This window comes from Hydractinia symbiolongicarpus, chromosome 9 (assembly GCF_029227915.1).
Source record: "Hydractinia symbiolongicarpus strain clone_291-10 chromosome 9, HSymV2.1, whole genome shotgun sequence".
Lineage (NCBI taxonomy): Eukaryota > Metazoa > Cnidaria > Hydrozoa > Anthoathecata > Hydractiniidae > Hydractinia > Hydractinia symbiolongicarpus.
The window spans coordinates 5576014-5648102 of NC_079883.1; the positions used below are offsets into that span (position 1 = coordinate 5576014).

The following is a 72089-nucleotide window of genomic DNA, read 5'->3' on the forward strand; positions in this document are numbered from 1 at the left end:
AAAGACAATGTTTAAAATGCGTAAAGAACTTATTTCATAGATCTGTGCTTACTGTTGCAAGCCTTTCTTTTCGACACTTCAGATTAAAATATTGAAGGTTTTCAACATAATCACATAATAAGATGTATACATATTTGAGATATGTGTTATTTCTGACATTATTATTATTGTTGTCGTAACTGTCTTGGTTGTGACTGTCAATGTTGTAACTTTCTACTAACTCGATTTTACACCTTGCATGCTATTGTTTTTCATATTTTGTCTGAAGTTTTGTTGGGAGGATTTCATGCAATTTGACATTTGATATTTTGTGTTAGATTTTAAGAACTTTTTTGTTAAATTATGACTTATATACTTTCTTTTTATGCATTTTCAGATTATTTTTTTTAGTAAAAGGCATATTCAATATACTGAAATATTTGCTGATGTCATCAAAATTCAAATGACAGAACTTTTCAATTGTTTTTCTGCCTAAGTGGATTTTTCCACGGGCCTAATCGACTAGTTATTATTTAATAAAAGACGGTATAAAACATTGCCTAAATTTCCCTTTCCCCATCAGCAATATCTCCAGTTGGTTAAAAAATGATGCCTTGGAATAAGTTGTTGCATGAGTTCGACATTGACAACAGAAAAAGTGTCTGATATTAGTAATTTTTGCCAAAATTGAAAGGTAATGGAAAGGACAAGGGAAATTCATTTCTATAGCGTTGCGTCTTTAAAAAATAATTAGTTACAAGTCGTAATGTCAAATTTTCCATCTGATGTTTGTTGGGAAGGCTCACTCGCTTTCACCTCCGAATAGACGTGTTAATGGCTAGCTTGACCTAAAAGTACTGAAGAACATAAATTCTACAAGAAACCAAGTTAAAAGAGAAGTTCGAGTATTCACGTTTCCGACATGTCGTTCCCACGTTTAAAACAACTACGGATAATTGAAAAGAATCATGCAAGAATAAAAATTTTCCTCTGCTTTCGAGATTATGCGGGGATTTATCTGAACGAAATATCGAAAACATAATAATTAATATCCCATTCAGTTGCCCTTTTCCGTCTTGTAGGTAGAGGGTATGTTAATGTTCTTAATTGCGGTCTGTTTATAATTGCGAGAAATCGGAAGGAGCATTGGCGTTTATGAAAAAATTATGGCTTGGTATCCGGTAGTTTAGATTATACGACGTTTTTTGTAAATCAGCGGTAGCGACATTTTAGTCACGATAGCTTTAGCGCATTTTTCATCAGAATTTTTGGACCAGCCACGGCATAATGTGTACTCTATTAAGTCTGGTTGAACGTTACGCTTTTTTGGTTGCAAAATTTTAATGTTGAAGTTGATGTTTTGGACTATTCGAAAAAAAGACTATTTTGGTACCTTTATTTTTGGTGACGCACCAAAAGAAACGAAACAAACAAAAAACGAACGAGCAAACAAACAAAAAACGAAGGAAAAACAGTATTTCTGGTTGCCAAATCTAGATTTTTTTTAATAATTTTTGTTTTTTTGCTAGAAAATTTAGGTAGAATTCATGTTTGTTATCATACGCAAACTGATTACGAGTAATTAATCAGTCAAATAAAATCAGACACCTCCTTTCCTTATTACCCTTAGGTCAGGCAATTAAATTGTTTCTGCAACGTGACTGCATCTAGGTTTTTGGGAAAACCTGCAATTTTTCTTTCTACTTGATTTGGCAAATTATAAATTTGACGTCTTTCCTAAGTCAATTTACTTTGCTTTGCACTTTCGTTATAACAGAGCATTGGATTTATACCGAGAAAGCTACATCGGATACTTTAATGGTAACCTAAGAAGAAAAACAAGATAGAGTATGGAGGAAGGGAGGTTTTCTTATCTCCCATGTGACTAATTTAAAACATCATGCATCTCTTAAGCACCTGCAAAGGACAACTGCATTTGACGTGGCGACCTTTGCTCATGTACAAGTCTGAATCTCCCTAATACTGATGTCATATTCCATGTCATGATGAAGATAAAGAAAGAAAGGGAGATGCATCAGACCTAAATGAAGCTAGAGAAATTACAATCTCTCTGTCGTGAAATCGATTATATGAAATTTATCGTTAACATTTCCCAAGAGAAAAAGACCGAACTCTCAAGATGTTCGAGTCGTCTATAAAATCAAATCAAGTTAACATCTTTCAAACAACGTCACAGCCATTTTCAAAGCTCTACCACTTTTTTCAAGTTTCTTGATATATATTAGGTGATATTATTTATTTTAAAGATGTTTATTCGAGGTTCGTACCGTATAACTAGTTCGAACACTTTATGTCCCTTGTAAAAACACTAACTTACGCTGAAGGCATTGATTTTTTCCTGAGGTTATTGAAGTTTCTGAAGTTACAGACATAGCAAGTTTAATGACGTTCAACAAAAACAAAGGGAATTTATAGGCCTGGGGCATGTTTAAACCCGGCCCACGTGGCTCTGCAATCAGCCCCTATACTCCGATATGAAGAGAGTTAAATAAACGAACAATTTTCTCTTACACCTCGTGTTGTCTCTCTTGTAAGGGCACAGCACCATGTCAAAATCGAATACCCGTATTGTTCTTGTAGCTCAATACGGGTACAGTTCTAAATTTATGGTGTTCAATTTTTTTATTACGAAAATTCGGTCGTTTTTTAAAAATTTAAACCTAATTAAGTTCGCCTAATTACGAAATTTGCGGATATTTTTCAATACCTGCGAGGGTCAGGGTTAACGGAAATATACTATATTGATATGTCAAGTCAGGTTACGTGTCCAAGTTTTCACTCATTTAAATATAGTGTTGCTAGCCTATTTTAAACCATCTACTGTGCGTGAACTAGCTTGATGTAGATAAACTAGTTCGGCATTTTAATTGAAACGTAATATCGTTTCAGTTGGAGAGGAACGATCAACCATTGACATGTGAAAACATTCGATTTCTCGTTACTTACACACTTGCGAAGCATTCCAAAATTTAGTGATGGAGATTGTCACTAGACGTGACTCGCTGTTCCTACTACGTCTTAACTTTGGAAAGGAATACTCAAGTTTACTTTTTTGGGTATGTACAACAAAAGTAAAAGGAAACATCTTAATTTACCTTTCTTGCGCAGGCTTATATCGACCAATTATTTTAAACCCACTGTGAATCAAAATTTCTATAAAGGATATTAACATCAGTTTGCATGGAAATATATGCGAAATTTGAAATCAAATTCGTTTTAAGAAAACTCGTAAAATAACCGCTCGAATAACAGTAAAACTTGCCTAATTGGAATAGAAATCGGACCCATGAAAGAAAAAAGATTTCTTTTTTGATTTCCTTTATTTTCCTCCCATTTTTGAGCAACCAGTTTCTGCAATGCAACAAAAGTTAAATATATTCGCAACAAAGAAAGTTAACCATGCAGAACATAAATGTTAGTTACTTTATATTTGTAATAAAAGTCAAGCATCTAAACAAAATGACACCAAAGCAACGTCTATTCACAGTCTAACAGCTAACGAAGAAGAACAAGCAAAGATCATTGCAAAATACTTTAAAGAAATATTCAACAAAAATGAAAGAAAAGTAAGAAAACCAATAATCCAACTCCAATGACAAATAAATTTACAAATAAAGGAAATAAAATTAGCTGCGTAATTAAGAACAACAAAATCCATGGCAAAGATAACATTAATGGAGAGCTATTCAAAAACTCACCAGACATAATATACGAGATCATAGCAAATATCTTCAATAACAATGCAGTAACGGGCGAACACCCAAACGAACTTGAGACCAATCATACTACTATCCATTTTTAAAAAAATTCTAGCAATGTGTTTAATAAAGCACATTGGATCTTTTTTTTTTTTTTTTGGCCGTTGAAGAATTTACAGTTTTCCGTAAGAATAAAATACAAATCTTAAGCTATTATATCGTATAATCTATAGATAGGATTGCATATGCTAAAAACATTAGCTAGAGAGGTAAAAAATGGCAGGAGCGAGAAGAAGGCTATAATAGCCTTATCACCAAGTCCCCAACCTATGTAAATGGTTAGCATTGAATATGATGAGGAGTTGTGTCACGACTAGACGACAAAATTCCAATTAACCAAACTGCATACAGAAAAAGTCAATCAAGAACTGAACACGTATTTACCACCAAACTGATAATTGATAGAACAATAACATCGAAACACGAAACTGTATGCCTTATTCCTCTAGATATGAGCAAGGCATTTGACAGCATAAACCGTCAATTGTTAATAAACGACCCTAACACCGTTATCAATAAAAACGAATTACATCTAGTTCAGATTCTCTTTAATGTAAAATTAGTACCAAAATTTGGTCAATACATAGGCGAATATGTTTTAACCGATACTGGTGCACCACAAGGTGATTGTGCTCGGTCAGACAACAAATGAAAACAAAACAGAGAAATATAAAATCAGTAAAAAGAACTGCGACAACAAATGGAAAATATGCAAATTATGAGGGTCACTATTGGATACGAAAAACGACATCAATATGAGAAAACAGCTTGCTATAACATCAGCAAAAAATTAAAACACATCTTTAATAGTAAAAAAATAACCATCATGACAAGAATATCTGCCTTACAGTCCTGCATTCAACCTATCTTCCTCTACAACTTAGAAATATGGACAATAACATCAACAATCAATGAAAAAATACACATATTTCACAGAAGAATTTTTTCTAAACATAAAATGGCCAAATACCATAAGCAATGAAGATCTATATGCTAAAACACACATTACAAAATGGTCTAATAACATAGCCAAGAGAAGATTACGGAGGCTCGGAAGAGTGCGAAAAAATATACCACTACAACAAGCCATGACATACGTGATGCAACCTTACGACAAACCACAAGGAAGACCGAAAACAACTTGGTTAAAAATGATGGATCAGCAACTGAAAGAGACAACACAAGAGGACCTCTTTATGATTTTTCGATACCAGGGACGTCGTGTGGTCTTGGATAATAGGAGGAGAAAAGCAAGTCCTGGGGACAAGGTTGATTCGATCTGACTTGCTTTTGAATCGCAAATATTAAAAAGGTTCTTTCGAATAATTCGTGCATTCTTGCCGCCTGTTAACATGAAGAATGAAATTTACTTGGAGGGGGCTATTGATATGATAATAAGTGCGGTAAAATTGCGGTTTTCAATTTAATAACCCCTTTTTTTCTAGAAAAATGCGAAAAGACCAGAGAAATCTAAGTTACCATTTTGAGCAGACACACCGTCGTAGCAAAGTCGATAAAAATATATCGCATTTGTTATTCACAGTTTAAAAATTTCATGCGTAGTTGCACGACTCTCTTTATGTTTTGAATTTTGACGGTTGTTAACTGAGTGACATAAAAGTCGTATATTTCCTACATTGCAATGTAAAGGCGAGTATTGCGTTTGAGAAAGACTTTTTGTTTCCCGGAGACAAGGAAGACACGTTCATGCGTGGTGTAAATGCTCTCTTTATATGCAAAATGATTAAGTATTATGCCTGAATGAGAATTTTGTTTAAATTTATATAATGTCAGATCTTCTAGTAGTTCCCAGAAAGGTAGTATTAAGGAAAAGTTAGAAACTGGTTACTCGAACGACGAAACACTCCAACAATTCCGCCAACTATTTTCCTCGGTTTCTCACACATCCGCTAATACTTCCTGATAATAATCAGTCTTAAATTCAGACAAAATGACGTATATCCCTTCTTTAGGGGAAAACTGAAAAAAATTGAGAGGTCCGTGATTAAAGTTTTCTCCGGCTGAAAGTTCTTCCTGACTAATAATTTTCTCTCCGACCAGCTTTGACACGACGAAAAATGTTTTGAAAAATTAACTACCAGGGCTTAAGTAAATCGAAATTTGTAACTTCAATAGAGGGAAAGATATCAAGAGAGAAAATACACAACGATTTTTACTTCCTAAACGAAGAGATATTTTTTCGTTCTCTGATATGCGTGGCTCTCGCGAAAGGACACTCCTTGTATTTTGTCCTGGTAAGCAACGAGTTATAAGAATGAAATAAGTTCAGTTGTTAAAAACGAGTTAGCAGAAAAGTTGAGAAAAGCAACTTTTAATGAATGCGCATACAAATAAATTTATCGTTATGTATAAAGACATAAAAATCAGAAAAACCTACACCCGTAGCCTAAGTAAAGACCTAATTTCACTTAAAACAAAACTTAAGCTTAATAAGTCGAACTTGTTCTAGCTTTGTTGGTGCCACAAATTACACAGATTAAACAATGCTATGCCAATCTTCACATGAGAAAAAATCAATTCTCGAAGTCTGTTACTTTGTTTTGAAGGAAGTTTATTGTTTCTTTGGAACATCGGTCGGATACACGTGTTTAATCATGATAATTTTTTTATTGATTCCAGGGGTGATTCTTAACGTGACAACGCGCGTTTAGTCCCTTTGGAGATTTGTCACTTTTACCTGTGGGAGAGTAAAAACAACACGCCTTTTTGCGTTTTTTCCCGTGCTCTTTAGACCCCATTATTATTTTACTAAGACATCGGAAACTTAAATTTCACGTAAGTAAGAAAACTAATTTTCGCAAACTTCATCCTGTTCAACCGCTAAATCTAATTCGGCAATTATTTTTAACATCCAAATTCTCTTCTTGTAATGTTTTTGAGAATAAAGTTATGAAAGCTGGTGCACTTAAATCCCGCTCATTAATAACGACTACTGTTTTTTTGTGTTAATTTGCGTTTTAAGTAAATTACAAAGCAATTGAACTACATGGAAAAAATGTCACGAGTCATAATTGATGACAGATTGACAAATTGACAATGACACATCAATGCAACATCATAGTTTGTCATCATACATTTTTACAGTACTTTTCGTGTGGACATAAATATGTTTTTAAAGGAATTTGTTTTTAATGTAACACTAATGAACATAAAATATATAATCTCGATAGCAGAGTTTCTCTTTTATTCTTTTATACCATGAATTCTTGTAACCTGGGTTTGTTGTATGATAATAAAGCCGCTAGTGCTGACTTGAGGGCTAGCTACCAGCCTCAATGTAAAAAAACGCCTTGGAAAAGATGTTGCAAACCATTAAGGTTAACACCAGTATCCAACACCAACTGCAACCTTACATATTTGCAGCATTATATAACCTCGTCATTGAAATGTCAGTTCATATCTTTCTTTGCTCAATTAAAAACCGGACAAAAGTTGATAGTGAATCACAGTCATCGGGTTCGTATCGACAAGCGATATCTCTTCAATACGGAAGGAGGGGTGGAGAGTCTATTAAACATTGCGAAACAAGAAATATATGAAACAAAGAAACACAAGAAAGAAGACTAAATTTCCGAAACGATTAAATGTATCTTGATTAGCTAATTTTTTCTACCAGTTTAATCGTTGCCATCTGGATGAGTAAGTCAGCCAGCAATGCGACTAAATCTGATGACACAACCCCGAGTTATTCTTCTAATAACATTTTTATTATTTTAATTTGGTCATCTTTAAATTGATATGATGGATAAAAACGATTGTTCCACGTTAACTTTAGAAGGGTGTAATATTAATAGGAGAACAAGTAATTGACTATACGATTTTTTCGCCTATGACATTGCACGATAAGGCTAATTAATGAAGTAATGTAACATTTTTAATTGAATTTGCCATCGAAAAGCATTTCTTGTTTTCCCCTTTTGTGGTTTGACACATATGGTCTTCAGTTGAATGAGATTTCTTCTGGTAAAATAAAGAAGTTCTGCAAAAAAAAAAAAAAAAAAAAAGATAAAAAACTTCCTTCTCAAATAAATTTTTTACGACAGTCTCTATAATCCTCCCATTTTTTGTATGAGAAAAAATGACAATGCAAATCTGATTATATTCTTATGTACTTGTGTTGAACTAAGAGGATAATGATCACACGCAGCATTTTCACCAACACTAAATAGAAAGATCCACTTTCTTTATCAAAAATATAGTCGTTCAACGCGTCTCTAAAGAAACAAAGGTCAACAAAACACAACAAAGAGTAAAGGGAAAACAGATTTCCACAAAACTAGCATCTCTCTCATACAAACAAGATAAAGTATGGGCGGAAGTTACAACTAGGTTTTTGGTTTCAATAAGAGAAAGGCCTCTTGTAGTAAAGTAAGAATATGATCGGATAACTAACCACACAATATCGGAGAATTCTTTTAATTTTGGGGGATGTCTCTCTATTAGCAATTTAGATCATATAGGATAAACATGAATGAACAAATAATTAAGAAAAAGAAATCATCTTGATCAACGTCACAAGTAGTGTGGGTGCTACGAGCATCCGTGTCACATAGGAAGCTAAAGGATATTATGACAGCATTGACAACAAGCCTGTGTCAATGACCTATCCTAACATACATATTACCATTACATTTGCTCTAATTGTTGAGTAGGCTACGAATGGTTTTTATCTGCACGATATCTTCTCGCAATAATAACAGCTTTTAAGCTCGTTCTGTAATTATTGTGTATTTTTTTACTGTGTATTTCATTTGAGCATGGTCAGTTTTGCAGTACACGTATATACATATGTATTTAGTCAGAAGGAAGATCCATAGACTGAAAATAGTGAAGCCATTCTGTCACCTAATGTCTTTTGTGGCCCCTAAACTCGGTCTGATACTTCTCTTTCTTTACAATGGTCTTTTTTAGTACTATTATTTAATAAAAGACGGTATAAAACATTGCCTAAATTTTCATCCCACCATCACTGTTGTCTCGAGTTGGCTGAGAGATGTCGGTTTGATTAAAATGAAATGTCGCATGAATTCGACTTTGGCAAGAGAAAAAATATAGAATGGACAAGGTAAACTATCGGAATCTACGGCTACGGCTCCTAACGGAATCTAAGTCGTAATGTCAAATTTTCCATCTGATGTTTGTTCAAAAGGCTCACTCGCCTTCACCTCCGAATAGACGTGTGGCTAGCTTGACCTAAAAGTACCGAAGAATGTAAAATCTACAAGAAACCAAGTAAAAAAAGAAGTTCGAGTATTCGAGTTTCCAACATGTCGTTCCCACGTTTAAAACAACTACGGATAATTGAAAATGTTTTCTATTCTGCCAAGCATGAATCATACAAGAATGAAGTATTTTCCTCTGCTTTCGAGATTATGCGAGGATTTATCTGAACGAAATATCGAAAACATAATAATTAATATCCCATTCAGTTACCCTTTTCCGTTTTGTAGGTAGAGTGTATGTTAATGTTCTTAATTGCGGTCTGTTTATAATTGCGAGAAATCGGAAGAAGCGTCGGTGTTTTGAAGAAAAATTTATGCCTTGGTATCCAGTAGTTTAGATTATACGGTGTTGTTTGTAAATCAGCGGTAGCTACAATTTAGTCACGATAATTTAAACACCCTTTTATCAGAATTTTGCGGACCAGCCACTGCATAAACTTTATACTCTATTAAGTCTGGTTACGTTTTATTTGGTTGTGAATTTTTAATATTGCTGTTTTGAACTATTTGAAAGAAGACATTTCGGTATTTCAAATATTGTTGTGTAACAAAAGTAAATAAGCAATCAAAAATAAACAAACAAACAAATTAATGCCAACACAGTATTTTAGTGTCATAAATCTAGACTTTTTATTTCTTTTTGGTTTTCTGCTAGAATATTTTGACAGAGGTAGAATTCATGTTTGTAATCATGCGCAAACAGATCACGAGTAGTTAATCAATCAATTAAAATCGAACACCCTCTTTCCTTATTACCCTTAACTCAAGCAATTAAATTATTTCTACGACGTCATTGCATCTAAGTGTTTGTCAACACCTGCAATTTTCTCTCCACTTGATTTCCCAAAATTATACATTTGACATTTTCCATAAGTCGATTCCCTTTGCTTTGCACTTACGTTGTAACAAAGCATTGAAGTTTTACCGAGAAAACTACATCCGATCCTTTTTACGTAACCTAGAAATAAAATTTCAAGAGAAGGGGAAAAAACAGGCATACAATTTGTGTTACTAATCAAATTTGGTACCACGTATGAAGGAAGGGAAGTTTTCTCACCTCTCATGCGAATGTTTTTAATACATCATGCATCTCTCACACACCTGCAAAGGACAGCTGCACTTGACGTGGCGACCTTTGCTCATGTACAAGTCTGAATCTCCTTAACACTGATGTCATATTTCCATGTCATTATGGAGATATAGAAATAATAGGGAGTTGCATCAGACCTAAATGAAGCTAGAGAAATTACAATCTCTTTGGCTTGAAATCGATTATGTGAAACTTATCCTTGACATTTCCCAAGAGAAAAAGACTAAATTATCATCTAAGCCAATATCAAGATGTTCGAATCGTCTATAAAATCAAATTAAGTTGACATCTGGCGACATAAACGTGATCATGCGCGTAACTTAATTGACGACTTCGTGCAACGTTGACATGAATTCAACTAAAGTTGACAAGCATTTTAAAGAATGATGAATGAGTTCAGACGAATATAACAACTTCTTTCAAATAAAAACCGCTACAAATTGAGAATTCCTATTAAGAGAAAGTACTTAATTGCATCGAATCGATGATTGCAAAATTTTAGAGTTTAGTCACTCCTCTACGATTAGATATGATACCCTCCTTCGTTTATCAAAATAAGTTCATAAAAAATTAAGTAAACTAATAAGTAAATAAATAAATAATAAATAAATAAATATAAATCAACTGTTCTTATTACTTCAAGAAATGCCAAAATAATTGGTTTTTACCACTTTAAATTTGTTGCTCCGATGTTTTATGAGTTTCGTTTCGTTTTGTTTTGTTTGTTTTATTTGGTTAGTTTATTGTTTCAAAGTAATTTTCTCGTGGTCCCCTCTTTAACATGTGGTTTCTTCACATAAGTGACATAAGTGCTTATGAAATAAAACTTCAAGCATAGAAATGGTAAAGCTTTTTTGTAAAATTTTTGGAAAGAAGAAATAAAAGTATACTGTGCTGTGATGAAGTACATGGCAACACTCCCTGTGGTTACAACTACCATCTTTTTCAAAAGAGGCGGGAAGTCAATGTACGGGAAATCACAAACATACGTACACCTTCCTGCTCCCTGTTGAACGAGTTCAGTTACATAGATTTCCTGAGGACAAAGAAACTTGACCCTTGAACACCGTGTGAATTTTATAAGATTTGATGTGAAAAAAAGCTTGTAGATGGAGAGTGTACAATTATGCTAATTTGGGATAATTTTTATAAAACACTGCAGAATGGCCTGAGGCAATCTTCCATAATTTGCGTCTAATTTAAAATAGTATTTTAAAACCGAATTGCAGGAAATGAGATCTCGAAAGTGATATCGACATCTTCTCAAGCATTCATGACACACTGATAAATAATCTATTGTCAACCAGGATGACCAAAAGCGTTATTCCAATATCCCAACACACCAATAACGCGTGCTTGCGAGGATAAAAGTGTGTCAAATAAAACAAAGTGAAAAAATGCGAATATGATATTTCACTTCGAGGTGAATTTAAATTCGGGTGTGACCCTTTAAAACGCCAAATCTTTTGAGTTCGTGAATTCCAAGCATGCGCACTGATCGAAAATCATATTTTACTCTAGGGGCAAAGTGTTTATGAAAATCTTGCACTGGCTTGAAATTTCACGTTGATCAATTTGACCAAAGCGAAGTGATGGAAAATGAGAACAGTCCTAAGTAACACACCATGGATCAATATGGTTCAGGGAGTTTACCTCGTGTGTCACGTGGACGCGACCTCTATTTTCTCCTTTTCAACTGCGTTTGTATTTTGACTAATTGCATAAAAGAGTAAAGAAAGATACCGCCAAAATTTCTTTGTTTTCTTTCTCATGTGTTTCTTTGTGGAAATTTCTAATTTCTTCCTCTCATCATCATTCATGTTATCATCATCCATGAAGGTAGCCCATACAAAGTAACACCCACTTGGTATACACCACAACGAAGTGCTGGCGAGGAGTTCTGGACAGTGTAATACACATTAAGAACTTTATATAATTGGTGCGTACGTAGTATTTGTAATTATCCCGGTAATTTGTCACAGATATAATTGCAACGCCTCTTAGCTCCACTACTGGTCAATACACAACCATAAACTTTTTTTTAAAAAAAATTCATCTTAACCGGTAAAACGCTTCATAGCTCTATTTCTTTAAAATTATGTTTAACAAGAAAATCCTTCGCAGGAATCTTCCAAGAACTTAGAATTATAAATTCTATGGTCCATTTGTTTGTCCAAATACCCCAATTATGAAAAAATGTTTAATTGGTTGATTGATTTAATTAACCCCGATTACAAGAACATTACTAGTGACGTCACTCGCACAGTCCCCGCAACAACTTAAGAAAAATATATAGAATGGAGAAAAAAGTTAGTTTCGAAATTTTAAGGCTGAACAATGGCGCATTGATGTGAATGTTTATAAAGAACACACTCGATATCCTGAATTGAAAAAAATACAATAAATTTCTTGTCTTCAGACTTATAACAGTAGCAAATTTTCGTTTTATAACATTGTGGAGATGTGTTGAAAAGTCATAAATCTTGACAACAAAAGGTAAATTAATTAATAACAATAAAGAACAATAGAAAATAAATTTATTTTACAATTAAATTTGGCATATGTAAATGATACTATTAAATTTCCGTCGACTTTTCTATAAATGAGGCTACACAATTAAGCTTTTTATCAGTCCTGCTTGAGGTTTTGTATGACAAACAACTAACTACGTAGTTATAAAAAAGAAGTTATATTAATCAAGAAAACATAACATTTTACATAATCACAATAATCAAAGATGACAGAAGGCAAATCAACGTTAAAGTTTTCAATCGATCGTATTCTTGACAAATCAGGGAGTGTGGAGAAGAAACAGAAATGCTTCGATGAGATGGGGTATTATGAAACAACAAATCCGTTCTTTTATTCAGCCTATTACAACAATTTATCTCTCGTGAAATACAAATTTGAAAAGTGTTTTGGAAAGTCATTATGTGGGTGTGGAATATGCAGTGAGAAAGTAGCAATATTACCTGAACCAATCGAATGTCAATGCAAACCAACTTTAAAACGTCAAATTTCTTATGATCAATACAACTCGAAAGAATATCTTCTGCAAACGAAATATGACGATGTGTTCATGGATGAAGACATGGCGGTCTCACCACAATCAGGTTAGAAATATTTTCCGCATTTTAAAAACATTACAAAAGCCTTCCTTAATATGGGGTGATGTTTAATGTTTTAATTTTTGTATTGTTTAGATGTCACTCGCCATCACTCGACTAGCTCGAATTGTTCCGACGCACCCAGTACGAGATCAGATGACGATACCACGAGTGACAACCTGTCGGGCCGTCGAAACCGTACCATCTTCACGAAGAAACAAGCTTCGGAGCTAGAAAAAGTCTTTCAGCGTACGCACTATCCAGACCTGAAGTGTCGTCACGAAATTTCAAGATTAACAAAGCTGTCAGAAAATCGAATTCAGGTAAAAACCAGTTATTTGTTTCCTTGTTTGTTTGTTTTGTTTAGGGAGTTAGGAAACTGCGAAAAATTCTGTGTTTTAGAACTCAACTGTTAACTAGTGGCCTTACTTACTAATTTTACACAAGCGCTTGTGTAAAATTAGGGGGAGTGAGTTTACTTAAAGGATAAGATTTTTAACAGATAAAAAACCGTTAGGACAATCATGGCTTTTGGAAAAAAGATAAAAGAATTATTTAAAATATTTGAAAACAACTGCAGTGACGTATAAGAGAAATTATAGCTAGCTATTCTTTCTGTCCAGTAAACAGGTTTTTCTTCTGTAACTTTCTCTCCATTATGAAAAGAAATCAAAAAAAAAAAATCCTTTTATGCATGTATATAAATTGAATTTGGTTTTAACGATTCTATTTACAAAATCATAATTACCAAAATTTCGTTCCATTTAAAAACTGTTTCATGATGAAGAAACGGATTCCTAATTAGGCAATTAAAACTACCATAGCAACTGTCACATAATTTGTCATTAGGCTGACAAAAATAAGTTGAAATGAAAGAATGAGTCTGTACTTTCCATCTTCTTGACAAATTGTTTTACAACACTTTTAATTGGCTCTTTCATGTTTGAGTCATAAAAAGTTGTTAAAAAAAGATATTAACTTTCACCGGTCAACGACACCCTCTTTGCAAAAACAAAATTATACATTGAAATTATATGACGTATTAAAGGGCAGTATTCCAATCATCATAATTAAATTTTTATAATTTTAAATTGATTTTTTTGAAAGCTTATTCTTTAATTAAGTGATTTTGCGCCATTTTTTATATATATACACAAACAAAAATAATAACCATTTATTTTGGAGACTAACTGTCTTTAATTTGCGGATCTACAAACAAAACGGGGATTATATTCCTTAACTTTTTAATTTATATCGTTAATTTCTTTGTGATTATCTATTTATAGGTTTGGTTTCAAAACCGCAGAGCAAAATGGAGGCGTACAGAAAAGACCTGGGGCGAGGGATCAGTTATGGCTAAATATGGATTATACGGAGCCATGGTAAGGCACTCCTTAAAAGCACGAAAAACGGAAAGCGAGGCAAAATTAAATGTTTGACGTCCATTCCCGTTCACAGAGTATATTTAGATTTTGTTATAATTGTTTATATATATGTATCTTGTATATATAATTAATATAGTATATATAGATAGAATTATAAATTTTGGAGTTATGATATTAGCATTGTTGTAAAAATATATTTTCCATAAAAAGTTAAAAGGAATAGAAACTTTTGTCGTATCTATCAAATTTGGTACTTTTCTAAGTCTGAGCAGAATTCGTAGAGTCAAACAAAATTGGCTGGGAATAGAGGGTTCAGATTTGGTTCACTCATGTCCCTCCCACGTTTGTTTCCAAGTAAATTGCTTTATAAATTTCCACAATAAAAGGGATATTTATTATCGCTAGATCGTTAGAAACCATATTAGGTAGTTAAAGACTGTAAAATGTTTGTGCCCATCAAATGCTTCTCTACTCACAAAGCTGTAGCGCGGTCCCTTTATCGTACCTTTGGACTCAGATAGGACGTGATGAAAAGCCTCGTGGGCAGGATTAACGAAGCTGTGATTAGAAATTTATCCAGATAAGGTATAAGTACCCACATCTCTTTATTTAAATAAAAAAACTTGTTTTCTGTGGCTGGCGCTTTTTTATCAAGTCAAAATTACATAACAAACACGGCGCCGCAAAGTATCGCAAGCATTTTTTAGTTTAATTTGCAGAATGGAGACAAGTTAGGGATGTGTTAGTTAAGGGTAGGCCACATGTCAAGTTAATTTTAGTTAATGGATCCAACAAATTAAAGGATTTGTAGCTAGGATTTTTCAAAGCAAATAAACCTTTGGTTAACTTTGTTGATTTTTGTAGCTATCCGACGCATCTTAGCTTGCTTGTTTGCTGTCAGTGATTTTTTCGCCGAGCATTGACTGTGCTTATGTCAATGCATTTAAAATTAGCTTTTATATCTAATTCATATTTTCTTACTGATTAGTAGTTGTAGCTAAGTTAGCACGTTCGTCATTGATAAAATCCATAAAACCTTTGTGTTAATTTAATATGTAAGGCGTGAACCAGGCTAATCAAATATACTTTATCTTGCTCAGCTTAATGAATGAAATAAAAAACGTTTAAATTTTTTACTTCTTGCTCTGAACAGCCAGAAAACTTTAGTCGTTTCTCAACTTTTTGTTGTGAAGGTAAAACCCATGCTAAAAGAATTCAATTAAGAGACAGTTTTTATTTTATTGGTGCGGGTTGTACCTGTAACATAGCAGTATGAGTGATAGTTGCAAAAGGCACGTTGTTCAAAAACATTGAATCGAAGTTAGATCTGCTAAATCGCCAATAGAAAAAGTATATGATGGCATTAAAAATAGATTTAAAAAGTTTCATTTAATATCTGTATCAGTCTCTACAGCGAGACAGATAGCTGGAGACATTACATTTAATGAGTTTAACCGTGATCTTAAGGTCATGAGAGGTACATATTTGAAAAGAATACGCACACAGAAGTACGCACGCGGTCATGAAAACATGCAAGGTATGATTTGCCAAACGTGTTTACGACTCACATCTTCTGTCCAGTAAATGTACACATGTGTTTTGCACATGGGTATCAAATTGCGCATGTTTCACAGGGATTACCAATGGGGGAGGACACGTTTTAAGTTTATTTATGCCGCATTACTCATCATATAAAACGAAAAATAAATACATTCAATTAAAAAATGTCCAAAATAAAAACACAAAAAAATTGATAATAATTTGTCTGACCATCATGTTTTAATCTTTTAAACGATGGTGGCTTTACTGGAGCACCTTTGGCAATTTCCTGATGACAGTCAAGCGAAATTACTGTGGTATGGAGTTGTTATCTCTACTAATTAACAAACATTCTTAACAGCTTACAAGAATTTTTATTTTTTCTGGCATTTTCTGACAAGTTTCCACTTATGTGAGAGAAACAGAAACTTTCACAACAAAGTGTTTCAATTTAAATGTTCATTATATTCACTATAGTGGTATTCTTTTTTCTTTGTTTTTCAATCTTTTGCCTCATTTTAATGATTTACAGACTAAAAATTTTGTCGAAAGTCCTGGAACTAATTGGCTCCAAAAAAACAAATACAAAACAACAGCAACAAAAGCAGTAATTAACACATCGATGTCAACTCTGTTGCTCTTCCGTTCCCTTTTGACCTGTTAGCCCAAAGAGCTTTTTGGCTCCTCCTCTCTGTAATGACTATTTTTCATACGTTAAAATCTCTTCAAAACAGCTGATAGGTGAATTAGCTGAAATACTTCTCTTGAAAACATTTTTTTAAAAGAAGTATCTCAATTTCTGCTGCATGAAATATTTCTGAAGTATTATAATTTGTGCGGCATGTAATACACTAACCACCTCTATACTACAATTTTTTTGCCTAAAATTCCTCTTGTAATTTTAAGTAAATATTCTGTGATTGGACCAATTCTTGGGGCACACCACATCCTTTTTGGCATTTAAAGTCTCGCCACAACATTTTTTGGGATTAGCAATGAAATCGCAAACATTGAAAGGTGGTAGTGGTTAATGAATCCAGTTTTTGTGGTTAACACAACCAAGTTCCGCTCTCTAAGTCCAATTTCCTTTTAGTTCTATGAGTATCACGTGCAATAATTACCTTGTTTCACCTCTGTTACTTCAATAACATATAGCTAATATAGAAAGGTGATCGAGTACGTTTCCATGACTACATATTAACACGCGTGTCCATTTAAACTTTAAACCAAACAAGCTCTTATTCCGCATTCTGCAAATTACAAATAAAATAAAAGCCTCTTTCTTATATGAGAACTGCAAACGTGTTGTTGATATTAGGAAATGTACCCTGAAACAGTGTCAATCCTGAGTGAGTAACAGGAACAGTACGTCTTACAGTCTACTAAAGAAATACAAATTATGTATTGTCTTTTTAAATTTTTTTTCCTCCAAATGTATTTAATGTAGACGTCAATCATCTCTTTTGACGCACACATTATTTTTCTAAGCTATTGTAAAATATAACGGAGGCATTATTGAGGTATAATTTCTCAGGCTAAAGGCTCGCTTTTATTTACCTGTATTTTCCGCTATAGTGCAAAAAGATCGCGAGCTTCTTTTGTTATCTCTTACGCGCTTACACAAAATCTCTATTTTTGCCAACGCGTGCATGCGCGCCTTGTTTGTACTTTGATCTACACATTTTGTTTATTACTATGTATCGCTCTCTTTTATCTCGTCTCAAATTTCAAATGTTGTGATAACACAGAAGGGTTCTTATTCTGATGTTTATTATGATGATCAAATTTTTAATGAGTTCTTTAGTTCTAAGGTTTATAAGATTTCTATCTTCTTTAATTCGGCTGTTATTTTGGACGCTTTTCTGTATGCACATTGTTTTTACAAGCATCGGTCAGCTTCAGCTGCGATGATTGAATTTTTTAAAATTTTCGGCCACTATGATGTCATTAACTTTTATACGCTACTTGTTGCTACCATTATTATTTCTCATATGGTTTTAAATTACAAAACATTTGATCAAATTTGATCTCCTAATTTACCACCATTTTTTTTTAATTTGGTATTTAAAAAGTTCACAAGATATACCATATTGTTTACATGTAAAAAAATTGAAGGTTAGATCGAGGCTTAAAATTTGGTTTAGTGGTGTTATTCAACCTCGTTTCCAGGGCATTCATAAATCTCGTCCCCCCGGTATTTATGAACGTCTTTTTAAGGGAATTTTGCCTTTTATTATGAGAGTAAGGGTGGTAAAAAAGTTCATATTGGCTGCTTTGTAATAACAGCCGAGGGGTCAGGGACCCGTGAGGATAGATGACTTTTTGAGTCGCACCTCCATATTTGCTTCTAACATGCCCTTACCACTGACTCGAATAATGAAAATATATATCAAAAAAGAGAGGAGATAGGTAGGTAACTACGGTTAAAGTAACACACTCTTTTTCAATAACTACTGGTCATCATGTTCTTGCTAAATCCAAGGAAATCCGACCATTATTAAATACAACCTCGACCCCAGCCTACTGAGCCAAAAACTTTATAGGATGATCTGATCGGAAATGTTGGATGTAAATGCAAATTGCAAATTGTAGAAGTATATGGCTGCCATTTTTAGTTTTTAGTTTTGTTATTTTTTATTCGTATTTATTAATTGATCAAGGTAGATTCAATTTCAGAATTTCCCTGTTTCATTTGTTAAGACACTAACTTATCTTGTATGAAACCACATACGGAAAGTATAGAATAGATGACACAAAAGTTAGTTACCTATTTTTGAAATAATAATAATAAATAAATAAATAAATATTAATGTTAAAATATAAGTTAATCTATAGAATAAGTTAATTAGGAATTGATGTCGATTTCTAGAAACATGATGAAGTTAATTGAACTCTTCCAAACAAATTATAATTAATGGCCTTGTTGACAATTCCATCTATTCTTGGAACATTTGAAGATCAAAAAAACAAGATAAGGTTACTTACAACGCATGCGCAGAGAAATCATAAAGAGATTAAAAATTAATTGGTGATAGATTGAAAAGTAGAAAGACAAGGATATTGTTGCAAATTTTAAAAATATTGTTACGAAATAACTTGTCCTATTTTTATAATTTTGATGAAAATTTTTTCTCTATAATAATAATAGCCGTATTCACATGTCACACCTGGTATTGCCGAGCTAAAATGCATGAAATAGCGAAATTATATTGAGCGAAATTCTGAGGAACAGCGAACCGGTGAATATTTTTACAGGCTAATGGCTAGTTCGCAATAAAACTCAAACACAATCCATAGATATGAAGAAACGTGAGAAATATAATGCTTAGTATCATCACTCTATCGAAATGAAGAGGATTCAACAAAATCCCTTTGTTAGTTAATTAGCTACATATGTTATGCATCAAATGGAATGCATGTGCTTACATTTCAATACCAAACTCTGAAATATTATAAAATTGTTGAAATATTTTCTGCACGTTGCTAAAACAGCGAAGCAATATGAAACTGTAATTTTTTATCATGCTGGCGTCGAATTAATTGAATAAAAGCAGTTAAGAAGTCATAAAATCACAATAAAGAAGAAGGATTTATCAGCTCGGGATGCCAATTAAAGTTGCTAACGGGACTGATGACATTCTAAAAATACATAACGACCTACACAGAAAGAACTTGACATTAATTTCAACTAATTAAATAGCTATTAAAAGCAGATGAGTTTTTTACACAACGAAAGCGGTTGTTTTTAAACCCTAATTGGCGAAATTAAAAAAGAATCAATGCGTGATAAAAATAGCTTATTGTAAGAACGACAGGCTAATAAATAGATTGCATTGCATTGTTTTCGCATACAACAAAGTTTTATTTTATATGGCTGGGATTTTTGTGTACCAGAGCATAGTTAAGAGTCATACCTTGTCAATTTTTTTATCATTTGTCAACAACTGTCACCTTTTACAAACAAACCTGTCACTAGTATGGTGTCATTAGTTACCAGGGGCTAATTGGTCTCATTAGCTCTACTTATCAACTAATTTTAATTTTAGTCTTAATTGCTGTAACAAAGAAGAACACAGACAGAGGCTAATTTAAATCAGTCAAAAAAAGATCAAAGGTGACAATAAAAGAATGCAGAATATTTATATCACTGTAACCAATACTTTTTAAAACTAACTATTCAGTTGAAACAGTATCGGTATTGTTAATTCATTGATATTGTTGTCACTTTTACTCCTACGCGCCTTGCCTATCTGTGCATATATCTTTATAATGTTAAAAGAATACTGTATACACTCATTTTACATTGACCCTTGACTTTATTTAGTGTAACACGAAATACAGTCAGCATTTTTTAAAACTTTTAAACGGTCATAGATCTATAGATCGCTATCGCATGGACCTAAAGCTGCAGTATACATCAAGGTTAGAGCTGGCTCTCATGAAAATAGACATATAATGCCTGAGAAAGGATGCAACATATACTATATGGCGAGAAAAAGTTCATATACAAAATTAAGCATGGAATTAGGTGAGACACAAATACGAAATACACACATTTGTTTCCCAAAATTATGTCTCTTTTGATCCACAATTTGTATAAAATTGATTGTCTTCCTATGTTTTGAGAAAGAAGCTTTAAACCTGCCATTCTGTGAATTCTTGCAGTTGGCAACAAAAAGACACACATGCACGCCCCTTATAATAGTGCAACTATAATCAAGAGAAGAAGAATATCGATAAATCACCATAATCAAAACCTTGCACAATGGTCTGTCAATTTTAATCGTCTGATGACGTCAATGCATGTCATTGTGGACCACGTACAAGTAGGTCAGTGTTGCCTAGTAACAGAGCAAAGTGGATGTACTGTTAACCATTCGTTCAAACTCGCTGCACCAATAATGCCTGGAGTTTTAGGTGCTCTAATAATTTTTACAGCAAGGTAGACAATCAAAAATTATATTATGTGGAGAAGGGGGCAGGGTGCAGGGTAGGGTGTTAAACGAGGTCCAAGGTGTGCATTTATTTAACGTATGCGCTTATGCAAAAGAAATGCGATAAGGCAAGTATTAGCAGTAAATTCTTAATAAGTTGAGTTTGTTTATGAATATTATCTGTGTATCAAAGAAAACGAACGCGGAGTTCAAGTACCGGAAACTATAACGCGTTGCAATAAAATTTCTGTGGGCGCAGGTGTTATGTGGGTGCATGAAATTCTTAATTAAACCCTCTTCTAAATCAACGGTAAACACAATGAGGAATAAAAAGAAAGCATGTCGTACACATTCTGTTGTGATTTATTACATCCTGACGTTGACTAATTGAAGATGTAGGTGCAGAGGTAATCACAGTTGGATGAACACAATAAGAAAGTTGCTTTTCCTATTTTGCAGGAAATGTGCTCACGAAAAGCTGTCATCATTCTTTCTAATTATAATATTCATTAAAATTTTTAATCATCAACTTTTTAATTAGCCATGGAACAATCACAAAGAAATTTATCTTTATCGTTCTGTGTTCAAGTCAGATTAATAGGGGGAGGAGTGGTGGGTGTTGCTGTACAGGTGGTGTTCCGAATTAAGTCTCTTCGTCGTAGTGATTGGGACTGTCCTCCGTAAGATCACGCTGAAGGGTTGCGTACATCAAGGTTTTCTCATTTTCGATATGTTTGTGTTTTCATATTACAACATATAAGTCAAAATAACAACATAAAACGAAGAGTACAACGTACTTATTGCTTAAACAAAAAACTTGGAGTACCGTATCGTACAGTACCAAAAGCTGTGAGGTCACACATACCCTCATCTGAGAGAAACATAGAGTTCAGTTTAAAATTGTGGCTGCTATGTTTGACAAGTAGAAATTCATTGAGCTCAATTTAAATTAATTTGTTGTTTCTAAGACCGTAACAAGTGCTTACAGATTCAAACTTTTACGGCTCTTGCTATGCCCTGCAAGTTTCATCTGTAGCCGGTAAATAGGCGGGACGATGTCAGTTTTCTTGCTTAAAATAATATCTCACACGCTTATTTAATCAGGCAATATTTTTATGCTAAATCAGCAAGATCTTCTCATCATTGATGGCCATATGAAAAGCACAATTCTAGCTTAGCAAGCAAGAACAATAAAAAGGACGATCTTAGTGTGCTTATTTTCAACTTAAAAGCCTATCTAATTGCCTACCACGAAGACTGCATAGATTTAGCAGAGACTTTGTTTACGTTTATTGAAGCTATTAATAATCCACACAGTTCATTGGGAGCTCATTATCGCTTTTTAATTGGCTCTGCTAGCGCCATCTTAATTTATTACACTGTGATTAGGCCCAATAAAATATAATCGTACATAACTAAAAAATAGCAAGAACATTTGAACTTCCTTTCATTAACGACAAACATGTCATTCATCAACATACAAACTTCGGTACCAGTCTTAATAAGAAAGGTCTTAGTGTAAAGGTTATATGCAATATAATTTCTTCTCGCAATAGATAAAAGCGGAAAATAGGGTTGGGGAAGAGGTGGATATTAAAAGAGTTTCACCGATGGTAGGTCAAAAGAGAAAATATTGCAAATTGTATCGCCTAAAGTGTACCTCAAGGACCACGCAATTTAACGGACTAAAAACACGCTCCCTTTAAAACATTCTATCCAGATAAAATAATAATCAAATCTGAATTTTCTATTTAATAAAGAAGTGGAAGATCTGGTATCTTCCACTTCTTTTCGTTCCTATCTGGCGCCCCTCTCATATGACACTTATGGTGTGTGGCGCACATTCTGCAGTGTCATGATTTTGATGTTAACTTCGTTCGTTTCGAAATCCAGATTATTTTTAGTTTCTTTATATAATTTAAAAACTTTAGAAGCCCCCTAAAAAAGGCTTTTAAAATATTTTAAGGTGCATTTCTGATGTTTTGTACAACTTCTGTAGTAATTAAACACAAAGTTCGGTTCCGGCTGTTTTGCATTTTTTTTAAAAAAATAAAACAAATAAATAGAACAAACGGATGTTTACAAGAAGTTCGTTAAGAGCAGGAAAACACACAAGGGTAAAATAAGCTTACAACCACAATACTTTTCAATAAAAACCAAATAAATGGCTTCTTAAACACTTTGTTGGTTTATTGTAACAAAGAGGTCGAAGGTTACAAAATGATGAGACAATAAATGTCATATCCAGTTAAGGTAAATGACACTTTAATAATGCGGCGATAGAGAATCAAAAGTTCAAATTTCTCTCAACTTATGTGGACAGACAGATTTATAAAATACAACTTGTCGTCATTCTGGTACTTCAATTAGAGAGCACAAGTTTCTATAATTATGCTGCACTTATTATAAAAACTATCGATCTTGCCACAGCCAATTGTCGAAAATAATTTTTTAAGTACTGCATTACAAATTAGTTTTTCTGTGGTTTGTCCTAATTTTGTACATTCTGATATCATCATACAGACATCACGTTTACACGTCGATTAAAAAACACACATACACACAAGGTTTTTACGCATGCGCAGTCAGACATTCTAGATAATTAAGAGAATTCTAGATGACAACGTCCCCATTTTTGAGAATATATGTTAACGTTAGCATATAGTATTTCCAAAAATGTCTGTCGATCTTCCGTGTGGAATGTGTTGTTAAGTGAGATCGTTGCAAGGGTGACAGGTGCATATTAAAGACTTTGTACTTATCCTACGTCTACAATAAAATTTTGGCAGTCGACTGGTTTCGGTTCCTCGAAGATTTTCGTAAATCTTGAGAAATGAACGAAAACGTTCATTCTCCGTTGGAGCATGTAGCCTGATTTTTGATACGCGTAATTCATTCTCGTATCTTAAATAAAGCACTGCAATTGAGTTTGTGATATTTTTAGAGCCTACGAAAGAGTATACCAAATATGGTGCTGACATCAAATGACACAGTGAACTCAGTGAGAAACTGCAATAAGTTTCCTTGCCACAACATACTTCAACACTCTTTAAAAAATACACACTTTCTTGCAAAAAACCTTGCGACCGCAAATATTTTCCGTTCATATACAAGCGTATATGAGCTGAGAATATTTGCAAAAATCGTATGATCATTGGATCGTGTGCTAAAGTAAAACTTAATATATGAGAAATTATTACAGTTCTAGCATTTCCCAAAAGATGTTCTTCAAAAAAAGCTATGAAAGAAAGTCCTGTGTGGATTAATATTGGCAAAACCAGGGGCGAGACCATCAACGACCTACTGAATATTGACCTTTTACAGAAAAAGTGATATAAAATTTCTGACGCAACAGAATTATTTTATTTATTTTCCTTCATCCATCGTAAATCTGCGTAGAACAGTTCGAACTGCAAAAAGCAAAAAAATAAGAAAATCTCTTTTGTGAATACTGCAGGAATAAATTGGTTTGTCGCTGAAATAGATGTAGCGGCCATTTTAGATGTTTTAGATTCGAAACAATTTTTTTGTACAACCATGGTGCGTGGGAATTTCTGGGTCTACGTTTACAACATTTTGTGGCTCCTGCGCGTTAAGGACTTTGCAACAGTACCTGCATCTAAAAGTTCTAAACTTCAAATAATGGTGGCAATTCAACTATGGTAGGTTTCGGGTTAACACGCAACATGTTTCGCTAAATAAAGCCTATTTAGCGAAACATGTTGCGTGTTAAGCCGAAGCCGCTCAACCTCTCATCCATTTAAAAAATCGTGTTATGATCTTAGAAGTCTGGAGATAAGATTATTTTTACTTTATTACTTCAGTTTTATTTTTTTGAGAATTATGCTATCTTTACACTCTCATTGAATGATTTTTATAGACAAAAATCTCTAATCTTTTCCCGTATGTTTTAAGTCTACAAGATAAAAATTATGGCTACGACTCTCGTAATCATCATGCGGCGATGATAAAAAACGAATCTCATTTAAAGAGCATTATGCCTGCTTCATAAGTTTGATTGACTGTTCCGTGATAACGGTTTAGAGGGAAAAAGACCGTGGGACGAGAAAGCGATAACCTTTGCTGATATTCATCTTATATACAAGATTGTAGTTATCAAACTATCACCTTTAGATATTTAAAACATGAAAGAAGCAACACGCAGAACGCGCGGAAATCGTACAAGCCTATCTGGCATATAAGACGTGTTAATAACTTATTTAACAGGATGGTCACATGATATTTTTAATAAAAGCTTCAAAGCTACTTAAGAACATTTTAAACAATTTTAAAGAATGTCGATAACCTAAGCAAATTTCGGAGGGTAACACTTTTAACACTTTTTTGGGACAGGGTTTTTTGATTTTTACTAACTAAGTCGATGTAATAAGGTTGTCTGATGTTGTATTTGTATGCTGTTCATCATGAGGCTACCAAGGCGTTGCTAGAGCGATATGTCGAGACTAGAGATAAAATACAGACCAGATTACTTGACGCAAATGACGTCGTGATCACAATTACGTCTATATTATCTTCTTTCTCCATGTTATATTCCAATATTCTATTTTTGTACGAATGAGTTGAGGATAAGTATTCCTGGCGAAACTAATTCTTATTCGTAAAACAAGGAAGCTTCTTGCAGATGTGATGTCATAGATATGATGTGACGCGTAGATATGACGTCATTTGATATCAACTACTTTACTAAATGTTATGTGAAATTCATTTTTACCGATTTAACCTAAAATTCGAAACGAAACGAAGCTATGGCATAAGTAAGAAAGGCGTAATAAATTACATTGTGAAGATCATAAAATAAACTTAGTACCAGATTGTAAGCTTCGGAAAATTTTAGAATCAGAAACATTTTCATTTCATATGACAGATATTAATTAAACAGTATCAATTTTTAAGAGTGTATCAACTTGTCTTACGACCTTCCTGCATTAGATACAAACACTAAAAACTTGTCACAGTTGCCTACTCAGTTTTTTTGGTTAGACCCGACATCTTAAAAGTTAATAATTATTGTTGATGCACGTATAACATGGTCTTCAGAAAGTTGTCCGCAGGGGTGTAGTGCAACGCAACTGAATTTTAAAACTGGTTGGTCGTCTTTTATTTTCCAAAACTTTAGAGAATGCAGTTCAGTTTATTTTCTTTTACAATTTTGAAAAATAGTCAAAAATTTATCTAAGGGAAAATCTAGAAAGAAATTTGCATCAGTGCTTTAAAACTTTTCACGAGGAAATAAAAGCGCGAAATCGGGCATAAATTCGGGACAAAAATCACTAAAGTTTTTACCCGCGAAAGTTTAGGTAGTTAACGTCTAGATTTTATAATTAGATGAAAATTTTCTCACTAAACCAGAAATTACCCGCGGTAATTTTATTTAAGCGGGCAATGTTTCGTCACGTCAAGAAATAAAAAATTATTATTGTTTGTTTCAGAGATACCATCTTTTTTTCAGTCTAGACATTTTACGATAACGGAACATAAAGAGATTTTTTATTAATTTTAAGGAGATAAATTTGTTGAAAATAGATTTGCTTACTAAAAAAATTTTTAAGATAACATGCTGTGAACTTTTCGCGATTGTTTGATTGAACATCATCTGACCATGGTTAATCCAATTTAACATACAGACGAAAACATCGAGTCCTCATTATTGAAGTATTGTTCTGTAAACTCTGTAAATTTAAACAAGATAAGATGAAATTTTTTTTGTCTGCTATTCCGCGCTTCTAATGTTTTCATAAATCATAAACACATGGACATTGATAAGAAATATGGCTTCTTTTATTTCATATAACATGCGCTTCAACCTGTTTGACTGACTCCGGAATTTTTTTTTTTTGAGATGCTGACCCTATTTTTAGAATAAATCCGTTTACTTGAAAAAGCAATATTAAATTCTGAAAAATAAAGTAAACTATCCTGGAACAGAATCATGTGAATACTTAAACATCCATAACTTGTTTTAAATTTGTGATCTATATTTCAATTTTATGTTCAACTAGGAAAAATTAAGGACTGTTCAATAATTTTTCTCGAGATACAAAAAAATGCATATTTGCATAAAATTTTTTAACTGAACCTCTGCTAAAAAAAAGATTGTAATTGATTTTTTTTTAACAAAAATAAAAAAAGAGTTTAAATGCGCTCCACTTTTTAACTGTTAATACTTATTTTTTCCTTTTTTACACTTGGAACGTGACATATCATATTGGATGTCATGGGGAGGAGAAAAAAACTGTGTTCGATATACACCAAAAAAATGCTACATATTGTTTTCGGAATATTCAATTTATTCTTCAAAATTTTACTAAATAAATCCTTTTTTTTTTATAGAAGAAAAATAATTAGATATCATAATTTATTTAGAGCACAATTACCACTCCACAATAAGCATTATTTTAACGCATAATCATTTTTGATGAGAGATCCTTTTTGTGTTTGTTAGATTACACTTTTCCACCTTTCCAATTTTATCAATCACAACTAAAAAAATTTATCATTACGTCAGCAATTTAAGAGGCTAAAACACAGACCACACAGATTTTTCGTTATAACTGATTCGCAAAAAGAATTATTCCTTTAGTATAATTTCTTGCAAAATATTTTAATAAATAGCAGAAGAAAATAAAATATCCGTGGTCACATCTTCTAACTACAATAAGAGTTTATTACTTTTTATTCATCCCCTTGGTCATCCGTTCTATCAACAAATATTACTTTTACTTCTCTTCCATATCGTCGCCAATTTGGATCAGATCTTACTTCTTCGTTAGTGTCTCTTCCCCCGAATCTTCCCCATCTTGGCTTAGATTCTCTCGTTTCCGTACCGTCACCGTATCGCCCCCATGGTGGAGTGGCATCTTCCTCAGCTACTTCTTTTCCAAATCTCCCCCATCTTGGAGGTTCGTCTTTTAAACTTTCGTCCACCTCTTTACCAAACCTCTCAGGTCGAGGAGTTTCTTTTTCTGCATCATCCCTTTTACCACCTCCGAACTGTCTTAATATATAGCCATACCTGTAGTGTTGTTTTCCGTTATTTTCAACCTGTCGTGTCGCTCCATCGTCTGATGCTTTCTCAATGATAATTACTTTATGTTTTTGAACATCCTTATTTGTGGATCTTCTTAACTCGTGATATTTACGCAGGATCTCTGCATCTTCGTTATCTTCTTCATCGGCTGCCGTACGTTTACCTGCTCCACCGTACCGAGGCCTGACAATATAAGGTTTGAAGCCATCACGATGTAACCTGTGTCGGCTTGACGTTAGCTTGCTTTCTATAAAGCGGCTTTCACAAAGCACAGTGAGATATAGTAGTGGGAACAGAAGAATACAACCTGAAATGACAAAAGCAACATTCTTACAATGAAGTGTACTTTTCCTCGGTGTCCTTAAATTTAAAAGTTCAAATTTGTTTAAGTTACGTCGTAAAATTCTATGAAAATGCATTAAGAAGCGTATAAAAACTAGGTTTTAAGGTGAAAGTAAAGATAAAAACAGGTATGTAGTGAAGGTCCATTGTTTTGGGTGGGGCATGGGGGTAATATTAAGATTTAACCTCCAAAATTAAGTAAAAACGCATCCTCTGCAGAGCGTCTATAAACCATGATGGTTTAGCCGTTCGAGTTCATCAAGTGTTTAAAATATCAGAGAGGATGTTTATTTAGACTTGCAGTACTTATGCAAATATAATTCATCCACCATGTTACAAGCTCAATTTATTTGTCACAAAAATGCGAACATTTTTTAGGAGTCAATATTTTCGATTTTAATTTTAAGTTATTAGGATATTTTAGGTGTGGCCACGCCATTGTTCTTTCTTTTTGATCAAACTAATTTTCGGCATGGTCAAACGGCAATAATCACTCAGTAAGCACGGAAGCCTTTGACGAAAAAAAAGCGAAAACATTGACCCTCTCTCGTAACTAAGTTCAACGTCACAGTAGAAGATTTTCCTCACATTACAGAAGTATGAAATCTCTCACCTTTCATTATGAATATCGTATTTGCTCAACTGATGCGATCACTTTGGATACGGGAGACACACAACTAGCTTTTATTAGAAGACCTTCCAAATAGAGGCGGATGGTGATGCGATGTTAATTTTTCTACAAGTTATGAATTATTCAAAAACGCGCAACTGATACTATCAAAGTTTAGCTACGTCACCTTTTCAATTTTTAATATGCAACAGGGGGTTAGAATCCTATAGTAGTAGTAATTCTTTTGTGTAAACTACGTGTAAAAAACGAACAGATTTTTTGCATGCAACACCCTGTTAATTTCGATGGATGTATAAAATCTGTAATTTTAGATTGAAAAAGGAGAAGGAATCTAATAATTGTATCTGTTGTAAAGTTCTGTTGATCATCCAACCTCTTCCTCCTCCCATAAAAACAAACAGAAGGATTACTGACTGTTCTCTCTTTGTTCCACAACAATGAGCCACCAAAGGAAGTCAATCAGCAAAAACAGCTGAATTTCATCTCACAGTGAAGGGATACAAATTACAATTTGTTTTTGTGAGAATTCGTTTTATTTCACTATCTCTTTCTTTCTTTCAATTAACAATTTAATTTCCTGATATATGTTATTATTGTGATAAATTATACATACCCCCATGATGCATTGCAGTATGGCTTTTTCTCTTTTTTCTTCCTCCTAACAACAGGATTGTTTTCATTGCAAGTAGAAGAAAAGAAGAAAAGAAAATCTATTGATGGGACTTTTAAAGCTATTCTATCCTGTATCAACGCACATGTTTTCCCATTTAAAAACGAAAAATTGACTTCATTTTGTTAATTTTTTAAAAATGAAATACAAATAATAAAAAACATCTTCTTTTCAAAGAGTCATATTACACGCCTCCACAGAGGCTATTGGTGAAACATTACGAGCATTTTTAGAAGTTTTAAAAAGCACGCACATGAAGTGAGCTCAATCTATTGTTCAATAAAAAAGTACAGTATGCGCAGATTAATTGAGTTCAATCGCCATCCGAAACATGTGCGCCTCTTTCTTTTAGATTTGACTCTTCATCATTTCCATCTTCCACACAATAAACATAGTTTCCGCTACTCCCCTTTTGATGTCAGGAAATCTTATTTGTTTTCGTTTCTATGTAATTTGTTTATCTTAATACAACGTCCATGTGTTCAGTCAAAACGGCGACTTTTGAAATATCAAGACCTTTTACACGAGCCTCACATAATTGACATTGCCAACTTCCTATAAATGCAACCGAAAGATGTAAACACAAAAACACGATGGAACTGAGAGCAGGTGTTCAGCACTGCTTAGTAAAGTTTTTACAGCCACCCAAGAATACAAAATAGCAGCAGCCCTTACCTGCGGGAGCTTCTGTGAGTGGTGGACGCAAACAGTACATGTGGTAGCCTCGATCACACGCATCACAAAACAGCAGTTGCTCCTATGTGCAAAGAGTTTTTTAGAGTCAAGTCATGGAGCCCCTGAGGCCTACGAACAACAAACTACAAAGACGGTCTCAGAAATAAAAAAGGGGTCACGACCTTTGTTTTTTCCAACACAAAACACAAATGAACACATAAGTATCATATTTAGAGAAAATTTGGATCGTGTGATTTTTCTCAGATACGAAGCCACGAAACTTGTTTTACATTTTGGGAAAACAACACTTTTCAGTAATTTTTTTTCTACATAAAATGCGTGCACAAACCACATCACAAACCAAAGAGGTTTAAACCTTCTTGTATAAACACAGCAATTAGGCATGTTGTCGGACAGAAGTGACCAAAAAACGTCCTTCAAAATTTCTCATTCAAACATAAATTTGTAAATGAGACTCTTTAGAAATTAATTGGCGTACAATTCTAAGTAACTTTTTTTCTACCTTTTTTGGGTGGATAGTTGTATTATAGTTGAAAAACAAATTTACTCCCTGGTCTCGACATTGTTTGTTCTTCATTTTAAGACTCAAAATATAACATTATCGTCGTTAATTTTTTGGAGACAGGAAAATTTAGAAGTAGACGGAGATGAAGAATAGTTGTATCAGATGGTGTGAATTCCTATACAAGGTTTTAATATCTGGCAAAATTAGAGCAGGAAAAAACAACAAAAAAAAATCAATAAACAACAAAGCATACATCATTATCAGAAGTTCCGCATAAGCAACAACATTTGCACTCAATACATTGCCATTTGTATCTCTTCACTTGTTCAGTGAGATTCGCATCAAACTGCAAGCAGGAAGGATGTCCTGTAAACAAAAGAAATAAAATCAACGCCCTATGATATGCCCATGATTTAAAACTTATCTTGTTATGTTAGCCTAGGAAAATATTTGACTCCCCACATATTTCTCCACCTTGAATTTCCCTACGCATTTCCCTTGTTTATCTAAGCTTAGCTAAGATAAACAAATTTAAATAAATCCTAAGTTTTTTATATTTTCCCGGAGACAAAATTCTCTTCGGAATACTTTGGGTTACCGGATAAAAAGGGCTTAGCTGTCAAAGTTATTTGTTACCTTAAAAACAAGTCTTGCCAAATTCCTAAAAAAGTCGTACTGATGTCCTTATTTTGTCAAATATTATAAACAATGAATGAAAGTCATTTTCAAAAAATAGTGCATTTTAATTCTATTTAACATTTTTTTGTTAACGAGATAGATATTTCCTTGAAGCGCCCAAATTTCTTTTATCGGTCCAAACTTTATAAGTCCAAACTTTGTCGACCAAGACGTTATGAGAATTAGGGCTGACGAAAATACAGGCGGGAAAAAATTTATCAGGATACTGCGATGACAATTGACCCTTATTCCACTTTAAGAGAGTTAGTCTTCGCAAAAGATAGTTTTTTAGACATTGTAATCAAAAATAAATAGGGGACTAACAATATTGAAATGTCTGCAAACTTTGCACTGACTTCCATTTTTCGATGTCATCAACTACGAGACTAAGACCAAAATTGGGACATTTTGACCGGTATCTTCTTTACGACAAATAGGTAAGCAGAAACTATATCAAATTTTATCTTAAAAAATCTAGAATTTTACCCATCCTGACAGTCAAAGTTGACCCCCTCCCTTCCAGCTTCTTGACTAAGCAAGATGAAAGTTAATTAGATAGAGATCAAGTGTGATGAACAGGTTTTTACCGGAACGCCCACAGTCTGAGCAAGAGATCAACTCTTCAGAGGAACCACTTTTCTTGTTAACCTCAGCACTTCCCAGACAAAAATCACAATATGAACTGGGTGGTGTTCCTTTTTTTCTCTTTGCACCTGCAACGTGATCAGCGGGCGGCATATCACCTGACTGATGAAGCACTGGTACTTCAGTGGGTTGTGGTGGCGGTGCCACCTCTTCCAAGTCATGGTTGTGATGTTCGTAGTGATACCGAAGGCCTTGTTGGTTTTTGTAACGCTTGCCACAAACTGTGAGGAACAAAATATATCATCTTTAAATGCAAATCGATGGTGTCAGGGATTACAAAGAAGTAGAAAAAGCAACGGGAAGAAAAGATATAACTTGAGGCCACTTATCACCAGTCGCAAAAGTTTTGATCCAAAAAATCTATCGCCTGTCATACATGCATCGTATTTGTCATGAAAGGACTAGTTGCATGTTATAAAAAGAGTGGTGTAACCTAAGCATTAGGGCAGTGTAACCTAAGTCTTAGAACAAACATACGTACTTTGACAATCATAAGGTTTCTTTCTATCTTCTGCGGGCATCATATTCAACTCTTCTTTCGTGATTGTTCGTATTTTATCTGCAAGCTTCAACGCTAGAGCATTCTTTTTCCCCTTTCATAAAGATAAATAATTTTTAATGTAAAGGTTGGAGAGATATGGCTTTTAATGACAATTTAGCATCACAGCTTAACCAGAAAAATGAAATAGAAACAAAATCTGAATACAGTTGCACAAAAATTTAAAATTGGCATTTCAAAAACTCAAAACAAAAATAACCAGCACATCCTTTTACCTTCATTTTCGCACTTTTTCTTTTTTTCCGTCGACTTCCAAATTCTTCATCGCTATCAAATTCTGAATCGAAGGGTTCTTCCTCATAATAATCCTCATAGACGCTTGTTGTGTTTTGACTCGATGTGTCAAAACTAACACTTTGTTCTTCAATAATCACACTGCTTGTCGGCTTCTCCTCTTCTACAAACAAGCAAGACCATACAGTTATTGCCAAAAAACAACACTGGAACATAGAATCACGATAGGTGATATGTCAGCGGTATGTGTACACGTATATTTTCACTCCCTTAAATACACATGGAAAATGGTATCCATATTGAGCAAAATGTTGGTGAAAAAACAAAATTTAAATGATATCAAGTTATCACACGAAATTTATTAATATTAGGCGTACTCAACATTTCACAGGATTTGTTACATAGCATCAAGGGGCGAGGAAACTTGGTCAGTAAAATTCACAACTTTGAAAATTTGAGTGTTTACATCACAAAACTTTAATTAATTTTCCGCCTACCAGGAGTATCATCCTCAGTTTTTGGCTTGTCAGCATTTTTAGACGAGCCAACAAAATCAGGTCTTTTTCGCACCCTCCATCGTCTTGACGGGTAGCTGTATACTTGACCATCTCGTAGCGGGGCACAGCGCTGCACCCGACTAACCCACAAATGACAATCTTGTTGAGCAAGTCCTGTCTGGTTGTCAATATATGGCATGCGTAGTCTTCGATCAAGTAGTAACTTTGAGTTGTAAGTATGAACTTGCTCCATTGCTTCTCGGTATAAATGTTTCGGAGGTACAGTAGTCGCCATTTTAAAATTTAGTACTTAGAACTAAAAATATAGTTTTGCGCATAAAACATGTCAAAAAATAGTTAACAAAATATGTAACAATAGTTGTCAATGACATGCTTAAAGAACCAAATATCTCTAAAAAAAAATGGACCATTTAAAAGCAAAGTGCCACATTGATATGTTAAAATATGACTCAAAATAAAAATATCTGAAAAGAACTTGTTACGTAAAGTAATCAATAAGAAAATCAGTCACATTAAACATGTACCATTGGTTCAGCTATGATAACACTACATTCTTTCGTGGTAGAAAATAAATATATTCAATATATTTAATATATGTTCTTAAATATATACTTATACCTTTTTTAAAATAATTGGTTCATCCTATTGGCTTTTAAAAAGGATTGCATATAACACATATTCAGAATCACAGCCTGACCAAGAACTACAGATACACAGGAAGAAATTCAACACTACTGGACCTTTTCTTTCTTAAACAAATTTTAAATGCGTCTGGTAAGTACATTAAGGAAAGAAATTTTGGAGAAAAAGTTCCCACTAAAGTTGTACTTACTTCCTCTGCTGCCAATTAAGTTTTATTCAAAATTAATTTCTTTTCTTCCTTAATTTAATTTCACAAATTTAACTTTTCATGTATTATACAAAACCCCGCCAATTGGACCAAATATTTGAAAAATACAAAAGCAGATCAAACACCAAAAAAATTGGGTTTACACTTGTCGTTTTAAAAAATATAAGGTATACGTTGAAACCACCTCAAATCAGGCTCACGTCATAAAAATAAGAAAAAATAAAAGTAGAAAATATTTCTAAATCACAAAATAGTATAAAATGATCCTCTGAATTAACAAATAAATAAAGATATTTCTAATTAAATATACAATTTATTACAATTATCAAACAAAAATAATGTAAAACTATTTACACTCTACCCAAGGAAAGCGTGGAAAAAATTGTCACCAAAAGTATCTATTTGATTTGATATTGTACGTACCATAAATACTGCATTTTTAGGACTTTGCATTGCTTTAGTACTTAATCAATGAGAAATCTTATATATAAAATTATTTTGCAGGCATGCTGAATGATTTTTTTCCAAAAATTCAGAACAATTCAAGAATATTTCCAAAACATTTTTACATTCTCAAAGAACGTGGATCAAACAAGAAGACCGACCGATATCAAATTTTATTTTTAACATCGTTTTTTAGGTGTTTATCAGCCAGCCTAAGAAGTTGATTGTTAAAAATTCTGAATTCAAGCACCATTTCAAAACCTTAAAAACCTTGCCTTAAAAATTGCCTTTCCAATCCAAAAAAAAAATCCTGAACAGGTAAAAGAATTCCAGAAACTTTGGCCACCTTGCTTTGTCATTTTCTTCGTAGTTTGTTAAGTCAAGCATTTATGGTACGTAATATCTTGTTTAAACTTCTGTTTTCTTTAGCACACCTGTTGGTTTTATACCCAACACCATTTTACGGTTTTCTAATTCCTTCTGCAGAGCTAATCGATATTCTTCAAACCAAAGCACAACTTGTTTCACCTCTTTCTTGTATAATCTTTTCAACATAGTTTGCCAACAGTCCAACTCCGGGTATCTGAACATTCCCCACTAGAAAATCAAATTTGCAACTCTAGATAACCTACATTCACAAATGTTATCTTTAGAACGTTTTAACTGTTCAACATTGTGTGAACAATATGGAACATGCATTAATTTCAGTGATAATGTACCTTAGGACTGTAGAAAAGGCTTACATAAATGACAAAAAAATTCATGTAATACTATTTTATAATCCCCATGCCAGGGTTAAAAGGGCTAATTACGAACTATATGGATTTTGTCCATAATAAAGATATAAGATGGTTAAATAGATCATTTTAAAGAGACTGTCCAGCTTTGGATCAATGTTTAGATTATGTCAAAAAAACAAACAAGCAAGACAAGTAAATTACATGCTAGGGTTTAACTCTGGAAAATGATCAAAACATTTATTACTCAATTCTTTTTTTTGTTAATAACAATGGACTTCAAACTTTACAACATACAAAATATTAAAAAGGTGTACTTGTAAATATTAAAAAGGTGTACTCAGTAATATAAAAAAGGAGCTTACAAAATGTCCAGTTTCATATAACTATAGTTTAAAGACCAAATTTTTACCTTAAGAAATTTGTCCAGGTCAGGAGATGCTTTTGCATACACTTGTAACCACTCAGGGATTTCTAAAAAAAGGTCGGTAAACATTTCCTGTAGTAAATTACCACTAATATCAAAATCACTAAACATGTAAAGTGAACTATAAAAGTAACGCAATCTTATTAATGTAACTTTAAAATCGAAGATTCCAACCTGCATTCATGTATGGGCTTGGTGGTATGTAAGACGGTGATCCTTGTGTGTAGAGAGATACCGACTCACTTGCTGAGCTGTGCATATCATATGGTTCAAGGTTGTCAAGGCTATAACATTAGTGGAAAAAGAGCTAGTTGTTTTTATTTTTAATTTTAAACAAAACTCATTATTCTGTAAATGCTCATAGCAAGTGCTTAACGGAGGGGATGGATTTTTTTTATGAAGAGTGCTAATTCGAGTAAAGGAGCACTGCATCAGGCATTTGTAGTTACCGCAACAAACCAACAAACAAACCAACAAAGAGGGTAGATATTTTTTAAATTGTCTCTGAAATTTATTTTCAACATCTCTAAGTACATAATGATGAAATAGATGTGGTACTTGTTTTGAACTTCGTATTGGGAGAGTCAGAAGTGAATAAAAAATAGTACAGCTACCTTGTCTTCCTGTAATGAGCAATCAATGCTTCCATTTCACTTAGTTCCATGTACACTGAAACAAAGAGTGCAACATTTTGACAAAAAATACAAGTCGTTATTCTTCTAAAATTTTTTTAGAACGTTAACACTGCTAAAAAAGCAACACAGCACTGCAGTACGAAATCAGAACACGGGGACATCAATTTTTTAAGGATATTATAATTATTTATTACTATAACGAGTGCTTATAACAAAAACTACATTTACCTTTTGGATGCATTTGAGACAAATCTGACATATTATCTTGAAACTCTGCTTGAACAGAAAGGTTTGGTACAGATGCGCTTGTTGGTAACCTTTCGGTATCAATCTCGTAATCTTTGGCAGGGTAAATTTCACTTACTGTGTCTTTTTTAAACTCTTTTTGTACTTTATTGCCTTGTAAGTTATTCATACTTTCAAAATAATACTGTTTACGTTGTTTATATAAGTCTCCAGCATTTAAAGCAGGTGGTCTGGTAACAATATCATGCGTTCTGCTAACAAGTTTATCATTAGATATACTCTTTTTATCTAAATACGAGCCATTTTGTGGTTTATGACCTGGACTTGCCTGCCAGAAATTGTTCATGCTAGCATTGTCATTGATATTTTTATCTTTGAGTAGTTGTCTAAGTAATGGAGTATCAGCACTATTTTGCAACTGATTAGCTGTGGAATTTGCTGACTTCTTTCCTGGATAGGGTGGTGGTTTTCTATAATTATTTAACACAAAATCAAGTCTTCCTTTGTATAATTCTTCAAACGGTTCCTGCTCCATTGTGTTTAACTGTGAGTCATCAAGTTGGCCAAGCATGACTGGATTAATGCTTTCTTGCTCAGCTACTAAGTCTTCATAGTACGCAATGTCTGTTACATCTTCTTCATCAATGTCAATATTTTCATAATCATGCTTATTTCCACTCTGATTCTTTTTTCTGCGCAGAAGCAAAAACGATGGTGGAAACTTTTTGCGAATTGTTTTAGCTGAATTAGAACCTGATGACCTTCCAGACTGTTTGCTTGATATGTAAGATTCTGATATTTCGTTCGCAGGAATTACATCACTTATGTATCTAGCATTTCGACTTTGATAAGATTGGCTTTGTGGATATGCATATATAGGTGCACCGAAATCTGAAAAATATGTAAGGTGCAATTTTTTTAAACAGAGCTGCACTCACCTGGTATCGTAATTTAAGTCGATAAGCATTTAAAGAGTCTTTTTGGTTTAAGATGTGTAAGAGAAATTCTGGAACTGTTGAGCAAAAATCAAAAAATACCATATTAATACAATATAAACTGTTTTGTCTATTTATACCAAGAAATATTACTCAAGGTCAAAAGTATAGACCAATCGTGCGAGGTCGATACTCTGACCAAGGGTAACAGTTTATAATGTATAATGCATTTACAAAAAGAAAAGAAAACATTTGAATATTTATATATAGAATTTTTTTAAACGTTTTTTGAATCAAGGTTTATTCTTCATCAAAAGAAGAGTCTTATCACACAAATTCGACACAGTTTCGATTGTTGCAATGAATGTTGATATTAATAATGCAGTGTATTTAAAATGATCAACATTCATAGCTGTTTTTCTGGCGGAGTGATGCAAGGTTTTTGATTTACTGTAAGTTGATTTTTGAGTCTGTATGCATCTAGCTATGTTACCAATTCTCTGGTGAAGTTGTTTGTTTACATTTTTAGCAACCATTTTGGTTTGCTATGGGTTTTAAAGTTATACCATGCTGTAGTAAAGACTTTTTAGCCAATCAGTGCAGCTGATTTCCTGTATAAACTGGTTGAAAATAGCTATCAGTTAATAATAGGTTACCTTTAAAAACTTAGAAAGATATTTCATATTTTGACAAGAAGCAGAGAACGTTATCAAAACTTTACTTACCATACAGTCAAAAACATTTACGTTATTTTACTAAAAGAACGTTTTCAGAATTACCATTGAAAAATATTTTGCTAAACTTTGTAGCGTTTGCAAAACAAGCACAAGAAGCATACACGCTAAATACTGCTAAAGTAATCAAGAATTGTTCTTTTTATATATACATTGTTCTTAAATAAATTAGTTTTGTTATACAAAATTTTAAACCTTCAGGTTGTTTTAAAATTATACGAATTTTACAGGGAGATTGGAGCCATATGATTTTATGACGTATCAATCAATCAATCAACTCTTTTACAGTTAGTTACAGAATGTTTAGTCTTAGGACACTGATATCCATTAATTTCAGCCTGACTTTTGTCTACAAATTCATTTTTTCTTGTGATGCATTGCATGCATGCTATTTACAAGCTCATGAACTTGTATTAAAAAGCAAATGTCCTACAAGAATGGAAATTTTTTCCTCTCTGAGCACCGACACGGGAATAGTTGTGTGTTGGAATCTCATCTTAATAATTTTTTTTTTCTTTTTACTATCTCGCCTGCAAGGATGTGTTTCCAACTCGTAACTAACTAACCAAATGGTCCATTGCAACGTCACAGATTTAAACTTTGTACCTAAACTCTCTAAGTACTTAGAAGTCATCAAATGACGTTACAGGCCAAAATTGGTTTTTTTTTTTGACAAAATTTGGCACAGTTAACAAAAAAATTATGCTGAACATAATAGTGACATCATAATTTTGATTTTTGTCACCTAAATGTCATTTTAGGCCAAAATTGGTCCGAAAATAAAAACTACTTTATTTTCGACAAAATTTAGCACAGTTAACAAAAAAAGTATGCTGAACATGATGGTGACATCAAAATTTTGATTTTTTGTCACCTAAATGGTTTTTTAGGCCAAAATTGGTCCAAAAATTAAAATTACTTTATTTTCGACAAAATTTAGCAAAGTTAACAAAAATGTCTTTTTGTCAACTAAATTTAAGACCATAAACGTTTCAATCATGTGACTTTCAACCATGAATGATAGATAGGTTGTATTTTTTCTTAGCAGAAATTGTAGAATTGGGTCGCATTTACGATGTTTCATAATTGTGCATTTTTAATAGCAAGATAGTTTAAGCGGTGCCTGCATCTTGTGTATTTTTTAAAAAGATAAGTGTTGAAAAGCTTTATTTAACTAACTGGTAAAGTAAAGGTGTTTCCACCAAAGTTTTCCAAAGTGAATGTAGGCAGAGTTAAGGTCTCCCCAAATCCTGGAAAGTTGTCTGCAAAAAATAAAATTTCCACAAAAATATGTAAGAGAAAAACGAAGACGCTCCACCCTATATAAATAATGACGAGAACGAAATTCTTTTCACTACGCTCATGACACACCAACATAGTGAAATATGTTTCAGAAACACTCCATAAAAACGTAAAATTTCCGATTCCCTGCTTGTTACTTGTCTACGTGCCATAAGTTTACAGGATTCTTTTTATCCAAGTTTTCTGTTTGTGACAGTTCTGGTAATATGGGTTTTTTTAATTAAAGCTATTTCCTTTTTCGAACAATTAAGATTGTATATTATTTTGCTTTATTATGCTTTTTCTCACTAAGTGACTTTCCTATACCCCGTTTTTTGGGGGTTTTTTGGTTTTTTTTTTTTTTTTGGGGGGGGGGGGGAGGTTACTGAATTACTGAATTTCGAAAATTTTAGGTGGAGCTTGTGGTCTTTCTTCTTCCTGTCAGTCAGTTTACTCCAGTCTGAACTAACGAAAATTGAAATTTCGAGGAATTTTCCGCTCAAGAAAATCTCACAAATCAATTTTGAAAAATAAATGCGTAGTGCGTAACAAATATTATTGCCTATCTGAATAGCAAATTATGTCGTGTCTAACTTCAGTCTTGGTCATGAATGGCGTGCAATCGCACGCACACGCCTCCGCACACGCCATGTAAAATTCGGGCATGCTCAGCTCTTTATCACATGCCTCGTTCTACTTCGTACACACGCCAAGCAGATTTGAGCTATTTTAGAGTAATCCCTTACCCAAACTTTACCCAATACATAATTGTTCTTCCTTGTTAAAATGTATCTCTAAAATGTATTTCTATTAAATACCCACCTTCATTAAAATTGCTGACGTGAGATACATTTCAAATGTTTTGCGTCGGCATTGCGTCGACAATATTTTTTTTGTTTTTCAGCTGGCAAAAAGAGGAAACTCAATTGAGAGTCTTCGCAGAACATTTCTTCTCACAAAACCGAGGGCAGGGCTTACTTATTGCCTGCTGTGTCGTGTGGAAGAGAGAACTTCTGGACTTCTTTTTAATACGATATACATTCTTGTCGATCATTATTACGAAATGAAAGGCACCGCAATTTTTCTGCTGCTTGAATAATTTTAGTTAGTGACATGTTTATTTTATGTTTACTTTTTTTTTTTTTTCATGAGTTGAATTAATAAATTTATTTGATCCATCAGTTTCGAATGAAATAAACCACCCGTCGATCAAAGATCAAATAACCTTTTTGTGTGACGTGAAAAAAATAGGTGAGAAAAATGCAGCATAACATGTTTACTTCAATCAAGCAAAAGACGTTCTAATTGAACGTTCAATCGAACGAACAACGTTCTAAGTATCCACGGGGGAGCGTTCATCTTTATTTAAAAATCACAGTAAAATTAGCCACAGTGCTTTGTCTTTCCAGCTCAAATTCATCAGTGGAGCGTGTGTTTAGTACACTAACGATTTTATTGTCGGATCGTCGACTCCGAATGAAACACAACACGATGGGGGAGTCATTGTTAATTGCTGCGAATAACTCCCTGTGGAGTGATGGAGAGAAAGAAGAAATTTTGAACAGCGCAGTCGATTCATACATGCAGAAGAGGAGGTTTGTCAGCATGGAGACACCTGTTCTAGTAACAGGTATGGATCACGATACACGCAACAGCGACAACGAAGAGAGTAACGAGAGTAGTGATAGTTATGAAACAGACAGTGATGTATAAATAATCTTTAAGTTCGTTAAAAATATATACCAAAACTTTGTATATTTATAGAGACAACAGCACGTGGGTTTCGTTTTTAAAGTTGTTTAAATAACACTTGCATCCATTAAATCCATGATAAAATGTCTATTCCGCCTGTAAGTGCATATTTGCAGACTTGCTTCATCCGTGCTCTGTCGGTGTTCACCTCCGCATTAGTTAAGAACCGCATGGCTGAATTTCTTGGTAAGACCTGGTTACCAACGACGAAGGGGCCAGGCAAAAGAGATTTATGTCTACGTAGTTCTTTTAACTAAGTCAGGAGTCGGTGAATTAGCTAGAATGGGGAGGTTGGCTATGAATAGACTTGCTTATGGATTAAAAAGGCCAGGATTATTCAATAATTCTTAGATCTAAAAGTAATCTGTTAACGGAGGTGCTCGGTTCTTCCCGTACCTCACGTAATTTAGGTACACGATAGGGCGTAGGAACGCGATCGCGTACCTCAAAATGAGAAGCCTGCATTTACTACTTGGTTGTTTGGGGTCTGGTTCAAAGTTGGTTATATATTTTTCACATGCTTCATTCAATATGGCAGCTTGTTGTGAACATGGTTTGTAAACATTTTGTTGCTAAAATAAATAAGTCAACAAACCAAAAAGAAGCAAATAAAAAGTAAAAAACAATTCTTCAAAAACTCCGCGCTGCCGCTCACCTGAATGTAATAATTGCACGCCAAAATCATAAGCTAGGCGTGCGATACTGATCGCACGCCTGTATTAGTGTAGGCGTACGTACAACTGCACGTGGGTGCAAATATTCATGACCAAGACTGAACTTCGTAACAAAAATCACAATTTGATAGACAGCTTTTTGTAAACTTTATTCGCAAGTTTGTTTGCGTATATCATACGTCTTGTTTCTCATTGAGACTGAAGGAAAGGCCACTCATCTTAAGATAAGGCCACTCAACAAATCAGAGGTTCTGTTCATATACTCTTAAAGGACGTCACATGCTCAGCCCCTAAAACTAGCGTCGGCATTCGGCACTGCCAAAGTGATTGCCGACGTAAAATGAGAAAATACCGTAGTTGCGTCGGCAAAAAAATTGCCGACGTAATTTTGTTGTGAAATTTTTAAATACGACAATTCATTTTCAACATCAACGAAGAAAAAAATTAACAAAGAATTAATTTTTATTTTGGCGGACTTTTAAGAACATGTGATCATGTATATTTCTATCGTACCTGCTCACATATTATCACCTGGTTTCTACTACCATTTTTTTTGAAAAACAAACTTTTCAACTGATCGCATGTTATTCTTTGTAATATTAAAGCCTTTGTGGTGAATTTTTACATCACAATTTCTCTGGCGTAATATGAAAACTAGCATACATTTTTCTCGAGTTCCTTATCCTAAAAGAAACCAGGTCTCCACCTGGGAATGCACACGGGAATCCACACAGTATTCAGCGGGTGGTTTATTTCATTCGAAACTAAACGGATGGAATAATTTCCTGAATTCACGAAAATAAAATAAAAAAGTAAAATTGAAATTTCGAGGAATTTTCCGCTCAAGAAAATCTCACAAATCAATTTTGAAAAATAAATGCGTAGTGCGTAACAAATATTATTGCCTATCTGAATAGCAAATTATGTCGTGTCTAACTTCAGTCTTGGTCATGAATGGCGTGCAATCGCACGCACACGCCTCCGCACACGCCATGTAAAATTCGGGCATGCTCAGCTCTTTATCACATGCCTCGTTCTACTTCGTACACACGCCAAGCAGATTTGAGCTATTTTAGAGTAATCCCTTACCCAAACTTTACCCAATACATAATTGTTCTTCCGTGTTAAAATGTATCTCTAAAATGTATTTCTATTAAATACCCACCTTCATTAAAATTGCTGACGTGAGATACATTTCAAATGTTTTGCGTCGGCATTGCGTCGACAATATTTTTTTTGTTTTTCAGCTGGCAAAAAGAGGAAACTCAATTGAGAGTCTTCGCAGAACATTTCTTCTCACAAAACCGAGGGCAGGGCTTACTTATTGCCTGCTGTGTCGTGTGGAAGAGAGAACTTCTGGACTTCTTTTTAATACGATATACATTCTTGTCGATCATTATTACGAAATGAAAGGCACCGCAATTTTTCTGCTGCTTGAATAATTTTAGTTAGTGACATGTTTATTTTATGTTTACTTTTTTTTTTTTTTCATGAGTTGAATTAATAAATTTATTTGATCCATCAGTTTCGAATGAAATAAACCACCCGTCGATCAAAGATCAAATAACCTTTTTGTGTGACGTGAAAAAAATAGGTGAGAAAAATGCAGCATAACATGTTTACTTCAATCAAGCAAAAGACGTTCTAATTGAACGTTCAATCGAACGAACAACGTTCTAAGTATCCACGGGGGAGCGTTCATCTTTATTTAAAAATCACAGTAAAATTAGCCACAGTGCTTTGTCTTTCCAGCTCAAATTCATCAGTGGAGCGTGTGTTTAGTACACTAACGATTTTATTGTCGGATCGTCGACTCCGAATGAAACACAACACGATGGGGGAGTCATTGTTAATTGCTGCGAATAACTCCCTGTGGAGTGATGGAGAGAAAGAAGAAATTTTGAACAGCGCAGTCGATTCATACATGCAGAAGAGGAGGTTTGTCAGCATGGAGACACCTGTTCTAGTAACAGGTATGGATCACGATACACGCAACAGCGACAACGAAGAGAGTAACGAGAGTAGTGATAGTTATGAAACAGACAGTGATGTATAAATAATCTTTAAGTTCGTTAAAAATATATACCAAAACTTTGTATATTTATAGAGACAACAGCACGTGGGTTTCGTTTTTAAAGTTGTTTAAATAACACTTGCATCCATTAAATCCATGATAAAATGTCTATTCCGCCTGTAAGTGCATATTTGCAGACTTGCTTCATCCGTGCTCTGTCGGTGTTCACCTCCGCATTAGTTAAGAACCGCATGGCTGAATTTCTTGGTAAGACCTGGTTACCAACGACGAAGGGGCCAGGCAAAAGAGATTTATGTCTACGTAGTTCTTTTAACTAAGTCAGGAGTCGGTGAATTAGCTAGAATGGGGAGGTTGGCTATGAATAGACTTGCTTATGGATTAAAAAGGCCAGGATTATTCAATAATTCTTAGATCTAAAAGTAATCTGTTAACGGAGGTGCTCGGTTCTTCCCGTACCTCACGTAATTTAGGTACACGATAGGGCGTAGGAACGCGATCGCGTACCTCAAAATGAGAAGCCTGCATTTACTACTTGGTTGTTTGGGGTCTGGTTCAAAGTTGGTTATATATTTTTCACATGCTTCATTCAATATGGCAGCTTGTTGTGAACATGGTTTGTAAACATTTTGTTGCTAAAATAAATAAGTCAACAAACCAAAAAGAAGCAAATAAAAAGTAAAAAACAATTCTTCAAAAACTCCGCGCTGCCGCTCACCTGAATGTAATAATTGCACGCCAAAATCATAAGCTAGGCGTGCGATACTGATCGCACGCCTGTATTAGTGTAGGCGTACGTACAACTGCACGTGGGTGCAAATATTCATGACCAAGACTGAACTTCGTAACAAAAATCACAATTTGATAGACAGCTTTTTGTAAACTTTATTCGCAAGTTTGTTTGCGTATATCATACGTCTTGTTTCTCATTGAGACTGAAGGAAAGGCCACTCATCTTAAGATAAGGCCACTCAACAAATCAGAGGTTCTGTTCATATACTCTTAAAGGACGTCACATGCTCAGCCCCTAAAACTAGCGTCGGCATTCGGCACTGCCAAAGTGATTGCCGACGTAAAATGAGAAAATACCGTAGTTGCGTCGGCAAAAAAATTGCCGACGTAATTTTGTTGTGAAATTTTTAAATACAACAATTCATTTTCAACATCAACGAAGAAAAAAATTAACAAAGAATTAATTTTTATTTTGGCGGACTTTTAAGAACATGTGATCATGTATATTTCTATCGTACCTGCTCACATATTATCACCTGGTTTCTACTACCATTTTTTTTGAAAAACAAACTTTTCAACTGATCGCATGTTATTCTTTGTAATATTAAAGCCTTTGTGGTGAATTTTTACATCACAATTTCTCTGGCGTAATATGAAAACTAGCATACATTTTTCTCGAGTTCCTTATCCTAAAAGAAACCAGGTCTCCACCTGGGAATGCACACGGGAATCCACACAGTATTCAGCGGGTGGTTTATTTCATTCGAAACTAAACGGATGGAATAATTTCCTGAATTCACGAAAATAAAATAAAAAAGTAAACATGGTGAAAAAGAAAACAGTTCTTTCGTGGAATTTTCCTGAGTTAGGGCTTGAATCGGAAAATGACTCTAATGAAATTGCTAAAGTGCTTTGCAAAGTTTGTAGATGTCATTATCAAAACAACAAAAATAGTGAAAATTTAAAGGAACTGTGGCAAGCAGAATCAAATAATGTTAATTGTGATATTGTTTGAGCTTCCCCCACTCATTGCGACTGAAGAATAATTACACTCGATTTTCAGTAAGTTAGGTCATTATCACTAAAATTATTCACGTTACAGAAATACCGTGGTGCCATTTGATTCGTAATAACAATAATCAAAAAAATTGTATAACGTATTAAAAAGAAGTCCGGTAGTTCTCTCTCCCACACGACACAGCAGGCAATGAGTCAGCCCTGCCCTCGGTTTTGTGAGGAGAGATGTTCTGCGAAGACTCTATAAATTGAGTCTCCTGTACAGTTTTGCTTCATGGTGAACTGTGCCGGTGACAAGCATTTTCGAAACATGTCACAGGCGACTTTTGCGATATACAACTTATTGAATGCCCTGACCTTCAGTTCGTAAATAGCACGTGCACAATGTACTTTCTAATGAGTTCGTCTCGAAACATATAGAAAGCCAGTTGGCAGTGAACTATTAACTTAACGAAGTACAGCATCGGGAAAGTAGGTCATGGGACTTGTAGTCCGTTTCCATTTGTCATTGTCTTAGGAAATCAATACATCGAATTTATGTGAGGTCTAGCCCCAATACAAGGTGAATGACGAAAGTTTTTGCCAGCTGAAAAATTTTACTACAAAAAAAAATGGCGACGCAATGCCGACGCAAATCAGTTGAAATGTATCTCATGTCGGCAGTTTTATTGCCGACGTAAAAAAATTCTAATTTTAAGGGCTGCATGCTACAGTTTACATGGCAAATAAAGCATATGAGAAAATCACAAAATTGAATATACAAAGATCTAAGATATTTTAGATGGAAGACCAAAAAAATTAGTATATATGTGTACCTGTTGCCACACCATCTTTTTTAACAAATCGAGCTTGAATATCCCTATTTGCTGACTTTAAATTTGTTTCTTTCTTCTTAAACATTGTTAGAGTGAATATGAATTAATACTGCCGATGCTGAATATTAACTGCCACAATTACATGTTTATGTAATCTGTTAAAAATACGAATTTGCATACAAAATAATCATACAATAACAACATATGTGAAGATTAAAATGCATCTCTGCAGGCCATTTCTTAAGATTTAAGGTAGACGTGGAAAGAATTGCATGCCTCAATAACTTTTTAATTAGGCAAAAGTAAGAATGAAATTCCTTCATACAGCACAGGGCAATTTTTTGGCGTAGGGAACGAAAAATAGCAAGTTCTGTTAAAGCTCATGGCTGGGAATTTAGACCCATGTACAAACAAAATGACCCATGTGGAACAAATAATGTTTAGTGTAAATTACCCACAAGTAAAACAAAATCAATTAAAATAGGGTTTTGCAAAAGTAAAAAGGCTTTAAGACAGGGTATATATACATATCCCTCAATATTTGTGAAGGCTAACTATGTATATAAAACATGCACATCCATCAAATTAAAAAATCTAGAGTAAACAACTAGAGTATTTAATGCTCATTTTGAGCTACACAGGCCCAATTAGGGTGTTCGCTCCCAGACAACTCCCTGCAATGTCTAACAACCCACCATCACCAACAGCCCACCATAACAGTGTACCATCTCTCCAATTTCCCTTACATGGCTTGGGTTACATTCTCTTGAAAAATGAATTGCTGCCAACAGAAATCAAACCCTCTCCTGCACAAAGTATGAGAGTTATAACCACTAAGCTACAGTGCCATAAATTACCATTTAAATTAACCAACCATCACACAACAGTCTAAAATCAGACTGTAATGTTTAAGCTTGTGCAAAAAAGCCACAAAACAAAGCCTTAAAGCCACAAAGATGTGAAGCCACAAGGCAGGGAAGTAAAGTCACAAGACATGGGAAGCCATAGAGATGTTAAAAGAGTAGTTAAAAAGAGAACTTTTTGTCCCACTGAAAAAGTCTTCTCGGAAAAGTTTTTCTAAAGGGTTTTCAAAATATATACTTGTATTAGTATCCTGTTTTGCTGGATGATGGGTAATACATGGAGAGACAAGAGAAAGTATTGTAAATTTGCATACGTTGCTGTTAAAACATAGAAAGAACGATTAGCTAGCATTAACAGTTTGCATTGAAAATATAGCTATTAGCTAGTTACTAGCTCTCTATATAAGTATGCTCTTGTTTTATACTTTATAATAACACTTTTGGGTACAATGTGTTTTAAATAAAATATACTGCTAATATACTGCCACTTTAGAAGATCCCCCGCTTTGTCCATACACTAAACAAAACAAATCAACAACAACAAAAAAAAAAAAAAACAGAAACACACTACTTCCCGCCGCCATTTACCGTTTATGCAGCTAATGAATTGTAAGGACCAGAATCATTACTTAGCGTAACGCAACGAATCACAACCCTTCTCCCCATGGCCGTTTACTCGACAAAACATGAAAGCAAGCTCTACCCATTAGAAGCAACGGGTTAACAAATTTTATTTTGTATAATCGCTGTTAATGTCATCAAAGCTCCTAAAACAAACTATATTCTTCATTTTTCCTCTCTGCTTTTAGTGAATTTTTCCACACGGGCTTATCGACTAGTCTTATGTAGTAATTAATATGCCTGAGTACATGTGTTTGTAAGGGGGAAAGGTGATACTCATTTTTTTTTTCGTTAAAGAATAAGCGATCAACTATATGTGAAATGGCAAACGTTATTCACCCTATTCTGACATAACATCACAACTTCCATATCAGTAGATCGACGTGTTTTTATTTAAGATGGCATAGCCTTTGTAAAACTAAACACCTTCGAAACAGATGTCAATATCTGACGTCACCTTCTACGCGGGTAACTAGGAACTATCTCGTACCAAAATGAGAACAATTTCCTGAAGCTGGGTCAATCCGCCCGTTTCGGGACAGACGGGTTATTGACATCATCAAAAATACCTCTACAACCGTTCGTTATCTTCATATCTGTGTTTCAAGCTCTATGATAAAAGCAACTGTTGAACAAATATCTTGCGTGTTGATGGTTTATTCTGATGTCACCACAAAATACAAGTGACGCTCCTTTTGTACTGTCTTTAGCCTAAGCAGCTTATTCCGCGGGCGTATCGACTAGTATGACAATATTTTTAATACTTAATGACAATGACTGACCAAAAAAATTGCAATATTTTAAAAATCAAAAATAATGCATAGGGTATGTTACTACAAATTGACTAACTTGTTGATGCTGTTAAAGACAGACAAAACGCTATACAACAGAAATGCATGACTGTTGGAGAATAAATTTTTAAACAAGACAAAGCCTTGGTAAAAGAGATGTTGCGGGGAGGGAACTCAGAGTAGTTTAGGGCCATCATTTGATTCCATGGAGTACTTAAATTACCTTAGCGCCGCTGTAGTAGTGTATGTCTTTACTATTAGTTCGAATTTGAAATAACTGTCGTTTCTTTATTTGTTTTACTATCTCCAAATCGTTGACGGGGTTGCCATAATGCCGACGTTATAAGCCAACTTAAGTTATTGTTTTATATAAGAACAGACAAGTAAATGATAACAAAGAAGAACCGCTGCGCACTGTAACAATCGTGTTTAAAGGAGTTACTTCAAAACCATGAAAAACGCTTAAGAAACCTGAACAGAGCTAGAATAAGGGATGAATTAAAGTACAGTTTAGGTTTTCGACGGTCAAAACCCTATTAAAAAACGCTGCCTTTAGACCCCCTAAAACAGCTGTGACGTCACAGATTTCATCATGCCTCAAATGAGTAAACAAGTCACGTGACATCATGACGGCACTCGACAAAACTGCTGACATCAACAAATCCGCAAATCTGTTTGAGTAGAAAGGGGAATTCCCTACTCAAATTGCGACGGTTGTTAGTTGAATGTACGTATAATAAATGTCAAGCAACGATAAAAAGACGCTAGATTGGTACGCAGTTTTTATACTTGTAACGTTTTTTGGAGGTGTGGGAGCTGTCCTAGCCCTCACTTCTACCGCACTTGTGATAGCTGTCCTAGCCCTCTCCTCTACCGCACTTGTGATGAAAAGTGCGAAAGAAGAAGAAGAGTGCGGGAGGCTTATCAACGATCTAGTAGAGAGAATTGACGATCTAGAAGAAATGGTGCGCAAAAACTAAATAAAAAGTCTCAAAATTGTTGCAGATACCGACAGAAACAAACGTATTGCTGGTATAATAAATGTCAAGCAACGATAAAAAGACATCGCTGGATTGGTACACAAATTTTATGCTTGTAACGTTTTTTGGAAGTGTGGGATATGCCCTAGCCCTCACCTCTACCGCACTTGTGATAAAAAGTGCGAAAGAAGAAGAGTGTGAGAGTGATATCAACGCTCTAGTAGAGAGAATTAAAGAACTAGAAGAAACAAATGGACAAACTGCGACAAGAAGCTAAAGCCCTAGGTCTCAAAGGGTACTCTACGTTGAAGCGAATGAACCTTATCGAAGCCATACGCAAAGTCAAGTATAAGGATGCGGGTGGAGACTCTAAGTATCGCTGACATACTGCGCAGATTGAAGTTTTTTCATAAGCTCCTCTTTGGCCTCCTCACGCCCCTTTGCGACAAGCTGCTGTCGCTCCCGATCATTGATGGAATCTACGATCTTCCTCGTTCGTTGTCGGACCTGCTCCTTCAGCAACATGTAGCGTTGCTTCTCCTGCATGATTAGGTTGAACTCATAATCACTAATCACATCGTTCTCCACAGCCTTTGAGATGAGGTCGACAACGGAGTTCAACTTAGTCTCTGCTAAGAGTCTGATGCCCTCATGCTTCTTTGACTTAACGTCTAGCCTCTTCCCCGCATTCCGTAAACCTGCCTGCCCTAGTCCTACAGCGATCGTGATACCACCCATCGCCACAGCTAGCGGTACACCTATTCCGGACAGCATACTACCAATCCCCACACCTGAAGTTATAATACTTACAGCTAGCAATCCATGATCAGTGAATCTAACCCACGTACCATGCATCTTGAACTTTTTGGCGAGTTTGTCACGCCCTTTGATCTCACCACGCAAGTACTGTTCCATCTCCTCGATCTTCTTGAGTCTGTGTACCTGACTTTCTTCAGGCTCATGCTCAGGAGCACTCGGTAAGCTCGGATAACTTCATTATGTCACTCATCTTTATTCTATGAGTAAGTGCATCGTAATTCCAACGAACGAAACGTTCTTTTCATGATGATGCTCGTGCGTCAGCATGAACTCCAGTCTGTCTGTTGAGCCTTTCAAAGGAAGGTAGATTGGAGTGTCAAAACTCCATGTAAGCATGTATCCCCATGCGTTTAACTCTTTGGTTGGAAGCAAAGCAAGCATTTTTGATTTCTTCCCATCGAGTAGGCAATCGTCTTCATCCAGCTGGGGGCAAACGAGTCTCAATCTTTGGTACACGTCAGTTTTGTAGAAGCTGTCATAGTCGCCTTTGGTAAAGTACTTTTTTGCAGGGTCGTAGGGTAGCCCCATAAGCTCCTGCAGTTTTCGATGGCTTACCACAGTATACCCGTCACTAACCCTAAGCCTGCAGAGTCCATTTTTTAATACAAACAATTTGATCTTGTCCCCTGCCTGACTATTGACGATGGTTGCCAAATCCTCTATCCTGTATAGACCGTTCATAATTTCAATTCTAGTCTCTGTCTGATCAGGCCCTGTCCTACGAATAACAAAATCATTGTCACTGTAAAGGTTCAGCCATACGGGCCTGATACTTATCGACATCAGGGCAATTCTCGTGTCCTGCCCTAGGTAATCGTCAAAAATCGTAGGCTTCTCTATATCCGTGACATACAGCTGTTTCATCTTTATTCTTAAAGAAAAGATGAGCATTTACTCATACAACCCGAAAGCAAAGTATGCACCCAACCATGGGAGATATTTGGAGAGACTTAAGGATCTTTCAGTGCAGAACATCGTTATTGATGCTCAAGGGTCCTCGTTCAGGGTGAAATTTCCAGACATCTTTGTCGACTATGAATTCTATTCCGGCACTAGCGGGCTAGTGAAGGAGTGGAACAGCCACCCTTTCAGTCTCTGGTCCACTCAACTTAACTTTGCTACCTACTGTGCAACATCTGCTTGCGGTATTTCCATGCAGCATTTTACCTCCGAGCTGCCTATGGTTCGTGCCGTGTATCGATTTCACGCCTATTTTCAAATCCGTAAAATTCTATCGGAGCTTGACATTTCTCTACCGGGCTCAGTTAGATTTCGACGTCTAAACAACCCGTTCAACAAACAAAAACTCCAGCAACTGGCTCGCGAGTTTGGAGAACCTGGTAGTGAGCAAGAGTGGAGGAACGAAACAATCTTCAGTAGTTGGCAACTTCATCGCAAAGATTATCCTGGTTCAGGCCCTAGCTATCTTGACGAGGACTCGTGGAGTCGCTGGATCATTGAGAAATCCCAGGGCCTCACTCGTATTGGTATTGAACGGTTATCCCAAACCGTGCGCTTCTATGCCTACCTAATTCGCGAAAGCCAGGCAAATGCAAGATCTGAAATTATTGGAAATCAAGGCAGCGCAATTGATGCCCAACGCCTGTACCTGACGACATTTGAGGATGTGATAATTAGACTTAGCGACACGGGTAAGGAAATTGCGAAATTTCAAAATGTGCTGAAATATGCACGGTCCAAGGTGGATTTTAGTGTTGCTCATGGCGTCTATATGATTCCAAGTGACATGAGCCTTCATATTGGAAATGTTGAGAATTTTACAAACAAAATTTTGATTAGCAAGGATTATTTTTCAATCGGTATAAGTCCGAAGATTAATCGCCTAGCGGCCGTGTCAGCGGAAGGCCCGTCTCCGCAGGAGCACGCGAAGCAGGCTGACATTAAGCCTCCACAGCGCGTGAGCCATGAGAAGCACAAGACTACGCTAGCGACAGCTTACGCAATAGAGGCCGAAAAACACGATGATAACAAAGCTGCCTTAATTACAATGGGAGTATTATCGATCCTAATGTACATTTGGTTAAAGAAATATTAGTGCTCCGCGGGAGCACCAATATTTACGATAGTTTGCCTCCCTTCTCAGCATAGACCACAACAAAAGCAGCAGCGGCAGCGATTGTCATGTAGAGGTGTTTGGCTGCGTATTCAACAACTTTTGCTGCTACCTTGAAAAAGAACGAGACAACCGTAGCAACAAATCCTGGTAGCGCCGCACCTGCCTTGCCTGCCAGGTATTTTAAAAATGTTCCAAGACTTTCCAGCTGTTTTTGCAAAAAACCCTTCCCTGCGGCACTTCCTGCCGCTGCAGCACCCGCTCCCCTACCACCTGTAACTGCGAGTACGATGGTGGAAATCAGTAGACCAACAGCCGACACGATGCTTGCTATAGTAATCCCTTGCTCCTTGAACAAGATTCTAAGTTTTTCAGTCAGAGATTCATCGCCTTCTGCGATTTTCATCAGCGTTTCCTTAATTGCTTCCAGTTGGCCCTGAGTGTCAGATGATAGTAAACCGTGTGCTTCTCGTACTGCTTCCTTTTGATCTTGGAGTCGTTCTAGATCCTCCCTAGCCTTTGCAATGTCTTCGTTCCATATAGTTTGCTGTTCCTCTGATAGTCCAGGTGTAGCTTTCTTCGTTTCAAGCCTTTTCACCTTGGCTTCTGCTTTGGCGATCTCGCTGTCGTAGAAGATCATCTTGTTTTTCAAGTGCTTTAGGTTACCCCTTAGTGTTTGAAGCTCGAGGTTGAGCCCTCTTCTTTCACGCTCTGTGAAGGCTTCGCTGGCGCTAAAGGGAGTCTCTTCGATCAGGCTCTCCGTTGCATCAAGGACATTCTCGAGCAGCGGCATCCTTTCGATATCATCGGTCTGAGCCGCTAGGCGATCAACGTGAACAATCTCGTTAAGGAGTTTCTGAGCCATTGCTTTACTGCCTTTGTTTGGTGTAGTATAGTTGGTAAACCCCATGGCTCGCAAGCGATTTGTACCTAACCTCCTCCGTATCTCGGCAACGCTCCTCAATTCACCATGCCTTTTCGTGATCTCTATGCCATCGAAAAGAAGCTGGTTTCCTTGTGCCTCAAATTCGTTGTAATATCTCGCGATTGGCTGCCCCAGCTCCTCACCAAGGTGTTCGTAAAGATCGTCGACCTTTGATTTTAGTAGCTCTTCCCTCTGCCTTGTTGTGGTGTCTCGTGCTGAGACGCTAGGCGATTGACCCTGCTCTTAATCTGGCGTTAGCGTGGAGCTGGCATCAGGCAAAGATCCATCCTCGTCTGGAATGTTTTCCTCTGGCGTAAAATCGTCTCCTTCGTATATTGGATTAACCGGCATTTATTTGAAATGAAAATCAGCTAATAATAAAGCATGAGTAACATATTCGGAACCAAGCTCGACCCGTACGCAGAGATTAAAACGATGATGGGTATGAAAGGGAAGAAGCAACGTGTAAAAGTAAGTCATGTGCCTAGTACGATTAATCAGAACGAGGATTTGAATGCTAACATCCCAAATATGAGACGGAACGAAGTAATTTTTCCAGGCAGTATCAAACTACTTTTTGATCTGGAACTTACGGGAACAAACACGAAGCGCACTATCGTCAGCAATATAGGTAAATCCTTGGTGCAAAATCTTCGTATTGCTTTGAATGGCAACGAGGTGCAAAATGTTAGCGATTACAGGGTCCTCGCTACCTACAAGGACCTATGGTTGCCCAAGTTTGATCGGGAAAACAACTTGATCCTAGAGGGGATCAGTCCGAACGAAGGTACAATCCGCGCCCTACAGGTAAAAGCGACTGATCATGTAGGCACGGATGAGGAAAAAGCGATCGTCGCAGCCTATGGCAGCACGTTTTGTATTCCTCTAGGAAAAATGTTTGAATTGACACGAGACTTGCCGTTCTACCAGCCAGGGCTACACGATAGGTTACAGTTTGTGATCTATTTTGTACGTACGGTGACGTTATCAAAGATGGAGGTACGCCAGCTATTGGAAATACCGCAACTAAACCACCGGACGCTGCCTACAAGATCAGCAATATTTCGCTATGGTTTGACAAGGTTGTAAACGAGGAGCTCGCGAGCGCTATGATGTCGAGATGCAGCCGTCTCACCCTACCCTATAAAATGGTACTCCGTAGCAAGGTTGTCATGATGAAAAAGGCTGACACCAGCTACAATTTGCAAATTGATACGCCTGGAAAAAGTTTGAAAGGCGTTTTACTGCTCTTTGTAGACCCTGGAAAAGTGAAGGCTTACTCGGGCGCTAACGAGGTGTTTTATAACCCAAAGATCGAAAAAATCTCGATTACTGTTGAGGGTGAGCCTAATGAGCTCTACACGCACGCGATGCTCCCGAAGGATCACCTCGAGCAGATCGTAAACTTATTCGGTAGCCACGATTCTGGGGTAACGATTGGGCAGTTCATGACTGAGCGTTATACGCTGTTCATTGACTTCCGCAGTAGTCCGGACCATACCCTACACGGTTCTGGCAGACCTTTGCAAAGATTAAGCGACGGTATAACCCTGCATATGACGAAAAAAGCTGACGGGACCGGTGATATTAAATGCTACGTTTTCCTACTTCAGGATGCTCAGCTGAACATCTTAGACGGCCATTATCACTCTGTGGAATACTGAAAATAAATGGCAACTATCGGTGTTCTTGTGGCTGGTGCTGCGATTAATGCATTAGCCTTTAGTGGATCAAATTTCCTGTTCAGTAAGCTGTCAGGCCATGGCGAAGAGGAACGGAAACGGCATGATAAAGCAATTGAACAACTTCAAGCTGCTCAGCAACAGTGGGTACGTGACAGGCAGGCAAAAATAGATTGGTATAATCATCAACAAGAGCTGAAAAGGCAAGCTGGAGGGAACTTGAAGAAGCTCGATGAAGGCATGAGGGAGTACTATATCGCAACGATCAAAAAAGCTCCAAAACTATCCGATTTTTACACACCTTCCAAGCAACAACAGGATGGTGAGCTGACGTTCATCGTAGGATCCCTAGCCCTCCTTGGTTTTGCAGTGTACAAGTTCGCCTAGCGTCTCCATGGGAGTTCAAATGTTTTCGACATGTAATAAACATGTCGAAGGCACATATTCCCACAGAGAAGGAGGTAGCAAAATTGAGCAGTATTTACTATACCCCTGAAAATCTCTGGACTGGTCTGAAGGCTGTTAAATTGCTCGCTGAGCAGAGTGGACTACCTAAAAAGAAAGTCGTACACTGGCTATCTCGTCAGCTGCTCTGGCTCAGACATATCAAGGGGCCCAAGCGCATCAACTACCCGCATTTTACCATTAAAAAACCTAATGAAATGCACCAATTTGACTTACTCTATATGCCTCATGATAAGCTGTATGGTAATACGAACAAGTATATTCTAACAGGTATTGACGTGGCTTCAAGATATAAGGTAGCTAGACCATTGAGAACAAAGAAAGCCAGCGAAGTCGCTGACATGATCAAGGACATTTACAAAGAAGGACCTTTACGCTATCCGAAGATCTTCCAGTGCCACAACGGTAGTGAGTTCAAGTCAGATGTGACGAAGCTGCTAGAGGGCAAGGGCGTCGAGATTAAGCGTGCAACCACCAAATATCATCATACGTTCACAGCCTTTGTCGAGTCCTATAACAAGGTGCTCGCTGAGAGACTTTTCAAACCTCAGGACGCGCAAGAGTTGGTCACTGATGAGACTAGTAGCATCTGGGTGAAAAACCTTTACACTATCGTGAAAAGCATGAACAATACCAAAACTGTCATGATCGGGATGAAACCCAACAGGGCAATCAAGCTAGATGAAGTCCCACTTACGAAAGACCCTCGGTCTGAAGAAAAGCCGTTACCTGATGACGGCCTCTACCTCCACCTGCTGCAACCTGGAGAAGAGCATGGTGATGCGAAAAGACGTGCAACGGACGCTTTTTGGAGTAAAAAGACGTATAGACTCGACCGTATCGAGCAGCAACCAAACAACCGTGTGCTATATTACTTGCAAGACGGGCCAGAGCGGAGCCTTGTTTCAGAAGAATTGATGGAAATTCCGGAAGATGTTCAAGTACCTTCCAAGCATGTCAGGGAATGGTAAGCGTAGTTTTTGTAATCTATCAAGGTTACAAAAAAAATCCTAGATCTCGGCAAGCTCCATCAATCTCTGATGTGTATAATTACGACCTAATCGAAAGTGCCTTGGACGTTCGGAATTTACTTCGATGCATCCACGCTCTCGGAGCCAGTTGCAATGTACAATGGCATTTGGAGTTTCTGCAAGAACGACGATTTGACCGCTGGGGTGATCTGTTAAATTGTTGCGAATCTTTTGCGCTACATAGCCTTGTTGTCCACATATAGCGACATACGGATATTCATCGTTGTTATTCTTTTGGATTATAACCATCCCGTTATCCTTTCTAGGGTCTTCAAGGTGAGGAACGGCTTGCTGTCGTAGCTCTGTCATTTCTTGCTCTTGTACGGCTATAGTTCGATCTCTGTCGTCAACATCTTCCTCTAGGGTAAAAATTTGACGATCTTTATCCTCCAAGTCGTCGTTGAGCAGAGCCAGCGCCGCTTGATTTTCTTCTATAATTCCAGCACTTGCGGACCTCTCGAGGTAAAACCTCTTCAACAACCCAATCCAAAAATGGTGCAGCTTCAGGTCTGCCACACCTCAAAAGGAAGCAATAAAGGCCTGGCTCCGTTAGCAAAACTGTGTTTGGCTGGGTGTGGACAGATCTGTCCACACCTTGGGGGTCAGTAATAGCGTCACCTTTCCGTATTTTGTACCTGTTGGGAACAAGTCTCTGAAGAGCTTTTACTCCCGCCTCCCGCTTATAGCCCGCGGCTCTCCAAACATCGGAGGCAAAGATGCATTGACCTTTATCCTGAACAAAGAATGATCGGACTTGCTTTCCTTCAAAGTAATCAACCACAAGAGACATCTTTCTTATACACACCAGGGCTCAACTAGGGATTCGCAAAATGTCACAAAATTACGAGGTCCAATAATGAACACCAAGCTGAGGAAGCCATGGATATATTTTGCATAACTCTTCAATATCCCGAGTCGTGTTTACCAGTTTGCTGTCATCGTCATCATTCACAGCATCTATCAGTCTGCTGTGGGCTCTCAAAAGAGCTTGATACACAGCTTTAATTACGCTCTCATTATCCATCTTTTCTTATATATCAAGAGTCTAACCAACAATCTTGTAACTTCTAGGATGCTCCAGTCTTACGTACAAGCAAGCATGCTTGGACTACTTGAGCTGAGCCTTAATAATGGAAATTTCTTCCTTGCTTGGAATTACATCGTTCTCTTCATGAATGAGCTCAAACCCCTTCCGATTCTTCGGATACCAGACAAAAAGCTGTTTCATTTGATCCCTTACTGTTATTGGAATCTTCTTATATCTTTGTGTTAGTACCCAGAGACTGTGTTTGCGATATCTACCCGAAACAGCTAGTTCTAGCAACGCACCACGAGTTTTGTCGAGACTCTCGTCGGCTATCATATCGTCAACGATAAACAACGTCTTTTCGCCCGCCAGCAATGACGACAGTTTTTGGATCCATTCGAATAGCTGCCCCTTTGGGCCCCACCAGAAACACGTAGTCATCCCTCCATAGCGAGGATCTCTCTTGATAGGTCTTGTTCCAGCGGATTGTAAGGCAGAGTATGTCAATGTTGTCGAAATGGTGTTTGTACTCGTTCTCAATCAAATTCAGGACACGCTGCGTCGGTCCAGTAAAGATTGCTGTATGCGGGTCTTTGACAATGTCTATTTTATTCTGTATGCCCAGGCGCATACACAAACTTGTAGGGCGCTTACTTAGAGATGAAGCCTTTTCTAATGTTCTCGCCTGCCCACATTGGTTGGTATAGTCTTCTCATTGATCAACTATTTTGTAGGCATCATGGAACGGTTTTACCACTTTTGTCTTATCGCATAATCGTCGAATAATATCGCTCCTGTCATATATCCAGCGAGCTTCAAGCCGTCTTCCATGTCCATTTTGGCCTCTGGTCTAAAAACTCCCAGAGCCTTTTTCGCGCCTAGCGCCAAGACAATAGTATAGGATACTAGTCTGACAGCTTCCCACAAGGAATCGACGACTTCTTTCTCATACTCTTTGCTGCTCATTTATTATAGGTTATCGCATCTTGAAAATGTCGATATGACGCTCTTGCGGAGACGGGCCTTCCGCTGACACGGCCGCCAGGCGATCGCGTTGCGTGGGTTGAGACGGCCTTTCCGCTGGCGCACCTGTGGAGACGCTAGGCGTTTCAGCAGGCTTCTTACGTATGTGATAGACTGCCGCGCAAGCGGCAAGTACGGCAATACCTGCTGCGCCATAGAGATATACACTGAACTTATGGGCACTTGCAACAGGTTCCTGACCCTCTTGCGAAGTACTTTTGCCCAAGTTCTTCTGTAAGTCAGCCTTGTCCTTGCGATTCCATTCAGCAAGTCTCTTGCCAGCAGCAACACGACCCTCATTCTTCTTGGTTATGACTTGGTTAGATTCACTCATTTATTTAGTTGGAGACTTGCCCATTTTTTTCTTGCTGTTCGTAATCTCGCCTTTCATCTGTCTTGGACACATGCTTCACGGAGAGCTGAGTGTGATTAATAGTATGAGCAGCAATCAATAGTGGCGCTAGATATTTTCCAAAGGCAGAGTACACAAGGATCCCCAAATCTCCCATGGAGTCCTTGATAATGGGGTCCTCGTCGATGTCTTTTCTAAGTCCTTCGACAGAGTCGATTTTGACGTAATTTCCCACAGCGTTAGCGTACAGGTTGATAGCATGCGTAGAGAGTGCCTTGGCGGTCTTTTCTCCTTTATCGTGGAGCTCTCGTTGAATGAATTCCGCATACGCTTTTTCGATCGCCTCCTCAGGAGCTTTGTCGACAAATCCTTCGGTACATTTTTGGGGTAAGAGATGCGATTTCCCTTGCCTTATCACATCCTTCAAGGTTTGGCGTTTGTCGATAGGTTTTTCTTTGGCTTGAAAGGCTTCCGCAGGTGTGTCATCAAATATAGCTGTAATCTCACTCATCTTTATTAATACCTTTCTATAGCGCAAAAAGTACAGCACGATCAAGACGTACGGCAGGATTATTGCTACAGCGAGGCCTATGTCGTTCATCATTTTTATTTTTCAACGCGACCTACAACTCTAGTGGTACTGTGTGGATGCCGTCATCGAGCACCTTTCGCTTATCATAAAACGCCGAGAGACCCAGCTTGTTTTGTTCGTACGTAACCATCCCCTGGTTGCGCACCCGGAAACCTACGTTTTTGGCCATGTCTATAGAGCCATTCAACGCGTTCTTATACCTCTCCCATGTTATGGCGTTATGCTTCTTCGACATACCCTTACAGGAGAATTTTGTGTCCTCTTTACCTTCCACAAAGTAACACTTGGCTGTCGTGGCGATCAATTCCGGTTTGAATATCCCTCCTGTTCGACTCGAGTACTTATCAGTAACGAGCCAGTTTTTCACGTCTTTGTCGTACTCGTCAAGCAGTTCAGGGCGAACGACATCTCGCAACTCTTCTCCAGAGATGGCAAAATAGGCACTATCTGTATCCATATACACGTATTCAAAATTCCGACGATCCACGTACTTATCCAAAAAATCGTAATAGAACTCAAGCAAGCGCAATTTGGCCAGCTGGTACACCGCAATGCCGCACTGGTACGCCCTGTCGATATGCATCTTTTTCTTTCCTTCTCGGATCTCGTAAGCATCACCTATCTCTTCAAGATCTTCAAGGTATGGCGATCTCATCGCTGCATCCACCTTCTTTTCATCTCTCGTAAAGGTGGTGTTCGCGTGCCTCGCTTGGTCCTCGATCATTTTCCCATAGAACGAGTTCCCTTTCAGCTTTGCCGTATCTCCAGCAATACGCTTGTCAGGATCCTTATTGGCTTGTCGTCGTGCATCCGCAATCTCTTCAGGGAACCACGCAAACGGTTTACCTCGTTCATACTCGAGGAACTAGTAAAATGCCGTCACCTTCAGGCCATGGTCAAGGTACCACTCGAGCAAGGTTGTGAACAGCAAGATCTTTTCAGCTTTCATCAACCCTAGGAGCTTACGTGTGCCTGAAATACGTTTGCGCCCTGTTGCTTTTAGGTACTCGTGCATGTGCTCGGGGATTTGATCGTCGGGTATCTCCTTGACCATAAATAGCGGAGCCATCTCGCTGAATTTGTCATACAGTTCCAGAGGGACCTCGATGTCGACCTGCGCAAAACCAAAGAGGGATCCATTTTGCATACCTTCTATCAACAGTCTGATGTTGTGCTCAGCCGTGGGTTGGGTGATCTTGGTCAGCTTCTCTTTACCGCATGGAAAGTAGTTCATCAACGTACTCGGGTACAGCATGTTCGCGTCAAGCCCTTAAACAGTTTTGCACTTCCAGGGCTTCTGGTAGATGTGGGATCTGATACCCGTCACGTCTCTCTCGTGGTACCTACAGAACACGATGGCAGGCCCTCCCACCTTGCCCGTCTGCAAGAGCTCGTAGGCCTCATTCTTCGTGCACTCAATGTAAGCCTTTTTCACCTTTTTGCACGCCTTGCATTTGCTGTTGAGGCAAGAGTCTTTGCACTTGTGTTTGCACGGCTCCCCCGGAGCGTAGAGCTCTAGCTTTGGGTTCAGTCGTAGAGACTTGCTCAAGACGTAGCGCATCGATACGCCTGGAATACTTACCGCGTCTTTCAAAATGTCTATCTCGTCGTCGTAGTACTGCAACCTTGTCTTGTCCACAGCTTCGATGAAGGGTTCCACGTCGGCTAAATTGTACTCACGCAACCAGTCCATCATGGTGACGCAGCCTCGCTTGTAAAACTCTGCACGGAATGTTTCGTTCGTTGGAATTACGATGCACTTACTCATATAATAAAGATGAGTGACCTAATGAAGTTATATCCGAGCTTACCGAGTGCTCCTGAGCATGAGCCTGAAGAAAGTCAGGTATACAGTCTCAAGAAGATTGAGGAGGTGGAACAGTACTTGCGTGGTGAGATCAAAGGGCGTGACAAACTCGCCAAAAAGTTCAAGATGCATGGTACGTGGGTTAGATTCACTGATCATGGATTGCTAGCTGTAAGTATTATAACTTCAGGTGTGGGGATTGGTAGTATGCTGTCCGGAATAGGTGTACCGCTAGCTGTGGCGATGGGTGGTATCACGATCGCTGTAGGACTAGGGCAGGCAGGTTTACGGAATGCGGGAAGAGGCTAGACGTTAAGTCAAAGAAGCATGAGGGCATCAGACTCTTAGCAGAGACTAAGTTGAACTCCGTTGTCGACTTCATCTCAAAGGCTGTGGAGAACGGTGTGATTAGGGATTATGAGTTCAGCCTAATCATGCAGGAGAAGCAACGCTACATGTTGCTGAAGGAGCAGGTCCGACAACGAACGAGGAAGATCGTAGATTCCATTAATGATCGGGAGCGACAGCAGCTTGTCGCAAAGGGGCGTGAGGAGGCCAAAGAGGAGCTTATGAAAAACTTCAATCTGCGCAGTATGTCAGCGATACTTAGAGTCTCCACCCGCATCCTTATACTTGACTTTGCGTATGGCTTTGATAAGGTCTATTCGCTTCAATGTAGAGTACCCTTTGAGACCTAGGGCTTTAGCTTCCTGTCGCAGTTTGTCCATTTGTTTCTTCTAGTTCTTTAATTCTCTCTACTAGAGCGTTGATATCACTCTCACACTCTTCTTCTTTCGCACTTTTCATCACAAGTGCGGTAAAGGTGAGGGCTAGGGCAGCTATCACAAGTGCGGTAGAGGTGAGGGCTAGGACAGCTCCCACACCTCCAAAAAACGTTACAAGTATAAAAACTGCGTACCAATCTAGCGTCTTTTTATCGTTGCTTGACATTTATTATACGTACATTCAACTAACAACCGTCGCAATTTGAGTAGGGAATTCCCCTTTCTACTCAAACAGATTTGCGGATTTGTTGATGTCAGCAGTTTTGTCGAGTGCCGTCATGATGTCACGTGACTTGTTTACTCATTTGAGGCATGATGAAGTCTGTGACGTCACAGCTGTTTTGGGGGTCTAAAGGCAGCGTTTTTTAATAGGGTTTTGACCGTCGAAAACCTAAACTGCACTTTAATTCATCCCTTATTCTAGCTAACAGTGCTGTACTAAATATCAGTCATCATCACGTAAAAAATTTGGCACAAGAAGTACAAAGAATTACACTGTTCAGGTAATAAAAACAAATGATATTCTGTAGCCGGAAACTGTCCCCTCAGATATTTAGACGCAGCGAAATATGTTTGTTTATGTACGTCGCTATAAACGAATTTTAAAAGTTTTCCTACATAATTTATCTGCGTTTTGACTGATTTGACAGGGAGACCGCTGCTATTCTCGATTCTTATATTTCTCTTCCTTAAAAAAGCAGTTGGGATTAAAGTTGAGAGACAAATATTAGAATTAAAATGTCCATAAAAAATGTTTCTTTCGCCAACAGCTTTAACAAACCTTTGAGAGAAATATGTTATGTTGCGAAATTTTCTTATTCTCAAACTTTTTGCGTATTATTTCTTTTTGTAAAAGCTCGGCTGTCGTAAAAAAAGCTTCCTGGTCAGACAAAGAATGACACGTTTGTATTTCAGACGCTACGTGATTAAACAAATCGTAATATTTGTTATGGCACAACTCATAAATGAAAAGTTAGTTACGTTAAAGAAAGAAACTTTCGCAATTTCCCATTTTTTGCCAAAAATTGCAAAAGTTAGACCTTGTGAAAATATTCGAAAGGTTTCATAGGGACATTTATTCCAGCGAATTATGTTGAAGTAAATTGATTTGCTTTTTGTTATTGTTGTAATTGTGTTACATGATAACTACACACTATTTCAAGTTTTCCTTGAACAAATAACACCTATGCCTACAGTGAAAGTTAACTCTCGCGCAAAAAAATTAAAGAGGGTATTTACAAAAGTTATTTCCCTTAATTTGGCGAAACCTTCATTCTTTAAAATAGTGACAGCGTAATCCTTTCATAAAAGAAACTGAATTTTGCAATAATGTAAAACAATTGGGCCTGGTCATGTGGTGTGCAGTTTGTTCGTAATAATTTGTCCACAGCGCGGGGTTGTTTAGCAAGTGTCTTTACCAAAGCTATGGTTTAACCCATGTCATGTGAGGACAATTGGGTGGGCAATGTCATTGTATACATTCAGAACCCAGGATCCACATAGATAACAGTAGTCCAACACTGTAGTGGTTATAGCCTGCATTAATTTTCAAAATAATAATAAAAGCATTTTAATAACTTTAAGCTTCTCATATAGTGTTTTAAAAAAAGGACTACAACAAGACTTGTCTATTCTTCAAGTTAAACAATAGGTAGAAAGCAACACAATAGAAAACAAAAACATTGTTATATTACTGTGATACACGCAAATACGAAATCATAAGGTAATCTTTCATCTAATGTAACAAGAAACGTATTCCACTTCCGAATCTGTTCCATTCATATTGTTCAAACAGGAGCACCTTTTATCACGGATTCGATAAATTGCTCCATTGTAACTCTTGAGACTCTTATTGAAACAAAGCTTAATGCAATCATTGATTCTAACAGAACTTTTGATGACGACGTCGTATCATAACAGGAATCTCTTGTGCCTTCCCCAACTTGCCACGAGGATTCTGTTATAACGCAGATGAGATTATCATTACTTTTCTATTAATTTACAACAAGTCACAATGCTAAAATAACTTTCAGCCTGTAAACATTGGGAAAATATCATGTGCTTTATTTCATTTTATTAACATATTTGTTATTAAACATGTTTTAGTAATATTTATCTTCGATTTGTTTGTGTAGAAAAAAAAGTCTTACTTAGAAATGTCCGTGAAACATCCGATGGTTCAGAAATAATTAAAGAATCTGCTCAAATTAAAGTAATAACAAAAGACCTTTCTGTAGCATTCTGGAAAGAAAACCTTTTAAACACCTACTTACTTTTGAAAGCTCTGTACAGATTAGCATCCCTTCTGTTGTATAGCGAGTAAAATAACAAGGAATAAATAGAAAACGCACATTTATCTCCTCAAGGCAAAACTGTACATTAGAAAGTCATTAAGGTATTATTGACAGTAAGTAGCAGAGAGAAGTTTTTATGTATTTGCAGCAGGTTTACTTCATTTGCTGGAGATTGATAGCTTACTCTGATTAAAGCCTTGATCAAGAGAAGGAAGATTTATTATAACATTTGCAATTGTGCACAAGATATTATTGGGCACAACACAACAACAACAACAGTACCACCACCACCACCAACAACAACAAAAACAACAGCGGCAAAAAGTAAATCTACAATTATATATTATCTAATGTTATTATAATAACTTATAAACTGGTACTTTACCTTGCTGTTCAAGCTTTGAATTTGGTTGCTTTGTTCTTCAAGATTTGTAGAAATCGTGTTTACCTGTAATTAATGCATTTTTTTAAATTTTGGACTTTGCAATGCTAGATTTCTCTGAATGTTAGTTTTGAAACGTATTACAAGTATCGGTAAATCCTAACACAAGTTAGTTTCACACCATACTTTATTGGCGATATTGCCTTGACAACAAGTGACTGCCTTTAAAATTTCTGACTTTTTCACAAACATTATTGAATAAATTAGCCATTGTTGCAGATAGTTTATTCGTGGTAAAATTTTTAAAAGTTAGGAATAAAGTTTTGTTGTTTATGGAATATATCTTTTTTCTGAAAAAGGAAAAATTGAAGAAAACACAACCTTTGTAAATTTCGATATAAAAATGGATTTCCCTTGTTTATACATTTGTCAGTATAAAAGTCAACTGTTATAAACCTGGCCTAATCTAATAAGTAAAAGCATGTGTTATTAAAACCAGATTGCTATGGTTGTATCTCGCACACATTCAAAATGTTTCCAGAGAATTTTATATTAAATCTTTTTAGAGAATGCAACACTCTGGAAAGAAAGAAAGGTGACCTCATGCAAGACATGCAGAAATGTCAAAGAACCAAGACGTTGTATAATACATAAAGGTCAAATATAAAGGTAAAGAGTTTTTGTGTTTAAAGCTGTGTTTTGTCGTGACAACAAGCGTGTTTCTGACATCTTGCAGAAGTTCTTGATTTCTGTACTGACTTAAAGTTTAAATTTTTTTTACATCTACTGCCACTTTCCCGTCGTCTAAGTTTTACAAAACACGATTTCTAGAAATTTTCTGCAAAACATTAATGGGTATAATGAGGTATTTGATGGGCGAGAGGGATTAAATAAACAACCAACTCTCATTTTAAGCAGAAACCTTTAAATGCAGCTAGCTATACCACTTGTGTAATCACCTTGACCAGTGTTTGCATTTTTTATCTTTACACATTGCATTGCTGGATTAGCTAGCTAGCTAGCTACCATGACATTAGTTTTTGTATGTGTTGAAACATTAACACCATAACAAGTTTTATAATATATTAAAAATCTAAACACACTTTGGAAATAATTCACATAGCTAACTTCTTTACAAAACAATTTTTTGTGAAGATAGCTACATATCTTTTTAGTGAAAGATGTGATTTTACACGCCAATATGTCCCTTTATTGTAAATTATGCAAAAAAAATTTGAATTTTCTATGCTACCAAATAATAATATCTGACGAAATATATAAATTGGTACTTTACCTTGCTGTTCAAACTTTGAAGGTTGGTTGAAATCGTGTTTACCTATAAATAATGCTATTTCTCAAAGTTTGTGATTTTGCAAGTTAATGAATGCCTTTTTTATTAGAGTGTATGTTGATTCACAATTTAGCTTCACGCAATTTTTTTGGCGACATTACTGTTACAATTAATGCTTGGAACTTTTTCAGACTTTCTTACACATCCCGGTTTTCAAAAAGGTAATATATTAATTTTCAAAAAGCTAACAAATAACACGTTTTACAATGCATAGTGTGGATTAACAGTTTTTTGTGTCTTTAATGCGACACGTGGCATAGTGTCTTTTATTTAGTTCACAGTGCTTTTGAAATAAAGCCATTTAATAAACACAAAGAAGAACTGTTTTAATTTCACTAAAATAACCTATAGAGAATCCGACAGTCTGGGAAACATCATTGACAAGTCTTTATATTGGTACTATATGGCACTGCATTTCAACATTTACAGATGATTTCAATACACTCCTATTCGGCGATGAATGTTATTACGCGAATTGAATCTGCTTTGTGTATAACTTGGCGTAACTTGGATGGATTACACGCGTTACATGTTAGTCTGACACTAACAGGTAAATTATGTCTTATTGATATCAGAAGCACTTTTTTATTAATTTTTATTTAGAAAATTTAGATACTCAGTGAGATTGCATGATATTCAACTATCCCCGGAGAAGACACGAACGCAGGTTTCAGCTGTAATGTTTCTAACACAGAATGAAATCAGATAACTTCTAAAACAATAACATTGTTACGCAAAGAAGTAGAAGTTAAACTGTATTTGCTTGCAAACATTTAATTTTATACAGTATATAAATTATAACAAACCAATGAATATTCATTCCAAAGTTCAGTTGAGATAACTTCTTTTCCTGACAAGATAATAATAAGGGCAAATGCAATCAACATCGACATTAACAGCACCATCAAAACGATTGAAGTACGACACTTTTTATTTGAACTTGGCACTCCATGTTTAACGTTTGGATGAACCACAGTTTCATAAAACCATTCCTCTTCCTTTCAGTCAGTAACTTCTCTCATCTCCATTCCAAGTATGAGAGAAGAGAAGTTTTGCGAATTTTCTGATGAAAAATGTCCTTTTACTGCGAAATTCTGGCGTTGTGATGATAAAGAGACAATTTATAAATTTTATTGGAAGATAATTGATCAACTTGATTAAGAATGTATTGGTTAAGTTAATGGTGTTCTTTATTTCAGTTTCACTTTTATTTTTTATATTGATTTTATGGTCATCTTTTAGGATTCTCTGCTAAGATTTGTTCCATAAACCGATAAAATATCAAAAAAACTTTGTTAATATTGATTCGGAAACTGCTATGTAAGGTCAATACGGTTGTTCATTACTGATAGCAACTCCGAACAGGAGTAATTAAGTTGCACACAAAAAGAGTGGAAATGAAAGGAAAAGACAGTATACCCAACGTATTCTACAATTCTTTCACGCGTGTTGTTTTTACGTGTTTCAGCATGTAGTTGTCTTATTATCGAGCAGCCAAATATCTAGGTGCAAAATCAAATAAAATGACGTCGATCTTTTAAAGTGTAGTGTCAGAATATAACATCAATTCTGATATGTGTAAATTATCTAATAAGTCATTTCTGAAAAAACTCCTTTATTAATACCTATAATTTGTCACTTTGTCGGCCAAAAGTGGGTCTGCCTAACTATGCACGAAATCTTTAAGCTGCAAGTAACAATTTTTTACTGACTTTGTTTTGACCGCTCACGCGTAGTAAGGCATTCACGAACTATAAAAACCAATCAAAGTTATTCACGGACTTTACATCCTAACAAAGGAATATGTAATTATCAGACAGCTGAGCCCATTTTCGTAGGAAGTGGTGTTATTGAAGCTTGAAGGTATTTTCCAATATCTATGTTTCCACATGTTAAGATGGACGTTTCATAACGTTTTCTACTCGTGTACAAATTTTTCTTTCTTTTTGTGTTATCCTGACCTACGAGCGGGCACAGTTTTGTGTTGATGACATGGTAAAGGTGCAGCTAACACAACTTATTGGTAACTGAGTTAGCTGCCACGTTAAGTGGGAATGCGGCAGTCTTGATTTATTGTTAAGTGTGGCTAAGCATTACAACTAAATTTTTCCTCATGTATAATTTAGAACGTCTGCAGAAACTTATTTTGTGAGGGAATGAATGTCGTTAGCATTTTTGCTATAGCGCAATAACGACAAGCTGTGTTTTTATTTAAGTCGAAGTTGCATACAAAAACACATTATAGCAAAAAGACGCGTAAATGGTACGCGGAATTTTCGACATCTGTATGGCAGTACTAAGCGCCGCACTCGGATTGAAATTGTAGTACTCCTATATATATAGCATTTATAACAAAACCCGAATAACCATTTTCGGTTTCATTATCGAAAGCCGAATACCATGTAATCTTTAACAAGCTAAAAAATAAAGTTTCCTCATAAGTAAGCTCTTACAACTGTACAACTTAGTCACTACCACTTTACCCGAGAAAATCCGAAGTAAAAGACAACATGTATGGCCTTGTCAAGCAAATTGCCATTACGTAGCAAGACGTACACTGGAAATAATCTCTTTAGGGCTTTTGCAAAGCAAACTGCTGTTACATATTTAGCTATACATACACAATGATTTGATCGTAAGAAATTTAAAAATAAATCTATCAATAATATTTACAATTTTTAATTTTTAATCTTTGAATACAACATGTATGGACGTCCCCCGCCCCTTCCAAAGTTCAAGTTGAATTCTTATCATAACACTAAATACTTGTGCGCTCTAATTTATATCTAAACCTTTACCTTTAAAAGAAAATTTCTCAGAAATAAAGGATTTGACAAAATCTTTTGTGCAGTGATATGTAGTGATACACAGGCATACCCTTAGAAAAAATAGTAAGACGGTTAGCTAGAAATTAAAATTCGTCGATGTTTAATAATGTGAAGTTTTTTATATCAAGTCAGCAACACAAAGAATATAAACAAGCTTTAAAAACATGTAACTATGGAGGCAGAAATAATAATGTAACTTAGTAAGACTTTGTTTAATGGAAGCATATTTGAAAGAAAGGACCTTCATTTAAAAAATCTACAAAGAGATATACACTCGTAAAAATGGACCAATTTTATTGACAAATATTTCTTTTTAAGTTTAGTAATAGTGAAGACAAAAATTTAAACAAACAAAATCCACAAAGTCACGCTATGATATTAGATGCTCATCTTTTATCTAATGTAAAAAGTAACATAATCGCCATCTGAATCTCTTCCATTAATGTTGCTCAAACAAAAACAGGTTTTGTCAATGAAATAATACAAAGCTCCATTGTAAGTGGAACTTTTTTGGATACAAAGCTTTATGCATTCACTCATAGTAACGGAGCTCCCAACATTAATGTCTTTACTATAGCTGCCATTTACCGCACCCTCGCCAATTTGCCAGGAGCATCCTAATAAAAGTGTAAGCTTTTGTAATTGAAAAAGCTGTAAACTTGGCATCGTATACCGAAACACTATTTTTCGCTAGATGAATTTTTACTTCCGTCGCGTAGAATTTAACGACATGTTTTGCTGCCATTTTAATTTTTTTTTTTTAAAAAAAACAGGGGTTTTTCTTACAGTAGAAATGTGAAATGTGAAAATATATGGTGCACGACACAAAGAAACTGATTTTTATTTTTTCTGAGGTGCATTTTCTTAAAAATACTTCACATTTTTTCACTGACAGTCATTGATTCAATTCAATAAATATAGCACGTAAGTTCTGTAGAAAACCTAAACCTATTAAAAACTAAAACTAAATTGCCCTGGCAAATGCGCTATCAAAACATGGTGAAAACGGGCTAAAATACCCTATTTTTGACAAACTGACCTCCCAAAAAAATATTTAACAACCAAAAATGCGTTTGAAAGTCGTTGAATATTAAAATACTATCTTTTGTGAAGTGGAAGCAACAAAATTTAGAAAAAATAGAAAAACTTTACCCCTCACAAATGCACTTCCAAGTTGATACACTTCGCAACTTTTTTAAATAATCAACGTAAATAGAGAATTTCCAAGATAAAAACGCTGTATTTTCGCGTCGTTATCGCAAGACCTATCTTCTTTCTACTAAGTTGAAATTCGAATGTTTATATTTTTAGTTTTGTGCGAGAGGTTAACCAGATTGCATTCTCGTGGGAGATATAACCATCGAAAAATTTTGCTTTATACTTCTATTTTTTACTAACGTTACTTAATTGGGTCATTCTCTTCCGACAAAATCTAAAAAGATAAACTTTTAAGATTATATCTGACGACAAGTTTGACGACCCCACTGTTGTAGATATAAAGGACCCTCCTTAAATAAAATGTTTCTTTTAATTGTTGACCTTTTTTAAGATTGGGCCAAATTAATAGTAGACCCGTCTCATATTAGAAACGGTATAATTTAGACTGTTAATTTCCAGCGTTATTGACTTAGGATTAGGGGTAGCAAAATTCAATTTAATTCATGTAAAGTTCGGCTTACAAGGCAATAAACTACAAAATCATTGGGCTAATAAGGTAATCTTTTTTCATTATTAATTCAAAGTATGAGAAAAGCTCTTAAAACTCTTTTTTCATTCTACACAACTCTTATAACTTGGCGTCCTTTCATACTAATATTGGAAGTTAAAATGTGCGGCACAACAACCACTATTTCTCACTATCCTTTTCCTGTAAATTTTATTTCACTCGTTGACGTTTAGAGAATAAACAGGAAGTCTAGACAGCTTGATTGGAACATTACGAACCCAACCTTGGCAATCCTTTCGAACTTACTGACGACGCAGGCGTCTCCAAATATGCGCTATAGGAACTAACAATTGACATGGACTCGGAAATTGAATCAGACATAGAAATTGTGTAGAAAAACAAAGATCAAAAGGAAAAAAAGTTTGTGATATCAAATTTTTTATTTATTTTCTATCAAAACCTCGTTCTAGGAATAATAGACCCTCTTACTGGCCTTCTTCTTATTATGGTCCCATACCAGAGGTGTTTTCAAGTAACGGAAGACGGACTTAACATTACAGGAAATACTGTAGCTTTATTCATTGCTGAATTAAACGTTTTGAGATAAGATTGGTAGTTGTAATTACTTACTGTAATCTATCTTTCGTTACCAAAATTTATTCAAATTTTTTCTTCAAAAAACCGAACACCAAGTGCCATCCTTTCCAAGGATCTGGAACACACGAATCTGTTGATTGAAATGGGAATAAGAAGGACTTAATTTTGGATAAACTTAAAACTAAAAATGCTTCGTAGCAATTTACATCACTAAAAACAGAATAATTGACAAATATTGCGT

The 72089-nt window shown here is 36.0% G+C and overlaps 5 protein-coding genes across 5 annotated transcripts in view; 1 reads left to right on the plus strand and 4 right to left on the minus strand.

The window, feature by feature from the left end:
* Positions 1 to 10831: 10831 nt before the first annotated feature.
* Positions 10832 to 14803, plus strand: LOC130656636 (visual system homeobox 1-like). The gene is made up of 3 exons (XM_057459539.1): positions 10832 to 13204; positions 13295 to 13521; positions 14485 to 14803. Exons 1-3 carry the CDS (start codon positions 12829 to 12831, stop codon positions 14635 to 14637), a joined length of 756 nt encoding a protein of 251 aa, XP_057315522.1. The 5' UTR covers positions 10832 to 12828; the 3' UTR covers positions 14638 to 14803.
* A 12540-nt stretch (positions 14804 to 27343) lies between these two features.
* Positions 27344 to 29218, minus strand: LOC130656211 (uncharacterized). Its single transcript, XM_057459039.1, has 2 exons — positions 29060 to 29218; positions 27344 to 28411 (listed from the first exon to the last, which is right to left on the minus strand). The coding sequence occupies exons 1-2, from the start codon at positions 29064 to 29066 to the stop codon at positions 27750 to 27752; spliced, it is 669 nt and encodes a 222-aa protein (XP_057315022.1). The 5' UTR covers positions 29067 to 29218; the 3' UTR covers positions 27344 to 27749.
* A 640-nt stretch (positions 29219 to 29858) lies between these two features.
* Positions 29859 to 33908, minus strand: LOC130656210 (zinc finger protein ubi-d4 B-like). The gene is made up of 7 exons (XM_057459038.1): positions 33562 to 33908; positions 33046 to 33227; positions 32753 to 32864; positions 32214 to 32492; positions 31202 to 31314; positions 30423 to 30504; positions 29859 to 30302 (listed from the first exon to the last, which is right to left on the minus strand). The coding sequence occupies exons 1-7, from the start codon at positions 33854 to 33856 to the stop codon at positions 30205 to 30207; spliced, it is 1161 nt and encodes a 386-aa protein (XP_057315021.1). The 5' UTR covers positions 33857 to 33908; the 3' UTR covers positions 29859 to 30204.
* Positions 33909 to 34054: 146 nt separating this feature from the next.
* LOC130656208 (uncharacterized) lies at positions 34055 to 48559 on the minus strand. The gene is made up of 6 exons (XM_057459037.1): positions 46894 to 48559; positions 36904 to 37812; positions 36655 to 36709; positions 36215 to 36324; positions 36026 to 36087; positions 34055 to 35473 (listed from the first exon to the last, which is right to left on the minus strand). Exons 1-6 carry the CDS (start codon positions 46976 to 46978, stop codon positions 35285 to 35287), a joined length of 1410 nt encoding a protein of 469 aa, XP_057315020.1. The 5' UTR covers positions 46979 to 48559; the 3' UTR covers positions 34055 to 35284.
* A 23378-nt stretch (positions 48560 to 71937) lies between these two features.
* LOC130657752 (uncharacterized) overlaps positions 71938 to 72089 on the minus strand; it is a 6318-nt gene continuing 6166 nt past the window's right edge. The window contains exon 9 of the mRNA XM_057460759.1: positions 71938 to 72089. This exon is cut by the window's right edge and continues 361 nt beyond it. The gene's annotated coding sequence lies outside the window, so the exon portion shown is untranslated.

Coding starts and splice junctions, on each gene's coding strand:
- LOC130656210 (XM_057459038.1), bottom strand. CDS start 33,856: ATGGCGACTACTGTACCTCCGAAACATTTATACCGAGAAGCAATGGAG. Junction 32,865..33,045: donor GAAAAAGTGCGAAAATGAAG/GTAAAAGGATGT, acceptor TCTTTATGAAAG/GGGAAAAAGAATGCTCTAGC. Junction 30,303..30,422: donor ACTCACAGAAGCTCCCGCAG/GTAAGGGCTGCT, acceptor TTGCATTTATAG/GAAGTTGGCAATGTCAATTA.
- LOC130656208 (XM_057459037.1), bottom strand. CDS start 46,978: ATGTTTAAGAAGAAAGAAACAAATTTAAAGTCAGCAAATAGGGATATT. Junction 36,088..36,214: donor AAGCCCATACATGAATGCAG/GTTGGAATCTTC, acceptor ACCTTTTTTTAG/AAATCCCTGAGTGGTTACAA. Junction 35,474..36,025: donor ACCTGGACAAATTTCTTAAG/GTAAAAATTTGG, acceptor TTGATTTTCTAG/TGGGGAATGTTCAGATACCC.
- LOC130656636 (XM_057459539.1), top strand. CDS start 12,829: ATGACAGAAGGCAAATCAACGTTAAAGTTTTCAATCGATCGTATTCTT. Junction 13,205..13,294: donor GGCGGTCTCACCACAATCAG/GTTAGAAATATT, acceptor TGTATTGTTTAG/ATGTCACTCGCCATCACTCG. Junction 13,522..14,484: donor TGTCAGAAAATCGAATTCAG/GTAAAAACCAGT, acceptor ATCTATTTATAG/GTTTGGTTTCAAAACCGCAG.